Here is a 71,637-nt window from a genome sequence, read left to right as displayed (position 1 = left end):
TTAGATAGTACTTGGTGTGGAATCAATAGAGCATGCATACGAATTCCTGTGACATTTTGACATTTCCATCATAGATCCTTTCTGTTTCTGTAATTTTATGGAGGCACGGTAGGATCAAATAATACCTACTAATAATTTTGTATTGAATAAATTTACCCCAGGCTTTCCTGCCACACCCCTATTATTTGCAAGAATTGAGCCCCACGTGTCATCCTCAAATATAAGATCCCTCTATAAGATGCTTTCAAAAGTGACCTGCCTCACAAAACTGTTCCTTGACGGACATTTTAAGATGCCCCATTCAAATAAATCACCAATCCTCCTATTACCTTTCCGTAACCATTGAGCCCAATATAATGATCGCTTATCTATTTGATTCCAGAGAGAAGCATATTTTTGCACATATTTTTTATGAACCTGCTTTGGCTTCTGTGTGAAAGGAGAGTCAGGTCTTGTTCTATTGAAACCCAATCTAAATCTAAATCCACATTTAAACATCGAAATATTTCCAATTAAATACTAATGTTCTATGCTGGAATGGTTGGCAGAGCTGTTTAGTATTGATTTGAGCTTTATCTGTTGCAAAGAAAATGTTAAGTTTGGTTGTATGTTTCCTCAAAATGATCTACCTTTAAAAAGAGATATTTACCATTTTGTTGTTAAGCTTTGTTTTAGTAGAAGTGTAAATGTGATGAACTGTAAGGCCTATTGCTCATCTTCCCTCATCAAATAGTTAGCTTCAGTTTGGAGCAGTGTTTTCTTATTTTTCTTTTTTACATTTGATATGAAAACAGTAATGGTTTTATAAACATGTGCGTGTTGGTCTCTTGTTATCGTGGCTGGTTACAGAGCATTGGGCAGTGATGCCAAACAGGTGTGTTGTGGAATAAGATGCAGTAATAATTGGTGTTGCTCACGCAGGTTCTCTATGGAAACAGGCCACAGGAGATGTGGGCCCTGCCATGTCTCCCATCCCGGGTCCTCTGGGGCCAATTACCTGCTCCTGGTGGCAGCGGCAAGTCAGAGCACGGCTGCACCTACGCCGCAGTGACACCTGTGCACACCCTGTTTCATCCAGCGCTCTGATCAAAGACAGATGTAGTAATGACACAAACTTGCATAAAATGATTTATTCACTTTCACAAACCATGAAATTATATTACAAAGAAAGCCAACAATGCTGTCTCATGCCTTTTCCAATTATTCAATGCATGCAGGTACTGTTAAAAACATTAAATGTAGTCAAGATCATACCTGTCAAACATCATTAAAAAAATACCAGACAAGAAACTTTCGAGGTTCAAACCAAGACATAGATAGTTTAAGAGACAGAATCACACAAGATCAAAGGGACCAAGATGTGGCCCAGACCCAAGACCAGGGCTGCACAAGGTTTTTGGAGGAAAAACAAAAAGCAATTTGTGATTTTCAAACACATTATTAACATTTGACAGAAGACTGAAATATGAACTAAACTATTAAAAGAAGCCCATGTTTATAAATGTTCACTCTACAGGGTTACCAGTTTTTGTGTTGTTTTTTGCTAAATAAGACGGTATTTAGTTGTTTGCATCAGAAATTATGTAACTGCAGCATTGAAATTTTGAATTTGATTTGATTGCAATTAAACCAAAGACTTGATAAAGCCCAGCACAATCTTTGAAAACAAGATGCTGCTCAATGGGGCTTTCCAAACATAAAATTCAACTGATATATACATATTGCATTGTCTTCTTTCACATTATCTTAAAAGTGCACAATACAACTTTTCTGACAAAGGGTACGCCCCCAGGAAGTCACATAGCTCACCTTTAATAAATCTAGGCCTGTTCAACACCATTCTTCTCTCAGACATTTCTGAGTACTTTCCCAAAACTCTAAAGTGAGTAGATTGTTTTCTTAGTTTCTGTTAACCACATTTAATTTTGAGAGTATGAAAAATTCATTTAGCTTTAAAGGGGACATATCATGCAACATTTGAATGAGTGTTTAACCTTGTTACTGCAGTGTTTCGTCATCTTTCATCATTTGTGTACTAGAACTTGTACTCGAGTTGCGATCATTTGAAAATTCAAGACTCCGAATCATATAGAACATGTAAATTAAAATTTGCTGCTTGTTACAGTGAAATTTCAGAGGCGGGGCTTATGCACAGGAAGTCAATGCAAAAATGTAAAATGATGATCTACTTATGTTATAGTACCTGTAAAAAGCACATTTATGCATTCTTTAATACTTCAGTAAATGATTTATTGTCCGGCTTATATTTGCGCATTAAACTGCAGGTGGATGTTATGTTATATCTAAAGTGATGCACAGCTCATTGGTCTGGTGTGCAGCGTGCTGTCCCGGCGGAGCAGCAGCCACTCAGAGGTGCGAGACAGAAGAAATCAGGTTGACTGCTGATGGGTTTAATGAGGGCCCTTTTTACCCATTACAGCTGGGCTTAGTCCTCCAATTTCCTCTAAGACAATGAAAATGTCTGTAATTATCCAGGGCCGATGGAGCAGAAGGGCAGCACCGGGCGACAGGTGGATAAAACAACCCCACTCCACATAAACACATACTCCCCAAGTCGAGCCGCTCATTTGGGGAAACATGGGCACATCTCACATTACGAGCTATACATTCAATGATGCCGCCATGATCAAAACTGAGCTTTAAGTTACGCCAAGTGGTCCAATTACATTTTTGCTTTTTATAAAACCGTGCACACCCCAATGTAAAACGCAAGCTAATATTTAGTGAAAAAAACAAAACAAACATTGTCGTTGGTAATAAGTTATTATCAACTGCAGGTTGTACCACAAAAATGAGGATGAATGAAGTGGATTTAGTTTTTATTGGACCAGATGGAGGCAGATGGAGATGGACATGTAAATATTGTTTAACTGCAGATGAAGGCAGAACAAACATGGTCTTATGTGCGCCGGTTGTCAGCTGTAGAGCTCTGCTAAAAGTAATGTGTCTGTAGCGGCTCTGACGACTCCAGTAAAAGCCAATTGATGTAATAATATCCTAAAATCAGGATAGAAAAAAAGTTATATATTAATAGATATGTCTGTTAATAAAACAAATACTAAAACAGTAGAAAGCACTGTGTGCACATTCCACAGTTTGAAAAACACAAATCTAGGTAATGTACAACCTCTTATACCTCACAAACAATTTATTTATTTGCAATTTATGCACATTCTATACTTTTCCCTTCTTGTAGCTCTGCCACTGCTAAACCCTGAGTGGATCTGTGGCCTCAGACTTCATCATGTGCTGCTGCTGCTGGTGAATGTCTGTCCGTCCTGCCTTGCGTGACCGGCTGCCCAGATAGGCATCAGTAGCCAAATAAGTTCAGGTCAAGCCTGTGCTCCTCATTCTCTCAAACTCATTTGAGATGCAAATGAAAGGCCTAAACAAGCAAAGCTTTGAGAGTCATTTACTAACTGCCTTCACTTTGAAGAGTCTGGCGCACCAAATTAAAACACTGTATAGGTCACTTATAAGGCTTTTAAAAGCGTTGTTCATCAGTGGGTTAGGTTAGTTTAAACTTTATTTGTCTTTAAATTTGGGTTAGATAATTCACAACATGATGGAGCTAATAAAATGAAACGTTTTCAGTTTGTTTCCTTATCAAGTCAAACTTATTTTTTTGAGCATTGTGTAGATATTTGAATCTAATTGTATTGTATTGCAATTGTAAAATTCATCACAGATCACAATAATTTTGCACTCATATGGCAATAAAGAGAGGAATAAGACACTTTGTATAAATTACATTGAAGGGAAAGCATTCACTCAAGCATGTTGATCCATGAATTAATTCATTCAATTATTGATTTTAATATTTATTCAAATCTAGAATTGTTCATTTTTAAAACGAAAAAATAAAAATGAATTGAAAATCACAATTTAACAGATTTTTGCCACATCACCCAGCCCTTGATTGGAAGTAATCGAGAATGATTGACGACGTTAAAGGCACTGTACCTGATTTGTATTAAAATGTAAAAAAAAACAGAACTAGTTCATTAGGAATGGTTTGCAGTCCAAACATATTCTTCACTTTACTAATGCATTCATAACCTTTATTTTATTATCCACAACTTTTAGAGAGACAATTTTTGCCATCAAAGTTATGCTTGCAATTAACATGCTAGCAACTAACATGCTAGCAACGCACCATTTCCTGGTTTGAGGATGATAAAAATGTTCTACAAATAGATGCAGACAGCAGTCTCATTTTGACCCAAAGAGCTGCTTTTATGTAAAAATGTGTCTGTCAGACAGATTTGACTTTATTATGACATGAAAAAAATTGGTTGAAGTCCCTTAAGTGAAAGACAGAAAACATGACAAAAACACAGAAAATCACAGATGACAAAAACTCAAACGTCAACTAACAATATATTTGAACATTTTATTATAGCACAAACGGCCGCTTGGAGCCAAAAGGGACCAACAACGGCTTGCTCCATCTCAGCGGTGTGGTTGAGTTCGCTCTGTGCCACGCCCCTGCTGAAACAGGATCCGGCTCTGGCTTTGTGCTCATTGTGGAGAGTCTAATCTGGACGATTACACCTCGAGAGCGAGAGAGTCTGCAGCTCCAGCACCAGGCCCAGGATTAGGGTCTGTGCCTGAGGGCCGGCCCAATGCCCCACCTCAGAGCCTCCGTACTGACCTGAAACTTCTGCGGGCTCTGCTGTCTTTTATTCAGCTTTGTTCACCTGTCGCTCTGCTCGTCACTCTGTCCATTCATTCTTCAACACAACAATAAATATATATGAATATAAAGTACAAAGAGGTGGATAAATCATTTCTAATCTGCACTCAAACATCACTACTTCAAAATATTGTTCAAATGGCAAACATGCTAAAAACTTTGTGACTCCAGTAAAAATAACTTATTTAGCTACAAGATGCACTTATAATAGTCAACTCCACTCAACACATAAAACTACTTCCACATGTTTTTACTCTTACTATTGTTTATGACTGCTTTATATTTTCAATCATAATTCATAATTCGTTATAGCTTCTGCTTTTCATGTGGGGCTACAGAAGGAGCGTGGACAAAGACTTTCAGAGACAAAGCAGGCAAGGAGCAAAGGGCAGGTATTTCAAGTTATGGCGGACGTTTGCGGCTGAGAAGTAGGTAAAGGTTTACACCGGTCATAAAATGTATGCCATATAAAATGCTGTTTTTTTTTACTATTATGTGGCCTTCAGAGTGTCCCGATACTCGGCCCGGACTCGGAGGGCGTGCGCGGCAGTTGGAGATGATGGTGGCCCTGCTTTTGGGCGCGCTACAATAGGAACCAAGGACGTCGTTCCCACAGAAGCCGAAGCTGACATCATAAAAAAACACACAACAAGGTACCTGGGGGCTGAGGGGCGGGTGGAGGTGCGCAGGCCCGGGCGGGGGGAGGTTTCGGCCTAGCTGCGATTGGCTAAAGGCGGCGCGGGGGACACACCTGTAAGCGCCGAAGGCTAAGAAGATTGGCTGTGAGGTGAAAATTACACCTGTGGGGGGAGACGGGAGGCGGGGGGGTGAGACTACATGTAAACCAAGCCCTTTACAAACTCAGCCTCTGTCTTCTGGAGGAGCTTAAGCGACGAACAGCAGCAGGAGGAGCAGCACGAGAGGAAAAAAACAAGTCGTGTCGGTTAGCGTGGAGGCAGTGACGCGCCTCGAACTGGTCGGGTCTGTTCCGGGGCTTGGCTTCGCGGCGGCATCTACCTGAAGAGGGACGACCTTTTTTCCTCTTTTTCTATGCGCCACTTCAGAGGTCGGCCGTCCTTCAGCGCGAGCAGGAAGGAGGAAGACTAGCCAGCGCTTCGACGACAGCCCCCGTACAATGATGCCTCTTGTCTTGGCGTTCTGGCTTGATGAACGCACCTGCAAAAGGACCGGGTAAATTCATGGTGATCTCTTCTTTATCTCCATCTTAAAGAGACAAATTCACGCCACAACCTGTCGCGTGTTTAGGGATAAGGACTTTTTCCATTTCCGAGGTACAGGAAATGTTCGTTAAACAAATTAGGTCATGGCGAGAAGCCGCTGGCGATTGTTTTCTGATATAGGAAGGGCCCAGCGAGTTTCGATGGGAAGCGAAAATAATGTGTATCAGATTCCAGCTCCATTTAAGCAGGGAGAAAGAAGGGGAGACAATAGAAGTCAACGCTTGTTTCTAAACTGGATAGACCAGTTGGGGCAGGTACAGGCAAACTGCCAGACTTGTCAGAGGATATGAAGACACAGAGTTCAAATGTGTTGGACCAGGACTCTTTTACACAAAGATGGTTTGAGCTTTACTACACGGATAGCATTAGCCTCCTCGTGCTAAGTCATATGAGTTCAGAGCAGAATATACAAGCCGCTTTCCTTTTACAACCTGTTGCACACCATAACCCAAGTCAATGCTTGCTAGCCTTTTATTTGCTGCTCTTCCTTTAAGGGATGGTTAACTTTTAACTAGACTTTTACTCCATCTCTATTACTTTTCAATTCAACAAGTAACGATGTTTTGAGTGAAGAGAGCTTTCCCTGCCTTTGAAGTCTGGCTGCAAGTTGAGACAGAGTCCGAAATATCTGTTTTCTCGGAAAAGTGATAAGGATATGTTTTAAGCCTGCCCCGACGCTGTACATCTGAGCTTAAGAAGAGGGCAAAGTGGAGGGAAAATGTCGCCTTAACGTCTACTGTATAGTGCTGAGTGCAGACTGAGGTGGACGGCTGTGATTGGTGGACAGGGAACATTTGTTCATTTCTTTCACACACTTGAAATGCAGTGTGTCACATGAGTGCAGACGCTGTTCTGTTGTAGCGCTGTTGCACCAAAGATTTATCTTGACTAAAAAGTCAGGGATATTAATTTATTTTAAATTCATCAGGTCTCAAGTGGTTTGAGGTGAGGCTAAGGCTAGGCATTAGCAGCATGACAAGCAAGTTTTTTAATAAGGCAGCAAACATTTAAGATGGAATGATGACAAGCTATAATTAAATCAACTATATGGCATTTTAACAGAATTACTGTGTCACACATGGAGATTGTGGATCAGAACTCAAGGAACTTTATATTTGGTGACTAAATTTTCCCCAAATTTTACTACTTTCAAATTATTCAAAACAGAAAAGCTGATGAAACAAATACCCAGCCCACCTATGGCGGCCATTCAAATCTAACTCTCTTTGTCCTATGTAGAGGCTGAAACTATACATAGGTTAGGCACAGAAGCATCATGACGTGTAATCAGGCTGGTCCTGCCTTCTCTTCCACTAGGTGGCGCTGACATCAGCTCAGGACTTAACTACAGTTTTGGGTTTCCCTGACATTGTTTTCTCACAAAGGCAGCAAGTATTGATTAAGGGGCAGGCCAGACTACCTTTGGGGTTGTTCACCTCGCATGCAGTGGAGTCACATTCCAGCACAGGGGGCTGAGTTACCTGAGCACACCTCACACCAGTGACTGATGGTGCAGCACACTCTGGCATCTACTACAAGAAACAACAGCAGCTCTTGGAAGCTCAGTTAGATGAAAGGTCTTTGGTCATAGATGGCTTTGATCAGGTACTCATTTTACAACCTGCTTTAATCTTCTGTTCTAATGTGTTTCATTCTTTCTCCTCCTGTGCTTTTTCTTCTTCAGAGGGCTGCTGCACAGGTTTATATTTTTATTTATTTTATGCTGATGATTAACTAAGTAGTTGGGAGAGCACTCTGCTTGGCTTTCTCATTTCACGAGGCCTGCCTGACCGCGAGGAAGACGCCACGTTCTCAGGCAGTGGTCTGGAAATTCAAGATCTTCCTTCCCTCTGCTCTCCTTTTGTCAACCCCCCACCCCACACTTTCTTTGGTAGTGTTACATTCTTTCCTTGGGGTACTTTTCATGACGGTAAGGTTACAGGTGCATTCTCCGTTTTCCCTCTCCACCTTCTTCCTGATCTATTCTCCCCTCTATTCTCTCCCTCCCTCCCTCCAGTGCTCTACTTTTGCTACGCTTACGGGACCAGGCTTTTCAAAGCTAACTTTATCTCTTTGTGTGCAGCTATACAAGCAAAGCTATTTCTATTGGGTTTGTCAAAAATACCTTCGTTGAATTAACAGGAACTCTTCATTGTATGCTAAGCGCGGCGTGTTTTAGGTCAAAACATTGCGTTGCGTGGACAGAGTATTTCACACTGCCTACCTGTGAAAGAGTTGTGTTATTCAGTAAGCTAGTGCCGTTTCAGTGACCTTCTGCACACACGGCTCCAGCTCAGGTCGGGCTGAACAGCATTCCATCAGCCTTTCATCACTTGGCAAACACAAAGAGGTCCACCAACGGAAAACCACCAAAATGGCTTTTAAGTGTTCATCCTATAAAACATTCCAGTGGCACAAGAATAAAACCAGATTAGACCCAAAATGCGGTCTAGATTTTATCAGGGAGAAATATTAGACAATAGGAAAAGACACAGACAGAATTACCGGCCTCGAGGCCTTTCGGGCTTGTTGTCATTTCGAGGTGGAAGTTTGAAATTAGTAAGCGCCGTGTGTTGTGTGAAAAGCAGCCCTCCAAGCTTTGTGGTGCCATATATTTCGACCAGTCGGAACAGGTTTGGGCAATTATTAACAACTACTGTGGCCCAGTCTTCTGTGACAGCGAGTTTAAACTGAAAAACCCCAACAAGGGCTCAGCAGAATATCCTGCACCACAGCTACACAGAGGGTCCTTCCTCTTTTACTGTTTGCCTCTATAGGCTTTCACAAGATTAAGTTACACATGATTTGATGGTTTGAAGAGTTCCTTTTTTTCAACAAAGGTATGTAAGAATAGCCAATAAATTATCTTTTTTTTCCCTAAATGCAAGCAATGTTTGTATCTGTTGATGACATCCTGGGTGATTATCTCCATCTTACAAGGCAGCATTGGATTTCATATCTCTTCTCTAATACTGCCTGGTAATGATGATGATAGCCATCTTCTACTGCGTCCAGGACAACCAAGAAGCATCACTAGCGTCACCCGAGCTTAGCCTGGGGTTAGCTTCAGTGGAGCAGCAGTCTGACAAAAGGCTCTCCGGACCCATCTTACCTGACAGTGCTGGATTGTACAACTGTTGTTCTAACACTGTCTGGTAACGATGTTTCCTGGGTGACCGTAAACTCTTCAGTGACCACAACATTTAAAATATCAGGCGTTCAAGCGGTTTAAGGATGCGTAGTGCTGCGAAAACCTATTGACTAATATCACTCGACACAGATTTGAAAGTAATAAATGTATTGTATTTTTTTTTAATGGATCCATTTAATTGTTTTTTAACACGCTTACCCTGAAAGTTGAGCTATTACGTTTCGATTTTGTTTGCGCACTTCCCATGTTCCCTTTTATAACGTGATATGGCTAACCCCACCCCGCCCAAGTTAAAGAATAGCAGTCAGTTGATGGTTCCACCGGTCTTGCAGGCCGCTGTTTCCTTGTTCCCTCCCACCCCCTGTGTTCTCTTTGTGTTGTTAGGCAGTGATTGGTCGGACGAGCTTACCTGCGTGGCACATCCTGAAACTGACACACAGACTCACCTGGGGAGGGCTGTACTATGACTTCTAGACTATGCAACCTGTTTCTCAGCATTACAAAACTGATATTTAGGCGTTTTTTGAGTATATGTCTGGACAGAGGTGTAAGTTGAATGGCTCAAGCCTTTAAACAGGCATTATTGACAAAGGCAAATAACAGATGTGGAGCTTGCACAGCTCCAGTGTTTGTTTAAGGAGGAGAATTACCCGCAAATATTGAGCCGCACCTTTATTTGCCCACCCAGCACTATTATCCAAGCAACACTAATCTACTTTATTCTTCATTTGTTTTTTAAGAGCAAATGTTGTATTTGTGCCTTATACAAGAACTGTATATCATATAGAACATACATTTGTGCAGTAATAAAATATAGAGGTCTAAATGATTGCATCAGGAAGGGTATAAAGTTGTCTTAAACTAGATTAAGAAAAGGTAGGGACTCACATACGTTCAGTTGCTGTGTGTGACAAAGAGGAACAAGTCTAGTTCCTTCTGTACAGAACTAAACACAATGTACCAAAATGTCCTAATTAAACAACATGCATTATATCACCACTGAACAATATGCTGTTAATATTTAGTTTTTTTAAAGACTTTTACTCTATCTTGAGAAGTTGTTCTTCCGAGCTGATGCTGTCTGCTTTGCTACACTCTCTTGTTTCCACTCTGCCTCTTCTTCTTGCACAGGTCAGATCTCAGAGGTCATCTTCTGCCTGTTGATAGGCGTCTTACCAGACAAGGTTAGATGTAATTACTGCTGTCTAATACTGTCTGGTAATGCCGTCCATTAAATGGCATTACCTTCTCTATTCCTTCCACCTCTCTGGCTCTTGTACTGAGGATTTTGTGTTGACAGAGGGTAGTAGAGGGAAGCACGCCTTCATATTTATAGTAGTGACAGATGGTCTGATGTTGACTATGGAACTATGATCCTTGCACTGGAAGATTGTTGATTGAAGGGTGTTCTTCCATGTGACACGAGTCAGAGTTTCTCATATTGAGCAGCAATCCAGGGGAATACATATGCATAGTTTTCTATGTATGGTGCTAATCTGTGCTGTAAAGCCACTGTAAAATGGGGAAGAGGGCCTGGGAACTTTTGTATTGATTATGATTTCTGATTCTTAAATGTGAGAATGGATTGTGAATATTTAATAAAAGTTTTTGAAAAAAAGTATTATCTATCTCTTTTTCCCCCCGCAGAATTGTTCAAATGTGATAACTATAATCAAACTATTTCTAGGCATATCATCATATAATAGTAAAAGCCTTGATACAAATCCTTTAAGAATCTTGGCTGTGTTGGTCTCTCTGTGGTAAGTTTGAAGTCTTTGCCGTGCCAGACCGGAATGCCAAACCCAAGTCAAGTATAGATCATGTTACCAGTGAACAGAGCTTCTTTTTAAATGCCCTGATTTACCCGTGAGGTCCCCCCGACAGCTAAGCCTTCATTGTGCCGCACTCTAGCACGGTACCTGCAGGTACAAGGCATGTTCACTGCTAGGCCTGGGGTGACTATGCTGTGGACACGTACAGACTGTGTGGAAATTTACTCATAAAGACCAGCGTCCCTCTATCCTGCCACAGGCAATGCACATCCGCACTGTTTAATTAGGCCTATGAGTTCAAGTGCAAACAAAAAACATTTAGCCGTTGTTCCCCCAGGCTTCACTGACTTAATCATTAAGATTCATATTAACAACAGTCAGCCATGCTCTCCTTCCAGCAGCTCAGGTGGTTTCAAGAAAACATGAACCAGTTTAACAGCAAAATGAAGCAGTGGCTGAAATTGAAATCAAGCCTATGAACACTAACGCCGATGTAAATATGTCCAACTGTGCTGCATATTTTATGTATATGCTATCGTTTTGTTTTGATGTCGGGGACCCGGTATGCAAATTAGCCTTTGGCTAGATGGCCTGTGGACATTGGTTACTATTTTATATGTGGAAATGCTCTCTGTTCTGTCCCTTTTAAATAAACTACTAATAAATACTCAATATGGAAGTCGAGTGAAAGAATAATAAAAGAGTAATGGAGTGTGTCAAGAAAAGTGTTCAATAATATGCCAAAAGGTCGGAATAATTAATAAATAAATAATTTATTGAGAATCTTCAAGGCATGGTGGGTTCTCAAACGTTTCTGTTTTGTAAAATGTGTGCATAGTTTAACTACGTATATTAACTTCCAGAAGATGTTGTGTCTGGGCAACATAAATGAATGCATTACCTGTGTGATGTCACAGTGCTCTCACATTCCTGGTTGTCAGCGAGTGTGGAGAGGATTCCTGCGCTGGTCTGTGCATGCTTGGTGCAGTCAGACTAGATTCCTGTATCAACAGAGGAGGCCTGGACTCAACTCACTCGGGCTCAACTCTGGGAATGCTCATGCTGGAGGTTCTCTGGAGAAGGTGCGAAAATACAATCTCAGTTAATGGAGTAATACTTGATTTTATTCAAGAAAAACAAAAATGACAAAAAAAACTAAATATAAAATGAGAGTAGAGGAGAGGGAATCGGCACTGCACTGCTCCTGCTGGTATAAACATTTACTGTATAAAATCCAGCAGGATGGGTCAAATGCAATCAACATGTGTACCTTAGTTTAGTCGGTTTAATCCCTCATTTGTCCAGGAGTTTTTCATTGTAGAAAAGATTCAGTAGTCACATTGAGAAAGAGTCTTGGATGTTGGACTGTTCTAAAAACAGTGTCCAGATGACTACAACTGAATAATTTTCTACGACTACCTTAGTTTAGCATTGCAGAGAATAGTAAAAGCATTTGCTCAATCGTTTATTTAATGTTCTGTTTTTATTTTTTAGCATAGACTAGCATACCATTTCTCTGTTTCTCGTGCCCAGTGCATCATGGGTGTTTATGACCTGTTTACACCACTGCTAGTGTTAAAGTCTGCTCATCATTAGGATTAAATTAGATTAATTAGTACTGTTGGTGGTAGTCAGCACAATGTTAATAGTCTGACACGTGCTAATAAGCTGCCCGACAGCTCTTCAAGTGCAGGTGTAACTTTACTTCTAACTTTAATGTAATGTATATTTTCACAATGTGAATATTTGCCGTTTTGTTCCAGGCATGACAGTGATGTTGAAGAGATTTGTCTCCTTTTATTCTTCCGCCAGGTAAAGTCGTCATGCCACGTGAAGGAAAAACGCTTTAAATTTACATCTACGCTAACTCTCTACTCACATAAGTTTATGTCCTTGTACATACAGTATGCTTTTACAAGAACAAGTCAGCAAATTTCTACCCCTTTAGCACTGGTTACCTGTGACTGCTAACCTGTAAGCCATTGTGAGCTTCAATGTTGAGTTTCAGTGAAATTTGATGACTTTGTGCTGTACGTTTGTCACCAGTGTGAGTGAGAAGAACACAGAGACCCTGGGAACAAGGTGTACCCCCTTCCTTCAGCCAGCCTCTCTGCTCCGGCAGTGTAATTCTGTACGGAAATCATGAATAGTGGGACACAGAGAGACCCTATTTAGCCCACCCTTTCTTTACATTGTAACTTAACTCCAGGCCTTCCACTATAACACCTTGACAAGGAGAATCCCTGTAAATAATGGGTGGTGCAGGGACACCATTGCTCCAGGCTGCATCCCTGTAATAGCTGAGCGTTTCCTGGCGCAACAGACAGTTGAGATGACATGGGAATGGGCGAGTCTCCAAAGACACACACCTTGTCATGACTGTGAGCAGACAAGCCACATTTAAACATGTTGAGTCAATAAATCATGGCATAACTTTGCACCATACATTAACTTTAGCTTAACTTCTCTAATTTAATACAAAACTTACACTGAGCTGCTGTGATTAACATTGTTACTAATAATACACAGTTCACCAGTTTTCCAGACAAACTAATCATGTATGTGCCGTATACTAAACATGGTTTATCAAGCACACCCAACCTGGCAAGATTATCTGTTTTTTTATTTTCATACTTCTGTGCCTAATATGTTTCTTTACCTAATATGTGTTGCAACACTGAAATTTACCCATTGTGGAACAAATAAAGGTTATCTTATCTTAACCCCAATAATCCTTAGCTAAATAAATACACACATTAAAACATTCCAACTTGAAATAATGCCTTATCTAATATGAACAATGCACACAGCAATAGTTAGGACTACTATACAAGAAAAACGTGGACTACAGTAATATTGGCATTAAATTTACCAATACAAACTTATGACTACTATTTATTCAGATCTATTTGTGAATGTGAACTGCCTCTTAACTACAGTGAAACCGCCAGATTTAGTAGATTAGATTGGCGATCAAAAAGGCGACCAAAATTACATTGTCATATCAAAGGCCATATTCCCATGCCTATATTGTCATGTCCAATAGACAGGCGCTGGCAGGCTTTTGGCAGATGGTGAAGCGCCAGGTCGGTGCTGTAAAACAAACCCCATGTCTTTGTCCACCTACGCAGCACTTTGTACACTGTGTCTATCAGATGGCGCTTTTTATCAAGGTGTGGCTGACATCGGGATACACAAGCACGTAAAGAGGAAATGAAGGCAGACCGCTAACTGCTCGGCTCTCACTAAACCCTCTGCGTTTCCCGACTGGCTCCGCTTATTGTTGGAGACGTTTAGTGTTGTGTGAAAGGAAATCTCTCACTGTTTCTTGGTACAAATGATCTTAATCTTGTTTCTGGATGCACTGAGCAGGCTTTTCCAGATTTTCAAGCCAGTTAGACCCGCCACTTCTTCTGGTTTTGTTTTGTCAAATTATGGATTTTAAACGTATGCACCCATGTCTTTTCAAGAAAGTCGGAAATGCCCTTTAGATAGAAGTGCACATTAATGTCTTTATAGAGAGTTCCGTATTGTTGCTGGCTATACGTTGTGAGAAACGTTATCCAGCAACACATTTAAGGCGACGCAATTAAATGTACAATCACGTGACAGTTAGTGTTGTCACAATAATTACATTTCAAAGTTGATACTAAGAAAAAGGCTTGATACTTGATACTCTAATTGCAGTTTCTTTAATAATGGCCTTACAACAGTTCTGATATAAAGACCAGGAAAAGGACCAGGAAAAGTAAGTAATAATAGGAAGTAAAAATGTGTCCTGTTGTGTGTGTGTGTGTGTGTGTGCGTGTGCGTGTGCATGTGCATGTTTTTAGGTATACTTAGTTATTTTTGTATACTATTTTTAGTATTGATAGTATTTTATTTTTGTTTTTTTGTTTTTTTAACATCCCTAAAGACAAAAACACACAATAATTCTCTATAATCCATCCCACTCTCACATATCCAGCTTCTTTTCTAAACTTCACTAACGTTTTTCAAATAAAACATAAAACCTCTTCTTCTTACATTGAGGACACTGAGGATTATCACTGTAGTACCTGTGAAGCAACACTAACTAAAGAGCTGTTGGGATCATGTTGTTTCCATAACTATTTCCCAGCAGCAAAAGCACTGTCTACAATGGAAAACTCTGATCACTTTTCATCCACAGAGGAGAAGCTGATGTACAAACCTGCTGCTGCTGACAGTTCTGTCCACTGAATTTGTAATTGCACGTTTACACCTCGGCTGTGCCTCAGTGGCGCCCTCCCTGTCAATTACCAGCCAGTCGGAGGAAGGCAGGAGATTATGAATAATTGCCAATTGTGGCTGGACCTGGGTGTCTCCTCAAAACTCGCAGACATGGGGTGATTAGTGGATTTACCAACGCAAGTCAACAACTGCTATGTTGCTCAACCACATACCTTCCATGTATTTGGCAGCAGGTGATATGATTCACTATACTGTGGGTTCATCCCTGCAAAGAGGAAAAGAAAAGAGAGGGAATGTTTTTTTTTTTACAACCGGTGAAGTTCTGATTGAAACTACATTGTGTTGTAAAATAATACGTTGGGGAGATTTGGATTGACAAAGCACTCTCATGTTTCCATAGGCAGTTAATATTGAATGAGGCTAAACTCATAGCCGAGGCGGGATACATAATCTTGAGTTGTTGTTTGTCTTGCTGCTGTTGTAAGATTGAATCTACAAGAGGCCTCTGTTGCTAGGGGTCCCATTACCCTAGTTACCAGTGAGTGTTTACAGCAGCTTTGCCTTCTGCGTCCTGTTCTGGCTGTGGTGAATGAAACGACCTCGTCTGATCAGTGTGCTAGTGGTCAACTGTGTTCTGGACACTTGGTTTCAGTTATCTAGATGGGCAAAGGGAGGTGAGTGGTTTATTTTGGCGTAAGATTCTGTAAGTGTGTAACTGCTTTTAACTGTCAGACCAAAATGTAAAATTGTTTGGGCTGTAAAGCTGTGCATTTTAAGGATGAGGCCGAAAAAGATATGTTCACCTGTGTATTTACATGCATCCAAATACATAAAAACATCAAGAGCAAGGCAAATATGTTATGTCAAAATAAAGTCTAAAAGCAAAGGTGGTTACCATCCAAATTACTGATTAAAAAAACTATAAATAATTAGCTTTACTACAGAACTCACCAAGTTTACAATCTTCATCACTCATCATCATTATTTGTGGCCAACTTTTTCAAAGACTTTTCAGTAATTCTTTTCTATTTCACGTAAAAATAAAAACATGACATGGATTTTACTACTATTAGTTTAAATAAAAATGCAATCAAATGAAAACATGGCATTAGTCCTTACAAAACCAGGAGAATCTACAAAATATATCATGTATTTTCGCTATTTCACCTGCCTCCTGTTACGTTTGTATTTGACTTTTGTGAATCAAATCCATTTCACTTTGAAATTAAATTAGAGAGTGTGTTACAATGCGGGGAAACATTAGACCTGGTAGAATGTTGGTTAATCCACAGTGAATATGTCTCACGGACGTGTTCTTTGTGGTGTGATTCCTCAGCACAGATCACTGACTGAAACCGGTAATGAGCCGTGACACAGCCATGTCAGCAGGCCGCAGCGGGGCGGGGCCGTGTGAGGGGCCCACAAACCACGAATCACACGAGGAGGAGGGGCCTGCACCACCCGATCCGCCAATGGGACAGGAAGTGACGTCACCAGGTGCTGCGGAGGAAGGGGGGCGAAAGTGTCTACACCGGGAGGCCTCAGCGACGGGACAGCCCTCTCTGTCTGAGCCACGAACGGGACAGGAAGTGACGTCACCTCATGTGCAGCGGCACCGCTATGAACACACGGCTGTGAGTCCAGTGAAGAGAGAGAGGAAGTCAGGTGTGTCCTGGAGATAGTTATGTGTACACTCATTTACAGTGTAAAAGCAGTCAAACATCTGCCAGGAAAATATTTTTTAATACTAGTTTAAATCTCCAAAAATATAGGAATGAAGATCAATTATTTGGTACAATCTCTAAAATGTTTAATCACTTAATTAATAAATTAAAATTCATCACACAGAGACATTTACTGATTGACAGAATGGTTTGTATATACCTTTAAAAAATGAGACAGATTATCCTGATAAACTTTAATCTTCTTTAATATTTGGCACATTCTATGTCCATAGTTAATGGCTTCCTTGTGTGTATCAGAGCAGTACGTGTACGGTCTCTTGCCAGAAGCAGCTTTCACTCAGCGAGGAGAGGGCAGCCGGAAGACCCTCGGTGCCCTGGGCCTTTCTACTTCTTTGGAGGAGCAAATGGAGCAGACATGTAATAAGACTAATCACAAGCTTTTAAAGGCACATGATTACACTGTGCTCCTTCAATTGTGATGTTTCCTCCAGTGTGAGCAGTTTCTGTGAAAGCAAAGGTTGGACCAGGATCTATAACAAGCAGCGAGAAGATTTCAAACTCAAATGGTGTGAGAGCAGATCCCCAGCCAACTACAGCAATTTCAGAGCAGGTGAAGACTAAGACAACCACCAAAATATAGCTCCTGTAATAGATATATTTATTTTCAATTCAACGTCTAAGTAAAAGCTACATTAAGTCATTTATTTTTGTTCTCTAATGACATCAAATATCGTCAGTGTCAGATTCATTTCTTTTCAGGTGAACAGTTAATGTTCCAGATTCCCAATAATAATGTTCTGACCACAAAGATTGGCCTTCTGAGCAGCCTCAGGGAGTACGAGAGAGTCAGCAGCAAAGTTAAACACGGTCAAGACATCAGGTAAAACACCTGTACAAAAGATCTTTCAAGTAAAAAAGAGCTTTGTGATCTATACAGTAGCTCAAAGCAAATACAAAGTATATAGTGTAGTGTATAATACACACACTGTCAGCCACCTTTGAAGTAACACCAAGTTACCCTGGTGAGATCAAAGAAGTATATCTTAGGTGCTCAGCCCCAGTTAAAAAAACATGGGCAGATTAGATTAGATTTTTTTTGTGGCAAAAAATACAAGCCTGTCACCACGCATACTCTCTGGATCCCCTTGTGTACATACAGTACTGTATCAGTGTTGTGGTGCCTGAGTTTGAGTATCCACATTTTTACTCTCAGATATGTCTGTCAGCATGTTTCTTTTGAATCTTTTGACAGGTTTTCCTGTGACGGAGCATTTGAGTTCACGTTTCAGGAGAAATGCCCTAAAATAGCTTCAAATAATGTGCCTCCACTTCATCAATTTATGATTATTATGATTATGATTATATTTATCATCATGATAAGGATCTCAGAACTGAATGAATACCTCAATGATCAGTAATACTAAACACATGATTTAGTACAAAGGTTAAATTGCACATTTCTACAGTAAAGATCACAGTTCTAAATAATCCAGTGTAGTTTTCTAATTAAAATATAAAACCCAAACAATATATTGATTTTTTTGTTTGCAGAAAACTCAAAATGGACGCGTTTGTTCCGACCACATTTCGAATGGACATGAGAGGAGAGAGAGAGGCCTTTTTCTCCCAGCAGGAAGGTCAGTCCTCTTCACCTCCACTGCTCTGTCGCTCTATAAACCAATAATATGAAACCAAACAATGGACAGACACAGAGCTACAGTTTGTCCACTCCATTGTTGAAGCTGTTGTTGCTGGGGAGATTGTTTAATCTTGGAAAAATAATGCACTCCATCTCCCCTCGAGCAATGATAAAGTCACCACGGGAACAGCAGGTTGCTCCGGAGACGAGTCAGTAGAGGGCAGGACTGAGCACAAACAAGCGGACACTCAAGAGGACGCTAAGATATAATTAGTTTGTAACAATGGAAATGTTGCATGTATAGTTTAGGAATGAGATTATTGCCAAGGCGAACATGTGATTAACATGGTGGCTCAAAGTCAGTCAGTAATTCACATTTCTGAGGTTTAAATGACCAAGTTAAATATTGTCTGGTTGTATGGATTGAAGTTGTTTAATCCTAGACCTTTTTGTGACATTGAAATGAAAAAAGAAACAAAAAGAAACACTTACAGTTACTTTGGACAGGTTGCCTACACAGTACATACACAATAACATGTATTTTGCACAATAATGGTGTAGGTCTTACCCATTTGCAGATCTGAGTAACAAACAGAGGCACATGTGGATCTGTAAACCCACCGGCCTAAACCAAGGCAGAGGGATCTTCCTGCTCAAAAGCCTTGAGGACATGAACGCCTTCAGACACAAGCTGCAGGAGGGACAGGCCGACCACAAACCGCTGCACTACCACCACCAGCCACAAGCGCGCATTGTCCAGAAGTACAGACACTTGGACATCCAGTGATTTATTTTGTGTGCCACTGTCTCACCTCGTCAGGCTGAAATGTTCTGTCTGCACACAGATACATCCAGAACCCTCTCCTGTTGAAGGGGAGGAAGTTTGACGTGCGCTCCTACCTGATGATCGCCTGTACCACTCCATATATGGTCTTCTTCCGTCACGGTTATGTGCGACTGACCTGTGACCTCTATGACCTCAATACCAACGACATGTCGACCCACCTCACAAACCAAGTAAAGCCAATGCACCACTATAGATGTGGATATGTGTTCTTATTTCGCACAAAAACTGAATTTTTAATTTAATTTGAATTTAATGAGAAAACATCCTGGTTTTGTCTAAATTGTAATTATATAATGTTTGACTAAATGCACACACGTTGTAGAATTGTGAAAATGAGATCATTGTAGTTCAGACCGAGCTCTAATCTGTGTGTCTGTGCGCCCCCTGCTGTCCCTCTTCTGTCAGTGCATGCAGAAGAAAAACCCTCTGTACAGCCAGCTGAAGGAGGACACAGTGTGGTCTATGGAGAGCTTTAACACCTACGTGAACGACAGGTTTGCTGTTGCTAAGGACCTGCCTAGAGACTGGGTGCTGGGCCTCTTCACTGTGAGTCTCACTGGGACTAATTACACTGTAATAATAGATGTGTTTAAATCAGATGGGTTCACAATGGATGAGCTCTTTATGGACGAATAAAATATATTAAAGATGACAACAAAACCCCAAAATATCAAATAAAATCCACGTAAAACGACTTTATAAACACATTTTACTATATTTATCCTGTATCATACCTTTATTCATCTTAACTTTGGACCTTAAAGGTACAGTATATACAGCCTGTAGTTTTCAAAATAAACTACAATCTTGGATATAATGTTGCCAGTTCTTTACCTCAGCTCCATATAAACAACACACACAAGTTTTTCTTCTCAGTTTGTCTCAACCTCCAGAATTTTAGGCTCACTGAGCTGCAGAGGCTGCACTAGCACTTATTCATGATCGTGCTTTGGATAGTGACCATCAGATCAGAGAGAGGACGCAGAGGCTTAAACCAACTCAATTTAAGCTTTAAAACTGGAAACACAAATTAAACTCACCTGAAGCCCATTCTGCTTTCTGATTGGACCAAATAATAGCAACTTATCATCGTCCTCCTCATGTCCAATGTTTTTATAATTAAGAATAAACCAGCATTGAAATAATTATCAGTAAAAGCAATATATGTTACATCATGTTTATGAAATGTAAATTTTACATATATTTTACATATCCTCCTATTAAAGTACGTAGGTTTGTATGATTTTCTAATTTTGACTATATTTGGTGTATTTGATGTAACTGTTGTAAATATAAATTCTAGTTTTCTACCAATCAAGTGACTATTTGTGGAGAAAAGTTTAAAAATCTGTAGTAAACTATAAAACACCGGGGCCTAGTGATTGCTGGGTAATTTTCCATCAGGAAAACAGGAAGTCAAATTTTGTACCTAAAACAATTGCTGTTCTGGGATAATAATTAAAAAGAAAAGTGTGAAAAATGTTAAATATATTTATCTTGACTGCATTTTAGTTCAATGAGTAGCCCCTGTCAGAGTGCCTGAGTTGTCATGATCAATAAAATAGATTTTCATGTGTTAGTATTTTCTTTTTCTAACAATTTATCATCTTGAATTAGAAACGCATGCAGCAGATCATGACCCAGTGCTTCCTGTCGGTCAAAGCCAAGCTGGACTGCAGACTGGGGCTCTTCGACCTGATTGGCTGCGACTTCATGATCGATGAAGACTTTAACGTGGGTGTTTATGATGAATATTCTCTCCCCCCTTGATTTCTCCTGTACATATGTTATTTATGTTTCCAGGTGTGGTTGTTGGAGATGAACTGTAACCCTGCTCTCCACACAAACTGCTCCGTGCTGCAGGAGGTCATCCCCAGCACCGTCCACGAGACTCTGGGTGAATCCTGGCTCGCACTCAGACAAAGTCAATTCTGAATACATTGGGAAACTATAATATGTAAAATTGATTAGGAAAATTACAAACATCTGCAATATCCCTCAGTGAAATGTTCTTTATTCAGTTTGTAATCGACAGCTCCATTGGTTTCTCCTCATCTTTACAGTATCATGACCAACATTCACTGCTCATTCCCCCACGTTCCAGGATCCTTTTGTGTCTAAATCTTGCAAAACGTTTAGATTATGTGTCTTATTTTTTGTTGTATTTCTAGACTTGACATTGGAAATCTTTCACAAGTGCCGGCGTGGACAGAGCATCCTCCCCCTGTCCAGCCAGAGAGACTTTGTGCTGCTCTTCAAAGGAGTGTTTCCACCCACTGCTGTCGTGTCACGCAACAAGAGCAGAACACTGACACAATCGGAACTGTGCCAGAAGAAGAAGAAGAGGAAGAAGAAGAACAACAACCCTCAGGCGGAGCCCACAGGATGGCAGCCAGGCCTCGGGAGCGGGTCGGAGAAGGTGTCAGCGGGGTGTAGCTCCAAACCTGCGCCGTCTATCTCGCCTCCTCAGCCAACTCCTGGTGACCCTAGGCCCAGGATGAAGAAGGTCACGCTGAAGTTTAGCACAATACTGACCTCGACAGCGGGACCACCTGACCATGTGCACGTTGGACCACTCGGATGCACTAAAGCTGAAGTAACTTTGGCAGAGAGGAAGGAGGAACAGTGTGTGAAAAGCAGCTGAGGCAGAAGTTGGCAGTTTTACGCTTCACATAATTGTTAGTTTTCTCTTTCATTTTGGGCAGAAACAAGCTATGACTGTATTCTAAGCACCTCTCACATGAGCCTGTGTAAGTCTGTGTAACGCTGATGTGGCAAGAGTTTACAATGCAACATTTGTGTTATATCATTTGTAATCTGTATTTTCAGTTGAACACATTATTTTATGATGAATGAGAATTGAACATTAAGATGAGTTATGTGACAAAAGTAATGTTTGATTTATTAAACATGGAATAGTAATGTAAATAATGGCTATGGATCACTAAACTTCAAACATTTTGCATTACGCCAAGCAGTTTAAACGCTAAGAATGCAAAAAAAGATTGTGTATTATTCACTTTTTTATTGTGTTGTATTTGATGGAAGCTGCATGAGCCTGAAATGTCTCGTGTCCACTTTTCACATTCCATAAAAGAAGAAGAAGCACCTCAAAGACGTCTCAAAGCTCTTCTACAGCCATTGCAGAGAAGGTACATGATGTATCTTAGCTTTCTTGTTACAGTGATAGTATCTACATATTTATTAGAGCAGCATAGACTTGATCTGACACAATCTGTCTCTTTCCCAAGGAGCGGGGCAATGGTTGGAGTGTGGAGGGGATTTTCAAAACTGTGAAGGAACTTATCATTTACTTTATGTTCCCAGATTCATAGAAACTGAGGAACAACACAACACACAACCTGTTTTTGTGATAATTGTGACCAGAGCAAAAACGAACTGAAACCAGGTCTGACTCCACAGCTCATGGCTCCAGGTGAGATCTGGAATTATCTGCAGCGTTTGTTTTATTCTGATTGTGAAAATACAGCTAATAGTAACATATGATCACCTATGCTAAAACATGTTTATATATATATTTATAAACTTTGCTATTGAGTGCAATTTTCCAATTTCCACTCATCTTTAGACTCTGAATCACTGCTTGAGTTGTGGGTGATGGAAATACCTAATGCCAGTGATGCCACCCTCCTCCCTGTAATGTAATCCAGACCACAGATCATTACACTGTTGTTGTGTCGCGTTGTTGATGCGTCTCCATTTCCTAACTCCTTATTCAGCCTTTCATATTCCATACAAACAAACACTGGTTTCCCAACAGGATGTTTACCCATCCTCAACCTGGATACGGCCTCACAACTAACATTGGGCACTCTTTCACCATCTATTCTCGAAGCACTGTATAACTGTAAGTACAACACGAACCAACTGACAGGAAGGAAGGAACCGCAGCGCCGCTTTTAACACCTAAAAAAACGCTTGTACTTGAGACTTTCTGGTCAGACAGACTGCAGTTTTGTAAAGGGGGAACTGGAGATTAACAGCACCCCTCCTTCATCCTCTCGCTGGGCTCAGTGTTGGTGTGCTCCCTGTGCTGGAGTGTCCTCAGAGTGGGGTGAGCTCCGGGGCAGATGGTGGTCAGTTCGCAGACGGGAGGAGCACGGGGACGGTCATGGGGTGCTGCAGTGTGACCCAAAGTCACAGCGGTGTGGACGAGGTGGGCCCAGACGAGATCGAGCTGCTGGAGCTGCCTGCGGACAACCTCGGGTGAGCCAAGGGACTGTAGAAGAATGTCTTACTGATTATTTCATTAGATCTGGCTGCACATTAACATTATTATTAATGTGGGTTTTGTTAATAATAATAATAATAATAATAATAATAATAATAATAATAATAATAATAATAATAATGATAATAATAATAAATATAGCCGCAAGCGGCAATGATCGGCCCTCGCCACGCCGCCGCCACACCGCCGCCACGCCGCAAGAGGAGGGGGCGCTAACGCGCCCCAATTGTCCTTTTATTACGCCTACTGCTGAATCTGTGACGCTGTCACATCTTCTCCCCTTTGTTTTACCATCAAAAAGCAATTTTATTTTGAATTCTTGGCAAAATGTGCGGCTTTGCCGCACAGACACCGTGACTCTTTGAATGAAAATGTGGATAACTTTTGATGGTCCTGAAGATGAGTCTCACCAAATTTCAGGTTAATAGGGCTGACGCCCTGGGAGGAGTTTGTGAAAGTCTAAAGTGTAAACATGTTCTGGCGATTTCCCCATTGGAATAACATGAAAGGTTTCGGTCATCGTTACGGCAACGCCATAACAATTATGACATGAGTCATTGACTTTTTTGATGGGGATGCTAAAATTGAGTTGTGTGTCAAATTTCATATAATTTCGCAAAACTAAACATTTAACCTCCATATAAAATCTGTAGGGGGCGCTGTGGCGCCAAATGAATTTATTTCACTTCAAGTAGGTTTAGGGCAAAGAGTTTAACAACTGATTCTAATTTGACGCAATTCGGACTTTATCTGCGCAAACGGCAGAAATTTTAAATATGGGAGATTTCTGAAATTCTAGCTACAGTTTGCGGCTTCGCCGCACAGAGACCGGGAGAGGTATCAATGTAATTTGGATAACTTTTGATGTCCCACTCCTCAGTAGCATTTTCACCAAATTTCAGCTTTTTAGGGCCAACGCCCTGGGAGGAGTTCGTAAAAGTACGACGTTTGGAAAAACTCCGAAGTCATGTTTAGCCATTTTTGAAGCAATATGGCCGACATTTGGTTGGGCGGACGGCGTTGCCGTAATAATATTTTTTACTTCTCTTGTCACCATCTACCTCTGCGCCAAATTTCATGATTCTACGATCAGATTTTTTTTGGGTCATTTCCCATCTCTCAATGCATTTTTGGTACATTTGGGGGCGCTGACGCGCCAATTTTTTTAATTTTAGAAAAGGGAAATAGCCAGAATGTAGAGAGGCACGATTTTTAGAGGCGTGCAAATTTTTGTGACTTTTCGTCAATGTTCACTGGGTGAAAAATAGGGGGGTTGCTCCCGAGAAGAAGAAGAAGAAAGAAAGAAAGAATAATATTCCGATGCGAAAACAATGTTTCCCATTTTTCAAATATCATAAACTATACATTTCCTACCTCATGGTGTGGGTCCCTGGTCACTGACGGGTACTTTCGATAATTTTGAGTGGGCTCCGCCCACTTTGTGTTTTTGGCCCTCTATACAGTAATAATGTTCAATTTTTGCCTTACATGCTTATATGCACGGAACATGCAAGAGATGGGGAACGTATTCGTGAGCTACTTAGCGCAAATGAGTGCTTTATATGGGGATGACGACCGCGAAGCGGTCGTCATCCCAATGTAAAGTGCTCGTTTAGTGCGAACTTTTGCACGGGCTTCGCCCGTTTACAACGGTAATGTTCCATTTTCCTACAACTAATTAGTATGCACGGGGCGTGCATGAGTGGAGGAGTGCGTTAGTGAGTGTTTGGAAGTGGGCGAGCGCTTCGCGCTCGATTTTGTGCGCACTACGTGCGCACTTTCGCAGCCGTGCTTCGCACGGCCTTACGAGATTAATAGGCCTCTCGCCAGCTTGTGGCGCTCGGGCCTAATAATATTTTGATTATTCCTTTTTTGTTTAGTCAAAGTGAAAAATGTGGCTTCTGTGGAACTAGTAATCTACAAATGTTATACTATGAAATACAGATTGACCAAATCATTTTAAAATGGAGATTATGTAATGTAAAGGATTGGCTTGAATTCAGATTTATTGCGATCACTCAGTTCTAAACATCTCCAAGCTTAGAAGATATGAGCAAGTCAAAAGAAGATTGAACAATACTTAAAATATGGAATTATCTGTTTATAGAAATATGACCAAAATATGCTTTTAAATACAAGTAACATGTAACAGTAACACGTTAAAGAAAGTTGATACAAAAAGTAAGAAAATAACTTAAAATAAAATTAGCATGACTAAATTAGAAATAGAAAAGTCATAGATAGCCGTGAAGGTAACTAGGACAGATGTTAACTTATAATGACATCATAGAAATCATATAACATTTTATATCACATATAGCATAGAAGCTACACAGTTATGACACAATAACATTTTGTCAATGGTAAATGAAGAATTATATATACGGTATATATATATTTTTCTTTGTTTGAAGAGGAAGCACTGGCCGATCAGACACTTTGTGGTTTGATTGAGCTGGTATTGTCTCTCTTATGTTGACATGAAACACAAACTGGACTGTCTTCTCCTCTTTAAAACACACATGTTTTTGTCAGAAGTATGGATTTTGGAGGATCAGGCTGATTCTAGTTTGAAACTAGTTTTTATGCACATGATTTGTGGTTATTATCTGCAGTTGGACTAATTGTCTGCTATTTACTGAAAATGTAGTGCAGAGCAGTGATGCTGCACTGATGTGATTAGGAGATTAGAATGAGACAGTGGCGGGAGTCTGTTTGGTCTGAGGCTAATCACTTCTGTGTCCGCCAAATATTACTGTTCTAATCATCAACTAAATATAGAATCGTTGTTTTTTTATGAAGAACAAAGTTGTGAGTGGGGATTTCATGATTCAGTCAATCAATAATCATCATTATTCTGTATATTTGGAAGTAGCCAAACAAATGAAAGAAAATTCAATATTTCACTGAGTTGGTTACTGAGACCTGTTTGGTCTCATGATCGTGAGTAATCGTTAAATTGTGATGTTGATAATAATATGATTCATGACATAAACAGCTTGTTACACACACTATTCTCATCAAGATTTGCTTCACCAAAACTAAATTTAACATGCATAATGTGTACAAACCAGTTGTGGTGTGGATGGTTATTTCTTTTTAACCTTTCTGTTATTATTTATACACATTCAGTGTCTTAAGCGTGCCACAGGCTCCTGTGTGTGTCCAATAGAAACAGGAGTGAGGCTCCGGTAATCTGATTAAGTCCGGCTCCCCCTTCAGACTGGCCGGTCCACCCAAACAGCGACAGCTCCCGCTGATACTCATTTATTCACTCCAGGCACTTGGCTTGGTTCTTGTTTGCCTTGTTTGTTGTATTGATTGTGTGTGACAGGTACTTGGTGCTGAATTTGTGTACTATATGTTTGTGTAATGTTCTGAGTGACAGTGATTACCTTACAATCACGAGAGACATAAGTCAGTTCCTCATTAGTCTTTTTTATCGACAAAGGAAGCACACAAAAGCACTATATGAGGGGTGCCTAAACTTTTTTCCCCGGCAGGCCAAAACTAATTTTGTTCCAAATGTTAAATGTTGCATTTAAAAAGTGTATTTGCACAGAGATGATGATCAAATGGTCTTTTACTAACAGGTTTTTAGGAGAATATTTATGTTGTCTCTACTACTGACAGTCTTTTAAGCACAAAATGTAATCAAATAGATATTCCTATTAAATCTCAGCACCTCTTCACGGGCCAAATTAGACCCCCTACAGGGCCAGGCTTGGCCCACGAGCACCGATTTGGGTACCCCTGAACTATATATTATAGCTCCCAAGCTTTCATGTACCTAAACTCCTGCTCTAGGTGCACTCTCGGCCATTTCCAGAGGTAAAACTGCTGTTGTAATGTGAATTTATGCATGTTGTTTCAGAGTTTGGAGTTTGGGGGACAGCCGCCTTCAGCTGAGATCCAGCAGGGACGAGCCCCCTGTGTCTCCTCCAGCCCGGCCCCCGCCCCGATATCCTTCTGTCCCACAGCTGCCACTTGAGGTACAGCCCCACGTGACCCTGTTTCTCTTATTGTTGTAGCTATAAGCCTGAGTCATGGTGCACACGGGAGAACTTCCTTAAATTAGGGAATTTATTCTGGTTTTTATGATTCATTATTTACAGGAACTAAATATGACACAGTATTTCAGTTTGTAGTTAAGTGTAGTTTTTATGGTCAGGTTTTCCTAGACACTGTTTTTCTCCTGTTTATTGTCTGGACTGGAGTTGATCCCAATATAATAGATCCATGAGTCGATCTCATTAAGACACACGTACCAATTTTCATTACCACCTCTAGGAGGCGCTGTGGGGCCTCAGCAGAGAGGGACTGCACCACAGGATTCTCTCTGGTCAACCCATCAAAGGCTGGGAGGGCCAGCCGGCCCTCCAGTATGGAGACATCCTCCACTCCTCACTGTTGTCTCTGTACAACAAATACACTCAGGTAAAGTTAAGTCACATGTGGAAAAATGAGATGTTGTGATTTTGGGCGTTACAAAAATAAATTGAATTGAATTGAATGTGGTTAAATCATTGTGGACAAATGTAAAGCTTGTACCTGCTTTTGAATACAAAAGAAACAGTGATCATAATCATAAAGGGATGTTGCTGTTATGTATTTCTGTAGGAAACCTCAGAGTGCTGTGTAGTTCTGTTTCCCCATCACCTGCTGCTGCTTTCTGTGGATCACTCAACACAGGACTTTGTCTATCAGGTACTGAGAGTGGCACATGCAAAATGGAAGCAGTGTATTGTTTTACCAGCTCACATGTTTACAGTACGGTTTACTGTACTTGCACACGCATCGACTAGAGTATGTATTGTTGTTATAGTATATAAGTATATAAATTATCTCTCCTCCACCTGGACAGGGCATCCTTCCCGTGTCAGCTGTGTCTTTTGCCCCTGTGTCCAAGGACTCCTCTCTGCCTCCACACACGTTTGAACTCAGCAGTAAGTATCTTTGCATGTATCTTGTGTGAAGTTAGTAAGTGAAACTGAAAGTCTTGTGTTTTTTTTTCTCTCTCTCTCTCTCTCTCTCTCTCTCTCTCTCTCTCTCTCTCTCTCTCTCTCTCTCTCTCTCTCTCTCTCTCTCTCTCTCTCTCTCTCTCTCTCTCTCTCTCTCTCTCTCTGTGTGTGTGTGCAGGCCCTGTTGTGGAGCCCAAAGTGTTTGTCTGTGCCACTGCTGCAGAACTGCACACATGGAAACAGCTGATTGAGGAGAGAAGGCACAAGTCTCTGGCACTGCCCCCCAGCCCCGCAAACTGTGTCCTTTCATACCTGGTAACTACACTCAAATCCACGGTGAAATTGACCTTTTCTCCCCAGTAACCACAAACGGGAATGTATTTCTTTGCTTCAGATAGCTTGTGATGAGCAGTGGAAGAGGGAGGAACTGAAGAAATACCTGCTCCACGCGCCGATCTGGCAGTGGGAGGGGACCCCAATCCAGCACATGGGACAGCCCACTTATCTCTCTGTGGTCCACATCATTAACTCACACAGACAGGTGACAGCGCTGCTCAACATCTCACTGCAAAGATTCAACCACAGTTTAGGTGGTGATATCTAACCTGAGCATATAAAGTAACAAGTAACAAGTGGCAAAGTAACAAGTGCAAAAAGTACTCATAACTGTATGTGCCTGTCAAATGATGACTAAATGAAGTATGTTCTTATTGTTAGGGTCTTCAGGAGAGACTCTTGGTTCTGTTCCCTCAAGATGTTCTGCTGCTCTCACTGGACAAGCAGAGGACGTCTCTCCGATACGAGGCAAGTCAAGACATTCTCCTGAGGGCATCTACAGATTAGAATATAAATTAAGTTAATACATCAAATAGCCACAATGGTTGAGAGCAGCAGTGTTTAATTGGCTGGCCATAAGACTGCTGAACTCCACAGTTTAAGTTGATGACCTCCCCACCTCACAAAAGAGGAGAACTCTAACTAATAACACTACAGTATATTCTGTAACAGTTTTACTTCTATTCTAGTATCAGTAGAGGCAAAAGCGCTCTTTCAGCTCGGCGTGTAACTTGAAGGAAGAAAAAAAAATGTAAAATCAACTTTTATGACCTTTTGAGCTTGTTATGATGTTTGTTGAATGCCAAGGGTGGATTTTATCATCTACCTCCCACTGCTCTGTATTTACTTACAATTCTCCTTCAAAAGTCAGACTCGGAGCCATTCACCAAAGAGAAGGAGAAGAGAATCAAGTTTTGAACAGGAACTAAATGAATGTTTTTATTATGAATATGTTTTAGATCAATATGGCGGTTTACAGTGAACAAAATATAAATAAAGCATAATAACATGTCTTATTTAAACCAGATCTGCTTTGTAGATGTTTGACTTGCCTCTGTGTGTGTGTGTGTGTGTGCGTGCGTGCGTGCGCGCGCGCGTGTGTGTGTGTGTGTGTGTGTGACAGGGGAGACTGGCCCGACACAGCATCAGAGCAGTGGAGCGCTCTGCTCTGCCCGGACGGCTCCAGTTTGAACTCTCAGGTATTCAACATCTCATTCACAAAGACGCTTGTTTTAGTCCAAAATCACGCAGGTGCTGCTGGTGTGATGAATCTTTAAATTTAAACTTAACAAAAAAAAAGATGTTATATGATGAGATATTTCACTTCTGCACTATTGATTTTGGATTATAGCTGCCATTGCTAAAGAGAGTCAGGATTTAACAAACTTGAAATGAGAGGGAAACGTGTTTTTATTGAATTGAAATGAGGGAGTTTTGGTACAACTTCCCCTAGTTGTTGGTCCCATTGTAAACTGTATTTTCTGTTGTGTTTCAGGAGAGTTTGTGGAGCCTCTGCAGGTGTCCTGTACTTGTCTGCAAGACTACCAGACCTGGATGTTCCACCTCCAGCAGGTAAACAAACACCCATTTGCAAAGAACAAAGCACACGTTAGACTGCGGCACTAGGTGAAGATAACCTCCCCTTACTCCCATATCAATATTGGTTGGCATTCCTCTTTTAGTCAAGCATTTAATTAGCATTGTATATATTTCAATGCACTTGGCAGGACAGTGTTGTGGAACTGCCAGAAGTAGAATACTTGATGCTGGAAGAGACATCAAAGACATCATAATTAAAAAGTGAAATCATCTATGTGTGACCTGAACAAAACTCTGTGCGATTGATTGACAGCCCGACAGAAGCAGCTACATCAGCATAAAGCCCGCCCCTCCACCAATCAAACCCAAGCAACACCGGAGCCGCACCGAGTCCCAGGAACCAATCATCTCGGAACACTGCCACCAGAATGGATACAGCTGAGCCAATCAGGGCTCACTCACTTTATATGCATGTGTAGATAGTGTGTTTATAAGTTTCCTGTTTTTGAAAAATAAAATACTTTGAAAAGGTCATGCTGACAGAGTGTGATAAAAAAAAATGGTGATACACAAACATTACATTTCTAGAATAAAACAAAAACTGAATGTCTGAAATGTTCACATATAAAAGTTTTTATTTCAGTGGTTAGATTTTTACAGTGTTGTGTTTGACTGAGCAAACCTCCAGAGCGTGCAACTATTGATAATAATAATATTAAAACTGTTTATCCTATAAGAAAGGATACCATTTGAGTTCATATAAATTATATCATAAAAGTAAATTAATCTACTCTTTATACATGGTCTCGTCTACAGTGAAGGATATTTACATGAGATTCTCCAGAGAGACATCAGCTACAGTGAAAGTACAAGCACTTCTATCAGGGAACAGAGTTTAGAGTGTTCAAGTCCACTGTGATGTGTGGTGTACACGGTATGACACTAGTGCTGCTGACGCCAACAGAAGAAGTGACAACCCTCTGATGTATGCCATGTTTTAAACAGTGACATGTATTTGATCAAATATGACACTCGACACTATTTACACACATGTTTTTTACGTTGTTAGTTACAATTCATTGGTTTGGACCAGGTTTGATCTTTTTTAATTCCCTGGTAGTGTGCATTGAGACATTAGCTACTATAGCCATTCAATGTGTATTGATTTATACTTGAACTTAATGCTGATAATAAATACCTTTATAAAAGGTCATTAGTTTTGAACAACTCCAGTGTGGCAGCCTAAAATGTCCAGTGAATAAGACAGTTGTCCAGTAGTTTCTCACACAAAACCTAATTATACCATTCTATAATCCGCTGAAAGGCCTGTAATACACATTAATTTAATCCAGCACAGGTTAGTCTCCCTCCAGCTTCTGTGTCACACACTTGATCCGAATGTTTTCTCTGAGGTTACGAAGTCGAGCACTGCGACTGGTGATTTCTTCTATATAGGTTTTGGGGAACCAGCCCCGCTCCCCGTCTGACAGCCGAATGCCCTCCACCCAGCCTTAAAAAACACAAGACAGACCGAGAATTGGATCATTTGCATAAGCATCAAACATCCAGTCACACTCACACACAACACAATAATTTGGTTCTCTTCTCCATCATGCAGGCACGCAGTATTTGTAAAGACCCTTACATGTGTGTAGAAAATATTTATAGAACCATACCATCACTTGTAATGGTCTTAGCGTGAAGAATATCGGCCTTCTCCAGTGTTAGCTCGTCGTGCTCCTGGGCCTGATAGCTCTTGATGCACTGGACCTGGGAGATATCTGAAACTAAACACACTCATAATTATAATAAACGTAAAAACAATCTTTTACATTTGAGTGACTGTCTCCACTGACCGTCGTCCGTGGCCTGCTCAATGTCCTCCAGAGGGTCTGAGGGGAACATGGCGGTGATCCAGCGCTGCTTCCCGCTCCTGTGGACACACTGCTGTTAGCCTGAACACGCTCTGAACATGTGTGTGGAGACGGAGAGAGCCTCACTCGGTGTGGGCCTTGAGCAGGATCTGGTGCTTGAGCTGCTGGCCCTCGCACAGCTGCAGGTGGAAGATGAACCCGGAGACGCCCTGCAGCTTCAGGTTCAGGTCCTTCACCTTCAGCGCTCCGATCTTGGCGTGCACAAACACCATGAACTTCCACGTGCTGTAACAAAACACCAGTGTCACACACAAAAGTCCAAGACATACCGTTTTCACTGCGCAAATAAAGACACAGCTCATTTTACTGTTAGTATATATTGGGTTGTTGTGATAGATAAATCTTCCATTGGGCCGCTTGAGGTGGTTCAGTTGTAAACTTCACATTTATGTCTTACAATTAAATGGTGCAGCCTGGTATGTGAACAGCCCATGTCAGAACATGTCAGAATCATTCTGTAGTCCAGGGTAAAAAAAAGCTTCTGCTCATAACAGTGTTTGTCCCGAAAGCTACATTTTTTGACTCCTGAATTACAATGTTTTGAGGCAATGGCTGGTGTTGAATTTATTAGCATTAATTTGGCAAGAGCAAGAATATCAGCACTTGTCCACTTGGAGCAAACAAACAATATAATACTGGATGTTCGTAAACTAAAACAATAGGTTCCCGGTTTTATTTCCATTGTTGAATCACCATTTACTCGGACGTAATTGTGTCTGGCAGTTACAGAGTGTGTGCTGATACACTCACTCCTTGCGGCGCGACAGCAGCAGGCAGTCGTTGAACAGGTGCAGATACACTGGTTTTGTGGGCAGCTTGAGTTTGGACCCGGACATAGTCATCATCTGAGTGTCCACCTCCAGCAGCTCCCCGTGTTTGACCAGCCATCGAGACTGGGAGATCAGAGGAAAGATCTGAAACATGAAAACGTTTTAAACACTTTATTCGTGTGCTTAAAGTGATTTTTGGGATCAACGTGTGAAATATTTGACAGGTTATTATTCTAATGTTGATTTGACACGTTTAACTAAAGAGAGACTATTACAAGCAATTTGGTCTGAATCAGATGGTAAAAGAAATGTAATAACTCGTCTAATTCAGTCTAATTCAGGGCGTGGCGCATTTTTGGCACATCACATATAGAAAGTCTGCCCCCATTAGTGAAGTCATCACTGTCAGCACTTGTCGGAGCAGGCACCTTGCCCTCAAAGTGGATCTTCTTGTTGAGATGGATGAGCTCCTCCATCCTCTTCATGGACTGAACACTGGAGTTACATTCTTTGATGATCTGGGGAGAGACACGTACAATTATTTTTGGCCCGCATAGTCTTCTGTAGCGGATGTTTGCGATAATGACTACCTTTTTGAGCTCATTGAACGCTTTCGTGGCCGTGTCCTCGTCGCGTGAGCCTGGAGCTGTCCTCTTTAAGATGTTCTGAAATGGACGCGTCGTGGTACAGTGTAAAGATTTCTTGTCTCGTTACAGGTTGATGGCTGGGAGTTTAATTGCATACCTCTACTAGCATTTTGAGGCGTGTGATCCTCTGGAAGGGCAGGATGAGGAAGGAGGTGAGGGGCAGTCTTTGGCAGACAGGGTCCTCCTCCAGTCGGGACAGGATGCTGGGGAAGCGGGGGTTCTCCTGTCTGTGGGATAAATGGGGAGATTGACTGTGATGGTTTGGCGCCCGAGTCAGAATTCCAGTGTTGTTTCGGATCGCACATGTGAGCTGAGAAATGCTGGGGATTACAGAGGGAAAGGCACAGTAGGCTCAGTCATGTCCACAGTAACACCTGAGCTGGCTCTGGGTCATAGTGACGCGGCACAGAGCCAGGAGCGCTACACATGGAACAGCACTGGAATGAACACACCGACATGTCCTGTATATGCATTTATAGCACAGCTAAACCTGTCCATATAAAAGTGTTTAGTGCGTCTATGGTAAGGAAAACCCCCCAGTTCAAGAGCATATTTACATGTGTTTAGAAGTTCATTTGTATGGATTGTTCACCTTTTCTTAAATACAAATAACAATAAATGTCTCTGGTCGACACTATGAATTAATTTAAGAAAATAAATTAATAAAAGTGTCTCCAGGGGACGGAACAATTTAGAAAAATAGTGTATTTAACTGCAATTACATATATAAGATTTGTGTTTTAAAACAATGCAAAAATACAATTTCAATTCAATTACTTTATTTATACTCAACGGGAGGTTAAAGGACACAATTGTATCTTATATTGCAGCCAAACGCCAATAAACAATGACAATAACATAGAATAGAATAGAATAATTCTGTTGACAATTTAGAAGACAGCGATCTACTATTCTACCCAAGGCCACTCACAGTAGCCGCTGGTAGGTCTGCTCCTGATAGGCCTGGTTCGTCACATAAGGCAGGTACACCCTCCTCAGCGCCGCACAGTGGTTCAGAACGATATCGCACACGTCGAAGCGCAGGATGTCCTCTTCCAGCCGCTGCTCCAGGTCCTGCAGAAACCTACAGCCACAAACAGGAAGGAGTTAAGAGACCAGAGACAGATGATCGAAGAGGGGTCAGAGCGGTCCTCACCTCTCACTGACATCTTTGACCTCGGGCAGTTTGGAGAAGAGCCACTGCTTGTCTTGAGCCCCCAGACACTCTGCCAGGTCCTGGGACAGCATGAAGTGGTCCACGGCAATGGTCAGGCTGCGGATATAGGAGGCCTCGGAGGAAACCAGCTCAAACTTGGCCTGAGAACAAAACACTGCATTAGATTTGCACAAACTGTCCAGGGGGTATTCTCTTCAGTCATTTCTGGACAGCAACAGTGACTTGCTCACTAGGGTAATCATAAATGAACAACCACAAAGCTAGTAGGAAATCATTAATCCCACAACTACAGGCATACACAGATAGAGAACTGTTTCCTCCCTTATCCAGTGTGTGGGCGTGTTTATATCCACAAACACGGGACAAAGTGTTTCAAACCCACAATGTTCTTCTGTTAAACGTCTGCCTTTCTATAGGCCTTTCTCTATCTGCAGTGCCCGTCCCCAAAAAAAAAAGACCGCCTGCAGCTTGGATTACAGCACACATCCGCTGTGGCAGTTTCAATAAGTTTCTGCAATAATAAAGGATTTATATTTCCATCCAGTGTTTTTCATGAATTGATCTTGTATTGATGATGTGAGAGAGTGACCACTGCACAAAGCCTTCTCCAGCTCGTCCCAAACACTCTCTCTGGGGTTCAGATCTGCAGTACATTAGTTTGTGCTTCTCCTTGGATGTTTTCTCTGCTTGATGAAAATGATTTGACCCTTCTCTAACACACTGCCATCTTTTCCATGACCGCGGGATTTGTCTTTCCACATGAAAAGCCACTCGGCTGCATCGGTTGAGTTTAAATACCGTGTTGCAGCTGAAATCATCCTCAGCAGTTATCCAGTAGCAGGCTGTATTTGCTTAGTTGAATCCAAGAGGCCACTTTTTTACAGGCAGAGTGGTATGTATAGATACACCAATCACCTCTTGCAGTTTCCTCTGTTCGTTGCTGAAGTTGTCCAGCTGACCGCTAGTGCGCACATCAGGGATGTCCTGCCACAGAGCGAAGGCCGATCCTCGTGAGGAGCGGAAGGAGTTGGAGGGGGACAGGTTGGACGGGGAGGGCGTCCCGTCTGAGCTCTCCTCCTCTGTGCCAGGCTCCTTCCCCTGCTGCCTCTGGATTTCTCTGTTAATGGCCACATCACTGTACTCCTGGTACAGGATGGCTTTGGCAGAAGAGAAAACACATTCAGTGACAGCATATTTGAAATGTGTCAGACTTGTGACGTTGTAAGTGGCACTTACAGCTGGGCAGAAAGCGTGACAGGCGATTAGAGCTGCTGAGAGCAGGAAGTGCACTCATGTCTTCTTCTATTGATTTTTTTCTCATTCTGAAAATACATGGATAATTACAGTTTGGGAGGGTTAACAACTTGAGCTGAAAACAATCTCATTGTAAAACGTAGTTCAAAAAGTTTACCCGAGTTTGGTGCTCCATCGCTGCAGTCCATTCTCACTGATGGACAGAGGCAGAGCCATTCCCACAGGACTGTGGGGGGCGCTGTCACTGGAGCAGCCGGAGCTGCGCTGACGAGAGCTCAACTTTACTGAAAAAGGATTAAATAACACGAATCTTAATCATTCATTTCTCAATAATCCACATTTTTTATTATTGTCATAGGATTTATTATAATAATTATTATGAGGGCTTTCAGTGAATGTATGTTCATGTATGTTCAGCATTTTTAAAAAATGGGATTCACATTTTACTGCCTAAAAAAACTGCTCATAGAGCAGTATGTGGTTCTCGGGTGAATGTTCACTCACAGTCCATGTTGGGACTGAGGCTGGAGCTCTGTCTGTCTCTGGAGGAGACTCTGGCTGACAGAGACTTGCCAAGTTTTAGGGTGAAGGAGTTCTTCCTCTGAGACAGCTGCAGCCGAGATATGAGCTCCGAGGCAGAGAAACGCCGCCGCTCCTCCCCTCTGCGAAACACAGAGCTCCCCCCAGAGGCTATGGACAGTTCTACACCATTCTCTTCCGGGAGGTCTGAGATGGGGTCCTCTATGATGTGCAGTGGCTCCTCAGGCAGGTGGAAGATGTCATCATTACTGAGGCTGGGCAGGTCTGTGCCACTGTCGTAGGACGAGGGGCTGAGGGTCTCCAAAGAGGACAAGCTCAGGTCCTCCTCCAGGAACGAGGCCAACGGGCCGGGGAACAGGAAGTCAGGGTCCAGAAGGGGGCATTCATCTGTGGGGCTCTCCGGAGAGTACACCTGCATCTTCCTCCCTTCAAACACATGGACATTCTACCTGTATTATATTATCACAAATTATTCTATTTTCATTTTTCAGACCTCAATGCAAAATAAAACATTATTCATTATCAAATGTTATTTAGTATGGTCATTTACACATACCATATTGTATTAAAACAAAAATTGTGAAGAAGAGAAAACAACAACATATCAGTTCTGGACAGGGCACTAGTCCCAGTGAAAGGTGTCCACAGAAAATTATGACAGAGAGACTTACGCATGGACTTCTCTTTGAGTGAGCCCTGTGATGTCCTCCTCACTAGAGTAAAGGCCTCTGGAGTCTCAGGGGAGGACGGGCCCGGAGAGTCCCAGAAGTGTGAGCTGGAATAGAGTGAGGACAGGGGCAAAGACAGAGGCAGACTGAGGGCGGTATGGAGGGGCCGACACACAGTGGTGACCTCCCGGGGTTTGTCAGAGAACTCTGGGACGGGAGACAGGTGTGGGACAGGGGGCTGCTCTTCTTCCTCACACAGAGGCTCAGAGTGTGTGTCCGTGTGGTTCAGGAGCTCAGAAGGGGAGACACAGAGGAGCTCCTCGGTGTCAGTGTGAGAGGGAACAGTTTGTTCGGAGTAAGTCCTGTGGTGTCCGTTTCGTCGCTCCTTCAGGCTGTTCACAGAGTGTTTGAACCCATTCCGAGTCCTGGGGGGGCTCAGTCCGCTCCCTTTGGGCAAAAGTGACGGCTGCAGCTCGATGAATGCCAGCGTTTCCTGCTGACACACGGCCACATGTTTGTGATGGCACGAGCGGAGCAGTTGTCTGTCCTCCTGCCCCTCACTCGGGGTCTGAGTGTCTCCCGAGCCAGGGATCCACATGTTGGGACTGTCTCTGTAGCCAAAGGGCTGAAGGTGAGGCTGGAAGTCAGGGAGGGGAGAGAGTCCATACCCCGGGAGCATGACGCCAAGGGATGATGGGAACTGGGGGACAAGAGCAAAGAAAAGAAAAGAACATTTAGTAAATAGTAGATTCAGTTTTTCAGTCAAAACAATAGGAGAATGACACACAAAGCACAGGTGTGAGACGGCAGTTACTCATCATAAAAGCACAGGTATGTTTGTGCAACCTGAAGATTTATTACAGCACATTCCACAAAACAAAAAATACGAGCCATGTGAGCCATTCCAAATACTTCAATTACCACCGTTATTCCACAATATACACGGTTTCATTGAATCACCTTCTATAAATGAAATAGAGTCAGTATTTTAGTGTCAACAAACATGTCCTCGTAATAACGTGTTTGTAGCTTCAGCTCTTTGTACAGAAAGTATAATAGTTCAAGCACCAAATGGGTCAACGATAACCCTCATGGAAGCATCCTTTTACAGACAACATGCAAATATTACACAAAACCCCTTTTCAAAAAACACTGAGGCATTTTTATTGTATAGAGGAACCAAATCTTGAAGAAAGCTGTGAAAGAAAACTAGCATGTTCTTCTAAATGTTTCTAATGCAGCACTTATCCTGCAATCAAATATGGCTGACTGAGCACAACTCCCCACCAGGCTCTGTGTCACCAAGAGATTCCACAAGCGCGACCGACTGTTACGCACCAGCTCCAAGAATATATGACACGTGAAGCGCTTTACAGCATGATGCACGATTCATCCATTCAGAGAGACTAAGGACAGAGGACCCTGGGACATCGTCCCTCGCCACCACAGACATTGTCTGACTTCATCGCCACCACAGACATTGTTGATTCATTTCTCCCTGTGGCCCTCAGAGGCAACTGTTGTTGTGATTTTGGGCCTTACAAAAATAAATTGATTTGATTTGATTTGATCCATTCACTGCACACATCACTGAAATAACAGGATTTCTTGTGGGGGTAAAGCTATGAGGTCACTAGGTCATGCAACCAATTTGGGAAGATCAGATGAAGGGCGTGTTATTAGAGGTGGGGAAAGTACCAGGAATACACATAATGCAAACCCCACACAGCAAGTTTGAGAGTTGAACCTAGGACCTTTTTCCTGAGAGATGAGAGTCTAATAAGTGTTGTCAAAATACTAAAACTTTGATAATGCAAAGGCTTGATACTCTATACCGTTTTGATACTAAACACATCATGCTGATACAAACATTCTCTTTTTAGACAACAGACTTTCTTTATGTAACTGTGGGGTCTGACACTAGTTCTGATAAAACTCAAGATCATTCTAATATTGCTGAGGAAAGGTCAAATGTTTCCCTGTTTATGCGATTTTTTGACTATTACAAATGAGCGGCGAGTTTTGATACTAGTTTTAATATCGATTAGTATCAGATTTGTGATACTTTTGGCCACTGCACCGCCTTGACTGTATCGTGAAAGAGGACTGCAGTGATATACAGGATGTGGCGGTGGTCCGGCCAACACAAAGATAACTCCAGTCTGGTGTAGTGTGTCTTCCTGCTCTAATGAAAGAGTGCAGCACACGGACCCCTCTATTTAACAGCTCCCATAGGGCAGACAGGATACCACAACACACACACACACACGGACCAATCGAAGGAATCAAAGTCCGGACAAACGGGGAAAGGGAAGCCAGGCTGAGCACTCTCACCTCTAACCCGACACTGCCTCGTCCATCAGCCGCTGTCGGGGTTAGTCGGCCTGTGCGGTTGAATATTGACAGTGAATCGGGCTCATAAAGTAGTGCCGCAGACATTTGTTTGAACAGCACTCCTGCTTCCTGAACAGGTAATCCTTAACTGGCCTTTAAACACCAGCTCACAGCAAACAGTAACACGCGGCGCACTCAAAGAGCTTCCACACACTTCACAGGGTTTTACAGTACAGACAAAGCCAGGGTGTTGTTTCGGGAAAGTCTGCAGCAAATCAAACATGTTTTTAAAAAGTAGCTAAAATCATAACTACCCATTACACTGACTACACAGTATTTATTTGGACACATTTTGTTATAAAATGTTGGTAACTGAAAAACGTTCTTTAGTAAACTATTTATAAGGTGTTGATAAGCACTAGTTATATGTTTAAAAGCACTTAGACAATCACTAGCATTTGCACATGGCTTATAATAACAACTAATACAATATGTGCATTAATAAACCAGCATTAATACGGCATTAATAAGCTGCTTATCAAACTGTTTTAAATAAAGAAGTCATAAATGTTAGAAAATGCTTAATAAATACAAATAACTAGTGCCTATCAATGCATTATAAACAGTTTACTATGGTTAAAGCTTTAACAAAATGTTGAACTTGAACTTCTATGTAATGAAATTTTGAAATAATGTTGAGATAGATTGTGACTTTGCAAATTCCAGGTCAAAAAGACAAAATATCTAACATTTTACTCTGCATCATGAGCAAATGTCTTAATCATAATCAGAATTGATGATATAATTATGTAAGTTTATGTAGCACAGTACTTTGTTTGCCCACAAAATCTCACGTGCTGGAGGCGGTAAATGTTAACATTTTATCTCGCTATCTGTTTGCTCAAAAGTACACGTGCAGTGGTTGTCCTGGATACGCAGTAATGACACCCTTTTATGGTGATTCATTTCAGAGCTATATGACTGTGGCACAGTAAACCTTTATGGCGTACATACATTAGACAGACTGCAGTACACCTGAGTCGTTTAATCACGCTACAATAAAAGTCAACTGAGCGCTGCACTCTGGGCCCCGTTTGCATTCAGTTTGTTTGTCCAGGAAATCAGAGTTTAGTCTTTATATAGGGCACATGTGTACAGTGCTCTGGATATGAGGCTATTCAAAAGCCACACCTGCTCCCGGGGCGGAGGAGGCAGGCGCACGCTGCTATCGCTGAGCCCCAGACACAAACGGCTACCTGTTTGTGCGCAGGACAAAGGCAGCTTTATGAGGGCGAGGACACCTGAGAGGCTGTGGGAACGGCAGCACAAAGCTACTGAGCCGGACAGACGCACCATAGTTTGGATCCAGGGCCGCTCCGCCAAATCCCACTTTAGATGTACAGCCTTACCTTCTCTTTGGGCCCTTTCACTCCAGATTAAACCAGCATTATTTCCAACTTTACTTTGGATTCACGCTTAAAACATGCATATAATGAACAATGCACCTTATAATCTCCATCATCGTAAATCATTGTCTTTGGGGAGAATGTGTGCGGATCAGATAAATCACAGATTACTCAAAGTGAGAATAAGCCACTTTTATCTGAACTTGAAAGCCTGCCGGGTCACGTGCGGCACATTCCTCGCACCGATACAATTATATCACAGCGTTTAAAATTCGATTGCCAGAGGTGTAATTTCCCCGGTTGCGGCAGGCTGTTATTTGTGATGGTTATGGACTTTGCTGCCGCTGTTGCCCTGTAATTTCACTAGGCTTCAGTAAGACGCCGTGTCTGCGTACGGCCGCTAATGAAAAGAGCACTGGCATACCTTTAATGCCAGCAGCCACACGGAGAACGTTTAGAAAGAGAGAAACGCTCATCCATAATCAAGAGAGTGATACCAGAACCGATGCGCAGAACAGAAATGAGATCCGCAGACATTATGGAAGTCAAACTGAGGCTTTTTCACTGCAGCTGGAAACAAATAGGATCAGCCCAATAAAGACGCTTCTATGGAGTTTGAGAAAATACAGGTCAAAAGTGTAGATTACGTCAAATGTTTTAAAGTCGTTCTTGAGTTGGTGGCAAAATAGTGGTTTGAGTTTTGTTTTCGATAGAACAATTTATGATTGAATTAATAGAATTAGTTAGTATATTTGTTGTATGGGGATTTGTAATGCACACAAGTTTACTGAATACTATAAGCAGAAGTGGAAAGTGGAGCCATAGTAAAAGTTTGAGAATTCTAACCGTAACCCTAACTCACATAAGAGTAGAAAGTATGTGTCTGCTTTAGCTTTTAGTATAGATAGGAATGGACAAGTAAAACATATAACAATGTGCAAATACTGCTACCAGATAATGGGGGGAAAAAAGTATTCTTAGGGTAAGTTCAAAACTAAGGCTGTAACTAATAATTTTTGGTTAATTTATTAATCTAGCTATTATTCTTTCAATTCATTGATTAGTGTTTTAGATTGTGACCCGTGAATATGAGGATAAAGCTAAAGTGAAGGTGTGTGAAGACATCCTGATGGAGGATATTTAATGTCAAAAGAGTGTTTCAATCAAAAACTCCAAATGTACACATTTCCTGTGTTATTTTCATGTAATTACTAATCTGTCTGAGGCAATAAACCTCTTCTCTCAGCACATGGCATGTTTTGGACCCTATGATTGACCAGATAACAACCGTAATAAAAAAAACTATTAAAGACTAGTCGATTCACTTCCACTGTTCACAGGACTAAGCAGTGAACGTGTGGTAGAGGGAATTATGATAAGCATCTTTATGTTTCTTTCACAAGCACCGCAGAGCTAGCTGTGATTCCACATCCAGGTGTATCAACATTGTCATTTTATTTTGTTTATTCTGTCTAACCACTAAATAGTTTGAAGGGTGAGCCAAAGTTCCTACATAAATCAACCAGCAAACAGCCTTGGGGCTCTGGAGTATTTATGCAATGCTCTATGATAGTATTTTACACGGCACATGGGTTAAAAGTGACAGGCCTTAGAACTATGGAACTATAATAATAAAATAGATCTGACTGTAGCTTTCACACACATAACAACATGTTTTGAGTCAATGTAGAAAAGCTAATACAGCAATAGTCTCACATTAATAAATTGCCTTCAAACTTCAACTGACAACACTCACATCTTGGCATTTAAATATTACCACTATATTTTAATAGTATATTGAAACCAACAGAATACATTGAACTTCATTGTTTTGTCTCATGTAGGCCAGGTAATTACAGAGATATTAACCATGAACATTGTCAAAATGTTTGTATTTTTTTTTTTTGTATTACGGTAGTAAATTCTCAATTTTATGTACACCTTATTTTATGTATTTTGCTATTATCATTCTTCATTGTTGTATGTTGCACCAATACCGACAAAAGTACCGGTAAGTTCTTTGCTTGTGAATTTGGCAATAACAATGGCAATAGCACAAATTGTACTATACTATATTGTTCTTTGCTGCTCTCCACTTCAACATTAGTGAATGTGGTGATGTCACATGAAAGAAACCTTTTAGAGACGTTTTAGTCCTGCTAAAGCTGGAGCTTATCCTTGTGACTATGGGCCTTAAGTTGGGCACAACCTAATATCACATTATATTTGCGATTATTTTGTACATAAAATGGTCATATATCAGAGGTGTTTGCTCAGACAGGCTGGAGTGTCCTCACAGTGTGGTGAGAGCAGCTCATGTGTGCCTGTGACTCTCATTCGTCCTGGGTCACATTGGACCACTAATTACCTTCACTGGTCCAAAGACTGCAGCTTTGTCCTGCCAGACAAGACATGACGTCACTCTGCGTCACTTCAGGGGAATCCGGGTTCAGGGGACAACCCACAGGACCCTGAGGACTTTCTCTACACAGATTTAGAACTGTTCATCTCAAAGACAGATGGAGATGGACAGAGGAGTTTTCAGTTTAACCCTATTGTGTAAATATCTCTACATACGTACATACTGAATATACCGTAATAAGTTTATTTTTTTACCTTATTTTATTAGTAAATTCTTAATTTATGCATGCTATATCTGATTCTATAGAAGTTGCTATTTTTATTATTTTATTATTCATTGTTTTATGTTGCACCTTGATACAAGTTTTTTTTTTTTTTTAATTGTGGTTTGGTCAAAAACAAAACAAAAGGTGCTCAACATTCGAGCACAAAACTAAATTCGAGATACATTAATGTTTTTTGACCTGGTGTAGGCAGAAGCCAAGGCTTATTGTGCCTACCCTTCTCTCAAACGCTCAACATTGGTGGATATTTTATAGTTCACAAGCCACAGTTTATCAACAAAAACAACACTACATAATACTGGACAGTCTGCTCACAAGTATCCTCCCCAAGCATTCAAGGTATTATAACAAAGCTGCATTTTCATTCTGCTAAATATTTTTCTATGATTGTTTCCTTAAAGATCCTTTTAAACAGAAATAAAGAAATGGCATTTTTTAATTCATCGCAACAATTGTTCCATAATTTAACTCCTTTACTTGACAAACAATGTTCCCTCAGCGTTGTTCTCACATAAGGTCTGTCAAATATACACGTTCCCCTTAAATTATATTTACTTTCCCTCTGGGTAAACTTTATCCTCAATGATGTAGGGACTTGATTACATTTAACTAAATACATAAATATAGCAGTATACAGGTCTACCAAATCATAAAATTTTAAAAGCTTAGAATGAATGAACAAAGGGTGACTCGGCGAATTATAAGATGCATGATTGATCAGTCTAATGGCCTTTTTTTGTAGAATGAAAATTGGTTTGGTTCTAGTTTAGTGTTTCCCCAGATCTCAATACCATATGTTAAATATGGAGTAATGAGAGAACAGTAAAGTAAATATAAGGCATTTTTGTTCAAAATATACTGCAATTTGTATAAAATTGCAATAGTTTTTGACACTTTTTTCAATACATTTTGTATATGTGTTTTCCATGAAATTTTGCAATCTATGATCACTCCAAGAAACTTAATATAATTGACTCTTCAATTTTCTAACTATTTATTTTGATTTTGACATCATTATCTACATGTTTGTTACTGAATACCATAAATTTTGTTTTATTTAAGTTCAATGATAATTTATTTAATGCAAACCAGTTGTTTAGTTTATGCAGTTCTCTCTCCATCACCTTCACCAACTCCTTAAGATTATGACCTGAGCAGTAAACTGTGGTATTGTCTGCAAACAAGATCAAATTAAGAACATCAGATACTTTTTGGATATCATTAATATATAATAAAAATAATTTTGGGCCCAAAACAGAGCCTTGTGGCACCCCACAACTAATTTGCTGACAACTAGACTCTGCTCCCTTCAGATGAACATATTGGAATCGATCCGATAAGTAATTATTTAACCAAGAATTTGCTTTTCCCCTAAAGCCATATTTTTCCAATTTTTGTAGTACAATTGTGTGGTCAATTGTATCAAATACTTTCTGTAAATCCAAAAATAAACCTATTGTATGGAGTTTTTGATCTAATGATTGGGAAATATTTTCAACCAGATTAACAACTGCCATCCTTGTGGACCTGTGTGCTCTAAAACCAAACTGATACTCATTCAATATATTGTTAACTTCAACATAGTTATCTAATCTTTTAACAAACAATTTCTCTAATATTTTTGAAAATTGTGAAAGTAAAGAAATGGGTCGATAATTACAAGTCAAATGTTTGTCACCGCCTTTGTACAAGGGAATAACCTTTGCTATTTTCATTTGATTAGGAACAATTCCTGTTTTAAAAGATTGGTTACAGATGTGAGTAAATGGATTGACAATATGTTCCATGATATTTTTGACTAAAAACATTTCGAACCCATTATTATCTGTTGATTTTTTGTTTTTACAGCTCTTCACAATTTTCAATATTTCATTTTCATTTGTTGGGTTTAGAAAAAATGAATTTACACCTTCATACGTGACCCCAATCTCCATGTCATTGTTTTGAGGGGGCACAATTTTTGTTGCCAATTTATGGCCAATGTTTACAAAGTAATCATTAAACTCATGAACAATTCCCTTAATATGACTTATTTTGTCATTGTCTTTGTTCAAATAATTAGGATAATTATTATTAGGCCCGAGCGCCACAAGCTGGCGAGAGGCCTATTAATCTCGTAAGGCCGTGCGCACGTAGTGCGCACGAAATCGAGCGCGAAGCGCTCGCCCACTTCCAAACACTCACTAACGCACTCCTCCACTAATTAGTAGTAGGAAAATGGAACATTACCGTTGTAAACGGGCGAAGCCCGTGCAAAAGTGCGCACTAAACGAGCACTTCCCAATGTAAAGCACTCATTTGCCCTAAATACCTCACAAATACGTTCCCCATCTCTTGCATGTTCCGTACATATAAGCATGTAATGCAAAAATTGAACATTATTACTGTATAGAGGGCCAAAAACACAAAGTGGGCGGAGCCCACTCAAAATTAACGAAAGTACCCGTCAGTGACCAGGGACCCACACCATGAGGTAGGAAAGCGCGAGCGCTTTCTGAAAATGTATAGTTTATGATATTTGAAAAATGGGAAACATTGTTTTCGCATCGGAATATTATTAGGCCCGAGCCCCAGCAGGGCGGAGGGCCTATTGCTCCCGCAACTGTCTGACAAAACATGCGGGCGCAGCCCGCATGTTTGGTACCCCTTCGCCCCTGGCAAGTACAGTGAACTAGCCCATGCCGAAGGCATGTATCATGCATACTTACTCCTGCTATGACAGAAATATTCAACAATGAGTGAATGGGCGTAGCCCATTCACTCATTGTTGACAACAGCAGCGCGAAGCGCTGCATTCCTCCAAAAACCCTCCTGGCATCGTCCCGTACGCGAGAATCCATGCCGCAGGCATGGGCCATGCTTGTATCTGCTCAAATCAATGGAAGTCTATGGGGAGTGGGCGGGGCATCCCGACGGAATAGGGAGTGACGAGCGCGTAAGCGCTCGTAATGATGATTCCACCCCATGGCGGCATGGGGAAGGCTTAGAGCTTTCAAACGATGTATAATTTGTAGTTATAGTGGAAACGGCTATATTGTTTTTGCTAAAAATATTATTATTTTTTTTTTTTTTGTTCTTCATCTGCGCTTTGAGCTCTAATTTGACCCCCTGAACATGCTCAAAAACTCACCAAACTTTGCCCAAAATACAGAATCGGCGAAAGATTTTGTTTTTTCTGGACCATTTTTTTTTTCGTCAAAAAATGGCGCGACAGCGCCACCGACAAAAGTCAAAATACAAGATAAGATAAGATAAGATTTTCCTTTATTGTCCCACATGGGGAAATTTCATTGGTGCAACGCAGGTAGATACAGAGGTAGATACAGAAGAACAGATCACTTATAGGAAGTCTGAAAAACACTTTCAGTAGAAGATCTCCTATAAATAAATAAAAACTCCCATAGACAAATAAATAAATAAATACCATTGCATGTGATCCCGACAGTAATTGCACATGAATATGTGTCACGACAGCACATAGATTGCACATGAATTTCACAGTAATTGCACATGAATTGCACATGAATTCCAACAGCAATTGCACATATGACAGAATTGCACATCAGTATTAGGTTAGGTCAGTATTGCGACGGGATAACGTGACGATCTCCGGGTAAGACGACTGTTCTCCGCAGTTTCATGAGTTCCTCCTTTGTGTAAACGCGGTACGGCGCCGGCCGGGGGGCGGGACCGGAGCCGGGGGGCGGGGCCGGAGCCGGGGGGCGGGGCCGGAGCCGGGGGACTCAGAGCCAAGACACATCGCAACGACACGACGAAAACACTCAATCCAGCCGAACAAAGTCAAAACAAGTTAATTTAAAGCGATTCCAATGCGTGTCCCGATCGTTCGTGAAGTTCCTCTTTCATATAAACGTGTATATAAACGTGTACCGACGACACGCCGTACTTTAGCGCGGCCGGAGGGCGCGGGGGGGGGGCTGGTGGGCTCGCTCGGAGCTAGCTCACGTCACAACAACACAACGAACGCAACGAAAAACGCTCAAATCCAGCCGAAAAAAGTCAAAAACAGTTGAATTAAAAAACTATTCCAGCGCGTGTCCCTATCGTACAGTAAAATAGAAAAAATATACTAACTATATTTACAAAATATAGGAGATAAAGCACAATAAGTGTGAGAAAGAAGAGAGAGCGTTTACACCGGGCTGCCAGCTGTACCAGCGCCTTATGACGTAATCGATACATTGCCCCTATGGGAGACGCCCCGAGGTCAACTTTGTCGTAGAGCTACGAAAGTTGGACAACATATTTTGAGATATTGCAATTCTAAAAATTGCTCCCATTTGATCAAAACGAGTCCGATTAGGACCAAATTTAAATCAGTTGTTAAACTTTTAAGTTTGGACCAGTTTAGGATGACAAAATTGAAATGGGGGCGATAGCGCCCCCTACAGAGTTGCCTTTGAGTGAACATTGATGGACAAAAACTGGTTTTACACAAATGTTCCAAACTTTGCCCAAAATTCTATTTTGGGGTCCCGAGCAAAAGGCCAATCAAACTTATGCCTTAATTTTTACGGCGTAGCCGTAGCCATGACGGAAACCTCCCATGTTATCCCTATGGGAAAATCGCTAAATCTCTCGAATATCCACATTTTTCTGTTTCACACTTTAACGAACTCCTCCTAGGGCGTTTTGCCCACCGACCTCAAAATCGGTGTACGTTCCCTTGACAAGTGGGGCATCTAAAGTTATCCAAATTTTAAGGATAACTTTTACGGTCTCTGTGCGACGGAGCCGCAAACGTTTCCCTGAATTCTGACTATTTGGCCTTCAGAGTGGCCTATAAACAATAGAGTTTTTCCAAATTACATGATATTTTGCACAAAATTCTAATTTGCCATCCTGATCATAAAAGTATGAGAGCCAAAGTCATATTTTGTACGGCGTAACTGTAACGATGACAGAAACATCCCATGTTATCCTTATGGGAAAATCGAGAAATTGCTCAAATCACCACATTTTTACGCTTCACACTTTAACAAACTCCTCCTAGGGTGATTGCCCGATCAAGCTCATATTTGGGGAAAATCATCTACACAAGCGGGGCATCAAAAATTATCCATATTTTGATTTTAAGTACTAGGGTCTCTGTGCCGTGGAGCTGCAAATATACTATCACAAATGGGAAAACGCCAAATCCTTGAAATGTTCACATTTATGCTTCACACTTTAATGAACTCCTCTGTGGGCAATAGCTCGATCAAACTTTACTTTGGGAAATATCATCTACACAAGCGCGGCATCAAAAGTTAACCATATTTATATTCTAAGTGCTACGGTCTCTGTGCGGCGGAGCAGCAAATTTGACTGACACTTGTGTTCATTTGCACTGGATATGCCATGTCCAATGTGTCGCCGTCTGTCAAGTTCTTTTTTTAATTCAACACACAATAAGGGCGCCATCTTTATCAAGTCGAAAGTACAGAGTCGGAAGGCCGGCGGCCCGCGAGGGCCGTTGGATGCCGCTTGCGGCTTTAATTAGGCCCGAGCCCCAGCAGGGCGGAGGGCCTATTGCTCCCGCAACGCTGCCGAAGGCAGCGTTGCAACTGTCTGACCAAACATGCGGGCGCAGCCCGCATGTTTGGTGCCCCGTCGCCCCTGGCAAGTACAGTGAACTAGCCCATGCCGAAGGCATGGATCATGCATACTTACTCCTGCTATGACAGAAATAGTCAACAATTTGTGAATGGGCGTAGCCCATTCACAAATTGTTGACAACAGCAGCGCGAAGCGCTGCATTCCTCCAAAAACCCTCCTGGCATCGTCCCGTACGCGAGAATCCATGCCGCAGGCATGGGCCATGCTTGTTTCTGCTCAAATCAATGGAAGTCTATGGGGAGTGGGCGGGGCATCCCGACGAAATAGGGAGTGACGAGCGCGTAAGCGCTCGTAATGATGATTCCACCCCATGGCGGCATGGGGAAGGCTTAGAGCTTTCAAACGATGTATAATTTGTTGTTATAGAAAAAACGGCTATATTGTTTTTGCTAAAAATATTATTATTATTATTATTATTATTATTTTTCTTGTTCTTCTTCAGCGCTTTGATCTCTAATTTGACCCCCTGAACATGCTCAAAAACTCACCAAACTTTGCCCAAAATTCAGAATCGGCGAAAAATTTTATTTTTTCTGGGCCATTTTTTTTTTCGTTAAAAAATGGCGCGACAGCGCCACCGACAAAAGTCAAAATACATTGCGCCTATGGGAGACGCCCCGAGGTCAACTTTGGCGTAAAGCTACGAAATTCGGGACACGCATTCCTCTCGTGAGGATAAACAAAAAAAATCATTGTGGCCACGCCCCCAAACTTACCCTATGGCCGCCATCTTCCTTTGAAAATGAAAACAAGCTGAGTTAGCCATTTTGTTTACGTCAAACTTTGACGAACTCCTCCTAGGGCGTTTTGCCCACCGACTTCAAAATCGGCGTACGTCCTCTGGACAAGTGGGGCATCTAAAGTTATTCAATTTTTTGAGATACCTTTTACGGTCTGTGTGCGGCGCAGCCGCAAAGTTGGACAACTTATTTTGGAATATTGCAGGTCTAAAAATTGCTCCCATTTGATCAAAACCAGTCCGATTAGGACCAAATTTGAATCAGTTGTTAAACTTTCTAGTTTGGACCAGTTTAGGCTGACAAAATTGAAATGGCAGTGATAGCGCCCCCTACAGAGTGACCTTTAAATTAACATTGAAGGTCAAAAATTAGTTTTACCAAAATTGTCTAAACTTTACCCAAAATTCTATTTTGTCGTCCCGATCACAAAAGCCAATCACAAAAATGCCTAATTTTTTACGGCGTTGTCGTAGCGATGACAGAAACCTCCCATGTTATCCCTATGGGAAAACCACCAAATCTCTCAAATTACCACATTTTTATGTTTTACACTTTAACGAAGTCCTCCTAGTGCGTTTTGCCCACCAACCTCAAAATCGGTGTACGTCCTCTAGACAAGTGGTGCATCTAAAGTTATCCAAATTTTAAGGATAACTTTTACGGTCTCTGTGCGACGGAGCCGCAAACGTTTCCCAGAATTCTGACTATTTGGCCTTCAGAGTGGCCTATAAACAATAGAGTTTTTCCAAATGACATGATATTTTGCACAAAATTCTAATTTGCCATCCTGATCATACAAGTATGAGAGCCAAAGTCATATTTTGTACGGCGTAACCGTAGCGTTGACAGAAACATCTCATGTTATCCTTATGGGAAAATCGTAGAATCGCTCAAATCACCACATTTTTACACTTCACACTTTAACAAACTCCTCCTAGGGCGATTGTCCGATCAAGCTCATATTTGGGGAAAATCATCTACACAAGCGGGCCATCAAAACTTATCCATATTTTGATTCTAAGTGCTACGGTCTCTGTGTGGCGGACCCGCAAATATATGTCAGAAATGGGAAAACAGCGAAATCTCCAAAATGACCACATTTTCACGCTTCACACTTTCACCAACTCCTCCTAGGCCGATTGCCCGATCAAGCTCATATTTGGGGAAATCATCTACACAAATGGGGCATCAAAAGTTATCCATATTTTGATTTTAAGTGCTACGGTCTCTGTGCCGTGGAGCTGCAAATATACTGTCACAAATGGGAAAAACGCCAAATCCTTGAAATGTTCACATTTATGCTTCACACTTTAATGAACTCCTCTGTGGGCAATAGCTCGATCAAGCTCATATTTGGGAAAAATAATCTACACAAGCGGAGCATCAAAAGTTATCCATATTTTTATTCCAAGTGTCACGGTCTCTGTGCGCTGGAGCTGCACATTTGACCGACATTTGTGTTAATTTGCACTGGTTAAGCACAGCATTGTACATGTCCAATGTGTCGCTGTCTTAGTTCTTAGACAATTGCGTTAGCGCCATCTCTGTAAAATGCAGAGAGCAGAGTCGGAAGGCCGGCGGCCCGCGAGGGCCGTTGGATGCCGCTTGCGGCTTTAATTCTTCTTCTTCTTTCTTCTCGGGACCAACCCCCCTATTTTTCACCCAGTGAACATTGACGAAAAGTCACAAAAATTTGCACACCTCTAAAAATCGTGCCTCTCTACATTCTGGCTATTTCCCTTTTCTAAAATAAAAAAAATTGGCGCGTCAGCGCCCCCAAATGTACCAAAAATGCATTGAGAGATGGGAAATGACCCAAAAAAAATCTGATCGTAGAATCATGAAATTTGGCGCAGAGGTAGATGGTGACAAGAGAAGTAAAAAATATTATTATGGCAACGCCGTCCGCCCAACCAAATGTCGGCCATATTGCTTCAAAAATGGCTAAACATGACTTGGGAGTTTTTCCAAACGTCTTACTTTTACAAACTCCTCCCAGGGCGTTGGCCCTAAAAAGCTGAAATTTGGTGAAAATGCTACTGAGGAGTGGGACATCAAAAGTTATTCAAATTACATTGATACCTGTCACGGTCTCTGAGCGGCGAAGCCGCAAACTGTAGCTAGAATTTCAGAAATCTCCCATATTTAAAATTTCTGCCGTTTGCGCAGATAAAGTCCGAATTGCGTCAAATTAGAATCAGTTGTTAAACTCTTTGCCCTAAACCTACTTGAAGTGAAATAAATTCATTTGGCGCCACAGCGCCCCCTACAGATTTTATATGGAGGTTAAATGTTTAGTTTTGCGAAATTATATGAAATTTGACACACAACTCAATTTTAGCATCCCCATCAAAAAAGTCAATGAGACCCATGTCATAATTGTTATGGCGTTGCCGTAACGATGACCGAAACCTTCCATGTTATTCCAATGGGGAAATCGCCAGAACATGTTTACACTTTATACTTTCACAAACTCCTCCCAGGGCGTCAGCCCTATTAACCTGAAATTTGGTGAGACTCATCTTCAGGACCATCAAAAGTTATCCACATTTTTATTCAAAGAGTCACGGTGTCTGTGCGGCAAAGCCGCACATTTTGCCAAGAATTCAAAATAAAATAGCTTTTTGATGGTAAAACAAAGGGGAGAAGATGTGACAGCGTCACAGATTCAGCAGTAGGCGTAATAAAAGGACAATTGGGGCGCGTTAGCGCCCCCTCCTCTTGCGGCGTGGCGGCGGTGTGGCGAGGGCCGATCATTGCCGCTTGCGGCTATATTTATTATTATTATTATGTAGTGATTTAACAGTAAGATGCAACAAAATATTAGACTACATTTTAAGATATTTAAACTACTTGCGAAATAAAACCGCAAGAAGCATTAAAAACTCAGGAATGGCTTATTGATTGTAATAATAAATGCTTAAGTTTTCATTCAGTCATGCCTAAGCTACATGTTGTATTTCTGGGTAAAAAAGTGCAGGTTAAGCAGATGCTGACTGACACATGTGGAATGCCCGGGCCCTGTCTCTGTGGTATGTTAATGGACTTCATCTAAAACACTCAATCAAAACAAAACAAAGCTGGAGAGGAATTCAAGCATTAAAGTGACACACTAATCAGTATTCTGTGTAATGAGACGCCTGAACGCGGCAAACGGCTGAGTGGATCCAAGTCAAGGGCCGTATGTGTTTGATCCTGCTCAGACTCCGCCCACACACACAGGTGACGAGCCCAGGGGCTACTGCGGACCTACCCTCATGTTACACACAAATCTGGTTCTCCTGACCCTCTCCATCGATCCACCACACCACCAGACAATGTCAAACTACAAACTATCACACTTCTGATCATAAGCAGCTATTTGATGATTAAAAGATGGGGAAAAAAACGGAAGTAGGATTCTTTATGTATGACCCGTCCTTAGCTCTCACAACCCCTTTGGCACATTGTTAATATTCACAAGCATTCATTTTCAGGCTTGTGCATGGATTTAAAACAGCTTTTTCAGATGGCAAAGTGAAACTGGAAAACACCATTCAGAGTGCTGCTTTCAGCTCTTATTTTTGGGTTGTCCTAAATACATATTAATAGATGCAGACAGTTCACAGCTGACTCCTTTTGTTACTAAGTGCTGCTTCTACAATATACAATATACACACACAAAAAACAAACGTCGGGGACTCCAGCTTTAAAGGCACCCCACCGACCACAGCCGTAACACAACCAGACACAACTGCACAAGGACTAATGTATGGAGAGACAAAAGAGATGTGTGAACAACCAACATTCAACTAGTTTACCAAATGTGAAATACTTTCCATTTTGGATCATTTTGGCTTTAAGAAGCACTATGTACACGTTTTCTGGTGAAGGATCCATTACCAGCTAGTCTCCATGGAGATGTTACCGCTTTGCCTCTAATGTTCTACTGTATTAAATTAATCCATCTTGCATTTATTATACTACAGATGTTTTTACTCTTTAAAAAAATCTTGAAACACTGTATTCTTACAAAAGGTTTGCCTTGGGGTCTCATTTATGAAAATGTTACGTATGTGACTTTCCACATTTGTGAGCTATAAAATACAACTTGATGTAGCATTGTCACATTACATGAAGGCCTGATCTGCTGCCGATGGGGGCAGTGGACAGCAATCTGTGCTTAAAGATCAGTGCTTATCTCTTAACGAGATGATAGCAAATTTAGAGAAGTTTGGGATTTGTCCATGCAGTCACTTTTAGTCTGAACAGGGGCGACTGCAGACAGGCTAGGCTAATGTCTTCCATGGAGGTACTCACATTCATTTTTTTAAATATAATTTATTCATACAGGGGAAACCAAATGAGAGAAACTCTCCTTTTTGTTGATACTCTTTCAAATACAAAATACAAGTAAAACAAAGAAACACATAATATCCCGATAATATCAAAATAAAATATCCAACTAACTAATCTAATCAACAAAAACACACTTTCAAATATAAAATGGGATAAAATCATGCAAAGCTAGAGCACTGGTACTATGGGTAGTCTCTAACCAGTGCTTTGAATTCATTAAAAGGTAATTTAATTTAAAAGGTAAACATTTAAAAGGTAAAAATAATAATCGCCAGAGAACTTAATCCACGAATATATCTGATCTGATGTTCAGCACATTTAGAAATAATAATAACATAATACACAATATATATATAAATTTAAATACAATTTCAATAATCATGCAAAATCTCAATGAGAGCTTCATAAAGAAACAAAATGCAGTGTTGTTTTCTTCTCGCATCCAATGAACGCCATTCTACTTTAGAGTGTAATTGTCAGAGGTGAGTTCTGTTTCCTTTTCCAGTTATGAGCCTTAAAGCTGAACCTTAGAGCTGAACTGTAGAGCTGAACCTTAGAGCTGAACTGTAGAGCTGAACCTCAGAGCTGAACATTAGAGCTGAACCTTAGAGCTGAACTGTAGAGCTGAACCTCAGAGCTGAACATTAGAGCTGAACCTTAGAGCTGAACTGTAGAGCTGAACCTCAGAGCTGAACATTAGAGCTGAACATTAGAGCTGAACCTTAGAGCTGAACTGTAGAGCTGAACCTCAGAGCTGAACATTAGAGCTGAACCTTAGAGCTGAACTGTAGAGCTGAACCTCAGAGCTGAACCTTAAAGCTGAACCTTAGAGCTGAACTGTAGATCTGAACCTCAGAGCTGAACCTTAAAGCTGAACCTTAGAGCTGAACTGTAGAGCTGAACCTCAGAGCTGAACCTTAAAGCTGAACCTTAGAGCTGAACTGTAGATCTGAACTGTAGATCTGAACCTCAGAGCTGAACCTTAAAGCTGAACCTTAGAGCTGAACTGTAGAGCTGAACCTCAGAGCTGAACCTTAAAGCTGAACCTTAGAGCTGAACATTAGAGCTGAACCTCAGAGCTGAACCTTAGAGCTGAACCTTAGAGCTGAACCTTAGTCACCATAATCTAGAATTTAGTCACCATAATCTAGAACTGAAGGAAATGTCGCCTGGATTAACTGTTTTCTACAATTAAGAGGAAAACACTTTTTATTGCTAAAGAAGAATGACAATCTTGCTTTAAGATGATTTGCCAGCTCTTGTATGTTTGTTGGAGGAGAGTTTATCATCAGTCCAGATGCAAAAGTATTTGTACTAGGGTACTCGTTCAATTATATTACCATTGAGTTTGGTTGGATGGAATGAAAATCCACTTGTGCAGCAGGAGGTGCCCTCGCATATAGAATTGCATCAGCTGCACACAAGAGCAAGCTATTATGTTTAAAATGTTGTACAATAGAGTTTATGTAAATTGTAAATAGAAGTGGTCCAGGGACGGACCCTTGAGGAACACCTTTATTAAGATAAGACAATTCAGATTGAAAGCCATCAGCAGAAACATGAGCTCTATTTGTGAGGTAATCTGAAAACCCCTTTTTTGTATTTCAATCAAATCCAATAGCATCCGGATGATCCAAGAGAACACAGTGATCCACTGAATCAAAGGCCTTCGACAAATCAACCAAAACAGCAGCACATTCTTCATGATTGTTCGATGCAATCGCAATATCATGTATAACTTTGGTAGCAGCTGTGATAGTGCTATTCCCTGGTCTGCATACTGGTGAATGACTGGATTAATATTGAATATTTGGTTAAAAAATCACGCACCTTGTTATTTATTAGCTTTTCCAAGACTTTTGCTAGACAGGATAGTTTTGAGATTGGACAGAAACTATTTAAATAATTGTTCCTTTAAGCAAAGGCCTTTTAACAGGAGAGCGCACAGCGGACCCTCTTCCATATTTTAATATGCAACTTGTTGTCAGTTAATAAATCTGTGGTAGTAGTCCATGTTTTATTTATGATTTTGAGCACTTTATAGTTGCTGTTTGAATATTTTGGATGAAATTAAAAGAGGCAAATCTTCAAACCTCCCTGGGGTCAGAATTCCATGTAAAGCTTTACAAATTAGACCCCTGACCTTTAACCTTTAACTTGCCATGGTGCAGTCACCTGTATGTCTCCTTAGCTAGGAAGGTAATGTCATATTGTGGAACATTCTAGGCAAAAAAATACAGCTCTGTGATGACAAGCAGGTGGTATTCCACCTAGAAAGTTAGATATTATTTACATTTAAAAAAACTATATTTTAGATTTTCCTTACAATAACAAGTATGACATAGTGTAGGAGCATCCTACGCATACTGCCTACAGTATGTGCTGTAGAATTCACAGTATTTTTCCACAACAGGTATTTTCCAAAACTATGCTTTACTGTTTGAGTGCACTTGACCCAAAGGAATGTGACCTCTAGTATATGGGAAGAAACTCTTTAAAAACTAAGCGGGAATAGTTCTACCACCTGTAAAATCTGCAGTATATCATACAGTACATAAATTAAAAAAAACAGTTTTATTCACTATTGTATTATTGGCCAAGCCCCATCACAGGACAGAAGGAGTGTGTGTGCTGACGTGGCTCTGATTGAAAGCGACAGGACGTAGTGAGGCCTTCAAAGAGCTCATCCTCCTCTGTGGGATTCCCGCACACTCAAATGAACAAACAACAATTCCTCATTTAAAAGCCTGAAAAAATGGCGACCATCTCACGCGTAAACGCTAAGACTTTGTGGCCCTTTAACCTCCCCTCCTCCCTGCGCCCTGCACCAAAACAACTGCAATGGGACAGCAACATTACAGGCCTCCACCAACACCAGGCACAAAGGCGCTATTGACGAACGTATGGAAATAACTTGATCTAATGTGTGCTTTATCATAAGCTATTCGAGCCATAGATCCATCATGCTCCAAATCCCTAAATCTCATAATCAGCACCTTCTCTGAGGGTTATCTGTGCACTCAGAAACCCAGAGATGATCCTGGAGGTTGTGAGGTTATTGACACAATCCAACAGCTCAGCCTAATTCTCCTGCAATTACACACAAACTCATTCTTTGTCACTGATGGGTTAAGGAGCAGCGGTGCGTTAAGTAAAATATGGCTTTTTGTTGTCAAAGGGTGGAGTGAATGTATCTAAGGATTATTGTAAACTGAGAGTAATTCCCATTTAAACATTTAAGTCAAATTGATAAATGAATAAATCCCTGTATATATAATATTTCTGTGTGTAGCTTTTGTGGTTAGGTCTCATTAAAGACCAAGTGCAAAACCTGACCAAGTAAAAAGTTTATTAAAAAGTCTTGATTCAGTCTGAAACAATGTGATTTCTTGCCATATGTATTAATTTACCTGGAGGAATTTCACTTTTCTTTAAATTTTCAATGTAGTTACGGGCTTTCTCTAGCTTGTTTATCTGAAGGGTGTGATGTTTTCCCTTTGTTTCCAATCCTCATTAAGCATTTGTGTGGATTTTTATCAAACAAAATGTCACTCATCACTCTCTGATACTTGACTTCTGTAAAGTCTGACCTGCATTTGTCTCTTGTCTGAGTTTGCCGCATTGACCCGCCCTCCCTGTCATCTCTACCTTGTTCGTTTTCAGCATTTACCTTTATAATCTGGACAGGTATGGACAAGCCATCTATCCACACAGCGCTTGTTGTTGTGTAACGTGATAGGCCAGGACCTTACGAGCTGACCACACGACAGGTCAACAAAACAATTCAGCTTTGGCTATAAAGTCTTCACAAGCTCCCAGTGAAAGCAGCGCTGTTGCCAGGGGAGAAGCATCCGAGGAGCTGTGGTAAAGGAGGTGCTGGGGCGGCTGCTGCTGCTGCTGCTGCTGAACACCTGGTTTGTCGGAGCACTGAGACTCAGAATCATATTATCCCGCATGAGTGCAAACGTGAAAGTCACACCAGTTAGACGAGGCATAAGAGAGGAGTCAGTGTTAGACAGGTGTGCAGTAAGGCTCCCGTGGCCCCTGGCTAAGAGTCCTTACGCTTTAACCTTCAAATTCTCCATGACATGCAAACCAATAAAGCCTGTAACTACCAAAATCTACTTCTCTTGTTTATTTAATGATGCACAACATTCTGTCTTTTAGAGGCAAAGTAGAACTAGTTCTGTTTTAGAAATACAGTTTAAATTGGTGACTCATTTAGTTAACTTCAAGTGCAAATGGCTCAGGCTTTGTTATGGTGCACTGAAAGTAGAAATGCAACACACGTTAACATAAAAAAAACAAAAATCATCAAGTTATAATAAGTTATAATAAGGTTTTATAGCACATTACATTTGCAGAAGGCTAGTGCCCTGGCTGATGTTTTTGGAATCCACAGCTGAACTATATTTTCTGTAACAGGTTTCAGCGCCTATGGTCAGGCATTATTGTGAGACCTCCTTCTCTCTTGTTTATAGACAATGCACATTTGTGTGTTCCTATTACCTACCGGCTCAGGTATGTGCTTCACTAGGTGGTCCATTTTATTACATTTTTAAAGTTTGAAGTTCAAGTCCACTTGAGAGTGACCCATCCCCCAGATGGGACCCTGTGACACACAGAGACACTTTTCCACATTCCCTGAATGACTGTGGAGCTCATTCCTCACAAATTGACCACTAAGCCGAGGCAGGAGGCAAACAAAGAAACCGGGCCTACACGTGCGAAAGCGAAGGCTTCCATTATGGGAAATTACAGCCACTGCTATTTAGGCCAGGAGCCAAAAAGCCAAGAAAGTGCACCTCAAACATATCAGAAACACTCTTTTTACACAACCTGCTATTAGTAACGGCACCTAATGTTTTTGGCCTGGGATGAAAGAACTGGGTCAGGCTGCGAGGCAAGTCTGAGGGTCCGAAGAAGTCTCACTATCGTATATAGCTGGTCATTAGCGGTGTGTATAAAGTCTATGCATGTTAAGACACAATAAAAGAGTAAACAGCAAAGTAGGATCCATGCAATTCTCCCTGGACATAGTGAGTGTGCTGGACCCTCATATCATCATATGGGACAGTCAGTGAGTGTCATAATAAGAGAGCCTCAAATGTATTACACACATGAAAATGTAAATATATAGTATTGTCGTTAGGCCACAGGACACCACTGCCCCTTTGCATAACGCTGCCAGACGGATTTCTGTGTGGAGGGGCATCACATACATAGAAGATGGGGGTGGGTGGGGCAGATGGGGGCAGGTGGAAGCAAGGGAGGGGCATGTGGAGGCAGGTGGAAGAAAGGGAGGGGCAGGTGGGACCCGGTGGGACCCGGTTGGGGCTGGTGGGAATTGGTGGGGGCCGTTGGGGGGACAGTGCTCTCCAGTCAAGTGTGCAGCTCTGCAGGGGTGTCGAAGAAGGGCCAAATTGTGTCAATCCCCCTGTGTGCAATCATTTCAGTCCTGAACTGTGATATGGTTATCGCGCTATCGTATTAGGGGATCTCCAGTGGCATAAATCAGTCCAAAGTCCTGATTTGTGCCGACTACACAAATAGCAGGTGTTAGAGTCAGATGCACAGCAGTAAATACAAACTCCAGAAAGCCCCTTACTACACTATAACCGCTCTCTGATTGTGATCCAGACAAAATATGGCGCTTCAGTCATGCTCTTCAGACAGGCCCACATAACATTCTGAGTCATCACCAGACCAACAGCCGTCACGTCAGACGTTCACACCTTCAGAGCAGAACACCTCAGATTAACCTTTTAAAAACTGTAAAAAACTATCTTTTATACATACCTTACCACCCATATGCAACTATTGAAGAAACAGCCAAAAAGAAGCAGCAAAGGAAGGTTACAATTATTATCATAAATTAACTACAGAAAGGAGCAGAACACTTCCATTCTTATTGATTAGAAAATAAATGGGTTGAAATGTATTCAATTGTGCCAAAAGGATCACACAAGCTTACAGTATGTACAGATAAAACCTATTCTCATTTGAATACATTTGATACATCACTCAAGGCCATCCATTGAAATAAGTCAGATTAAGTGTGAAACCCCACTTGTATTTCAAAGCTCAAAGACAAAGTGTCAATCAGCCCTGAACCTTTTTCAAACAAGCACTCATCTTTCATATTCCAGACATGCACTTACCTGCCCCACTGCACTGTAACCATTGCATTAAAAAAATTATTTCAGCGCACAGCCTAGGGAGTCGCTGAAAACATTAGCAATGCACGAGGCGGCTTCTTCCAAGCGCAAACATGAAAAGTTCAGCTATTCCCTGCACCAGCAGAAGCTACAGGCTACGACAAAGTCCAAACTCATTACAATATGAATGCATTATTATTAGGTCAGATCGAGCCAAGATGTGTTACTTCCATCAGAACATGTATAGCCTTCTTGGGTCTAGGAATCCACAAGTCCTTATCAAAGCATCGTTGTGAAGAGGCGACTTAAGATTACCGGTACATGTATTTGTACTATTGTAAAGATTATTGTTAACTTTTCCACTGTTTAACCAACAGGCCCATTCTAAAGCAACAGTTCTGTATAGCTGATGTTTATAATTTTAGTTACAATCTACTTTTCTAACACATTGCTCCACTGGACAAGCTATTTAGTAATGCAATGTTTGTTCTTGTAACAAAGCAAAAACTGTTGTCAAAGGGAAAACAGAACCCACTTTAAAGTAACAGTCACATCATACATAAGTCATTTAATATCCAGTTTTTCTTGTGAACTCCTCTGTCCCGCATGCAGAAAATCGAACTAAGCATTCATGCTGTCATAACAAATCCTGTGCACCTGACTGCGAGCCCCAACACTCTTCCCCCAAAGCCAACACGGAGCGAGCCACGAACAGTTCAACCTTTCAGACGGAAATAAAAGTAGTAAATAGTTTGTGTTGTCCTGAGCTGCGTACCTCATTGGCATTGGCAGCCTAGTGTGTGTGCTGGCGGCCGGCCAACAGCACTGTGTGAATCCAGGCCATCCCAGGGTCAGGCTGAGCCACTCCGCTATCCATTGCTGCCTTGTGTTCCTCCAGGCTTCTTCAGTCTTCAGTCCACAGCTTGTCTCGGTGCGTTGGCTCTTCTTCACACCCTGGAGAAAGTGGTGCGTGGGGCTCCTCCGTGCTGCCCTCCCGCAAAAGGCTCGGGCCGCTGTTGTTCTCGTCCGCCTCGGGAAAACAAAAACACTTTGAAAAACAGCTTCCACTTGCTGCTGGAGAGCCACTTACAATGCAGATCCGCTGTGTGCGCCGCTCTCCCTCCCTCTCGCAGTCTCTCTCACTGCTACTGTTGGAAGTGCTCGCTCCTTCTCTGTCTCCTCCCCCTCCAGTGCCCTTCCTTCAACTCTAATAGTTATTTAGTGTCTCATTCCAGCACCTGCTCAGACACAAGGGAGACACACAGGTTGGATAAAAGTTGGTACATGCACGGTGTCTTACAATAATATAGGTGTTTCTGACTTTTGCTTCGACCCCAAGAAACGTCCGTAGCTTTTCAGCAGTTATTCAAATAGGTTTTGGGGCAAATAAACCACCCTCCTGTGTGGTAGAACAAGAATGACAAACTAATTCAGAAGAAATCTAGTTTATAAAAGGTTTATCCTGATGTTGGACGTTAGGGCTCAATGCTTTTTTGTCTGTTCTTAACAATTAAACAACAACAAAAAAAACACGTATGAGCCCAACTTTGGACATGTTAATCTCATAAAAATGCATCTATTCTAAAAATTACATTACAGAATACAATGATTCTGTTTGACACAAGCTTCTTTTCTCTTCCCAAAGCTGCTGCCACAATGTGCTGGCAGGACGCTGGCATTCTCACACTATGTCATGCTGTTCAGTGCATGTATCAAACTAGTTCACTAATCAGAAGTGAAACGTGGGAGAATCGGGTCAGGTTACGTTGGGACAGAACTGGCACAGGCATAATTATCCCGTTTTCTGAAAGAGAGAAAACAGAGCACTAAAGATTCAGACATATTTGTTATTAAAATTCCACACTGATAAATAATTTAATCATTTTGCCAACAAACCTCCTGCACTGATGTTATGCAGGGTCTTCACGTTACTATGGGTAAAGTGCCCATTACTCACAGGGAAATGCAGACTGTTGGACTGAGATCAACAACTTAAATAAAAAAATTAAAAAATGACAATGTTCTTGATCTTGAAACTGGATGTAATTCTGGTATAAAGACTAATAATAATATATATTTTTTTTATTTTAGTCCACATTTTAGTGGACAGCTATTGTTGTATACTCTACTTCTGCTCCAAGAAGGTATGGTTGGAAAAATATATATTTTAATTGCTTTTTTATATATCATAAAATACATATAAAGGTGGGCAATATTTAAATATTGTTCAAATCTAAATAATTGTTTTGAAGATTACGAAAACAAACTGATTAAATGGGGGGGGGAAATGTGTTATAATCTTATAATAACTGATATTTCTGCACTTTGCAGGTTCATTTTACAGTCCATTCACATGTAATACTTGAACCTCAAACATGAGATTTAGGGTGCGTTCACACTTATAAACATGAGCAGACCAAGTCTATGTCAGGACAAAAGTGTGAACACGCCCAAAGCATATTTGAGCACATTGCGGTTGGATTGTAAAAAATAATGAGATATCAATATTTGTCCATATTGCCCACCTTTACTATCATGTTTGTGGGTGTGCCAATGTTACCTTGCCCACGCTTGGCACCTCCCAGTGGATGGTGGACCAGCACATAGTTTCTCTCTTCTTGACATGTACAAACGCACTCTTTCTGCAGGCTACAGCAGAGGACCATGTTGCAATCAGAAGCATGAAGTGATGTTGGTCCGGCGACGTCATTTCCGGTGAGTGTGTCGCGTTTTCAGAGCTGTTCGTTCTTAGAGCCTTTTACCGATTAATCCACGAATTATACACACTATTTACGCATCATATACACGAAAGTGAACGTTTGATTTCTCCGCAAACAATCCGGAGCCTCAAGCCGCTCGCTTTTCAGTATTTTGTGGATTAAAAGCCCTCCTCACTCTCTAGCTCCAGCCTGAACTAGCCTAGCGTAGCCTAGCCGCTAGCGTCATGGCTGGATCTACCTTTACCTGTTTGAGCTGTCATATGTCGAGTCAGAACCCTGGCTCCTTCTCTGATGATAGGTGCGTGAAGTGCAGTGTAGTGGTAGTTTTGGAGGCCAGGGTTACGGAGTTAGAAGCGCGGATCCGCTGTTTAGAGGAGCTTAAGTCCAGTTATAGTTCGGTTTTAGCGCGAGGGCTACCGGACCGCGCTGCAGGGCGTAGCATTAGCATTAGCAGTAGCAGTAAGGCCGAGCTCAGCCCCTCAGCGTCTCCCGTGCAGCCGGGACTAGACCAGGAACAGAATAGGGACCATTTTGTGACAGTTCGGAGGGGACAAGGCGCTAAACGCCGAACCTCAGAGCGCCGTGAGCTTCACGTCTATAATAGGTTTTCTCCCCTCAGCGATCACACGCCCGCTGAACACACGAGAGAAACTCTTGTAATCGGGAGTTCTATTGTTAGAGACGTGAAGCTGCCAGCTGCTAGCGTTAGGTGTTACCCGGGGGCCAGAATGGGTGACATCGAAGGAAACCTTAGGATCTTAAAGCGGAGCAGGACCCGTTTCCGGCGAGTCGTGGTTCACGCAGGCGGTAACGACGCCCGGCGGAGACAATCAGAGGTGCTCAAAGTTCAAGTAGCCGCGGTGTGTGACCTAGCGAAGTCGATGTCGGACACTGTCATATTTTCTGGTCCCCTGCCCAATCGGATCAATGCTGAATTGTACAGCCGTCTCTCAGCATTCAACAACTGGTTATCCAGATGGTGCCCTCAAAACAACGTTGTCTTTATTGACAACTGGAGTGCGTTTTGGGGAAAGCCCGGGCTCATACGCAGGGATGGCATCCATCCGACTTCGGAGGGTACATCCCTATTAGTTCGGAATTTGACCGATAGTCTTAGTCGTGTTAAGTGACCATCTAGGGATGAGCCCCAGGTGCAGAGCAGCAGTTCAAGACGCTCCTCTGTCGCTGAACTCTCGCCCGTTCTGTTACATGTGAAGTGTTCAGATTCAAGACAGATAGAGACTGTGTGTGTCCCTCGTGTCCCTCGTGTCCCTCGTGTCCCTCGTGTCCCTCGTACAAATAATGCCAAAAAGTCACATCTCAGAAAAAATATTTCAGGCGTCAGACCAAATAACTTAAGGAAAATAACAATCACAAATGACACAAATACACAAATGAATAAACACGTAAAATGTGGACTGCTAAACATTAGAGCAATTTCCTCCAAATCGCTCTTAGTTAATGAATTAATTAGTGACTATAACATAGATCTTCTAGCTCTAACTGAAACGTGGCTTCAACAAGACGACTACGTCAGACTAAATGAGTCCACCCCACCCAGCCATGTTAACTTTCAGACTGCCAGGAGCACAGGCCGAGGTGGTGGTGTGGCAGTGATCTCCCACTCAAGCCTACTCATGAGCCCTAAAACTAACAATGCATTTCACTCATTTGAAAGCCTTATGCTGTCAATCACATGTCCAAATATGAAAAACCAAAAAGGAGTTTTGTTCATAGTTATCTACCGACCTCCTGGTCCCTACTCAGAGTTTTTAACAGAGTTTTCTGACTTTATATCAAACTTAGTGTTAGCCTGGGATAAAATAGTTATAGTTGGAGACTTTAATATCCACGTGAACATGAGTGATGACGCCCTCAGTAATGCCTTCAGCGCCTTGTTAGACAGCATTGGTTTCACTCAGAATGTAAATAAACCGACTCACACTCACAAGAACACTCTGGATCTTGTCCTAACGTATGGAACAGAGATTAGTGACCTCAGTGTCCTCCCTCAAAACCCTATATTGTCAGATCATTTCCTAATTACCTTTCAGTTTATTCTTAAAGATCATCCAGTCCCACAAAATAAAGTTATAATGAAAAGGACAATATCTGAAAAATCTATCTCAAAATTCAAAGAAATAATAGAGCCAATATTCAGTGACATGTCATGTGATCCTGCTGAGAACAGTTTTAGTCCCAGTTTAAGTGATCAATGTGTCGACTTGACCATGAATTCTCTGAAGTCTGCTCTTGACGTTGTCGCGCCGTTAAAACAGAAGGTCATTAGGCCAAAGCGCGCCTCCCCATGGTACAACCAAGAACTGCGTTCACATAAACAAAGAGTTAGAAAGTTAGAGGGATTATTTCGTCGCTCTCACACCGAAGAATTCCTAAAAGCATGGAAAAGTTGCCTGCTGTCCTATAAGCAGGCTCTGCGTAAGGCCCAAACCAGATATTATTCAAATCTAATAGAAGTCAACAAAAGTAACACTAAATTCCTTTTCAGCACTGTAGCTAGGCTAACAAACTGTCACAGTGCAGTAGAGCCCTCAATCCCAGCTACACTTAGCTCTGATGATTTCCTCCTATTTTTTAATAATAAAATAAAAACAATCAGAGATAAATTAGATGAAATTACCCCCGCTATTAGCCCTGAACTAGCCCAAGCTGTAAATCTAACGTCCCATATAAATCCACCTGTAAACCTAGAAAGGTTCACAGCTGTTGATCAAGCAGAGATAACTTCAGCCATTATGTCCTCTAAAAGCTCAACTTGTGTCCTAGACCCCATTCCAAGCAGACTCCTCAAAGACATTCTTCCCCTAATTATAGACCCTATTCTTAATATAATAAATACTTCACTCCAAAGTGGCTATGTTCCACAGTCCTTCAAACATGCAGTCATTAAACCTCTTCTGAAAAAGCCTAATCTAGATCCCGACCTATTGGTAAACTACAGACCTATTTCAAATCTTCCCTTCGTCTCTAAAATCCTTGAAAAAGTTGTAGTAAAACAGCTTTGTCGCCACCTGCAGGACAATAACTTATTTGAAGTTTTCCAGTCAGGGTTCAGAGCCCACCACAGCACTGAAACTGCACTAGTTAAAGTCACAAATGATTTGTTATTAGCCGCTGACGATGGACTGGTCTCAATCCTGGTTCTGTTGGACCTCAGCGCAGCGTTTGACACCATTGACCACAACATTCTACTGCAGAGGTTAGAATGTGATGTAGGTGTTGGAGGAACAGCCCTCAGCTGGTTTAAATCCTATCTATCTGATAGGTTCCAATTTGTTAATGTAAACCAGAGCTCCTCACCAAGCTCTAAAGTAATTTACGGTGTGCCACAGGGTTCGGTACTCGGTCCAATTCTGTTTACTCTTTATATGCTACCATTAGGCAACATTATCAGAAAGCATGACATTAACTTCCACTGCTATGCAGACGACACTCAGCTGTATTTATCAATGAAACCTGATCAGAGCGATCAAGTAGACAGACTTAGTACTTGTGTGAAGGAGATAAAAACCTGGATGACACTAAACTACCTGCTTCTTAACCCTGAAAAAACCGAGGTCATTGTGCTTGGCCCTAAGCATCTACGAGACGCTCTATCTGAGCAGATAGTCACACTGGACAATGTCAGTGTAGCCTCCAGTTCTACTGTAAGAAACCTTGGAGTCTTATTTGACCAGGAGCTCTCATTTAAAGCTCATATAAATCAAGCTTGTAAAACAGCCTATTTCCATTTGCGCAACATCGCCAAAATCAGAAGAATCCTGCCTAAAAGTGATGCCGAAAAACTTATCCATGCATTTGTAACGACTAGATTAGACTACTGTAACTCCCTGCTTGCAGCGTGTCCTAAAAGCTCCATAAAAAGCTTTCAACTGGTTCAAAATGCAGCAGCAAGATTACTAACAGGAACAAAAAGAAGAGAGCACATTACGCCAGTGCTGAAGTCTCTTCACTGGCTCCCCGTCGAGTCCAGAATCAAATTCAAAATTCTACTCTTGACCTACAAAGCCATAAATGACATGGCCCCATCCTACCTCAAAGATGCTATAGAACCATATCATCCAAACAGAGCTCTTCGCTCTCAGAATGCCGGCCTTCTGGTGGTGCCAAGAGTCTCTAAAAGTACTGTAGGAGGTAGAGCGTTTAGCTACCAAGCTCCTGTGTTATGGAATCAGCTCCCGACCCATGTTAAATATGCTGACACGGTCTCTTCATTTAAGTCCAGGCTTAAAACGTTCCTCTTCGAAATCGCTTATGGTCAGAGTAGTTAGGAACAGAAAGATAAACCCACAGCTTCAGCTACGCTGCCCTAGGAGTAACTGTGCTGGGGGAAGTATGACAGCTTGAGCACTATCCTCTTCTTCTGACTACTTATGCTATCAAACAATATTTATTTTTTAATTCCACTTGCAAACTGTTCACCGCCTTCTTTTTCTTTCTCTCACTCCTGAGGACCTGTGGACCCAGATGTCCCTCTCCTGGTGAAGTGGTCCCTGCCCCATGTGGACGGTCCCTCATCTGCCTGAAGAGTGGCTCCAGTTCGCCTCAGTCGGTCCCTCATCTGCCTGAAGAGTGGGTCCAGCTCGCCTCCGACGGTGCCTCATCCACCTGAAGAGTGGGTCCAGTTCGCCTCCGACGGTCCCTCATCTGCCTGAAGAGTGGGTCCAGTTCGCCTCAGTCGGTCCCTCATCTGCCTGAAGAGTGGGTCCAGCTCCAGTCTCCTCGTGTCCGTCTGTCCGTCTGTGAGAGTCGGATCTCTCCTTCACTGGAACTCCTCCAGGTTTCTACGCTTTTTTCCCAAAGAGGTTTTTTTTTTGTAGTTTTTCCTGGCCGAGAAGGAGAGTCTAAGGACAGAGGACCCTGGGACATCGTCCCTCGCCACCACAGACATTGTCTGACTTCATCGCCACCACAGACATTGTCTGACTCCATCGCCACCACAGACATTGTCTGACTTCATCGCCACCACAGACATTGTTGATTCATTTCTCCCTGTGGCCCTCAGAGGCAACTGTTGTTGTGATTTTGGGCCTTACAAAAATAAATTGATTTGATTTGATTTGATTTGATGCGGCCAATGCACTGGAGACTGACAAGGACAGTAGCATTGAATCTGAAATGCTGAAATAAGAGATTGGAGTGGATCAGGAAGCAGGGGGAAAGTAAAAAGTCAAGAGTTGCCCAAGGCCAAGGTTTGTTTGGAGGGGAGGGGCAGAGGAACACCTGCCTGTAGCTCAGTCCCGCTGTAATAAATCAGTGTCCGTCTGCAGAGGTGAGTCTAAGAGCACCACAAAATGAAAGGCACATCAAATCAAGCTTTTGACACTTCACCGTCTGCATTCCTCAAATTAGATTTATTAAAAGCTTTATGATGCAAAAAGCCAAGTTGTCGTTGCAACCAACACAAAATATGTCTCTTATTCAGGTTTTTACAGTAACCACGGAGGTTTCTATATAAACATTGTGCAAAGAGGACAGACATGCCATCATCTATTGACTGTAAACAGGCTCAGCTAATGCCCAAAGAGCAGACATCCTTACATTAAGAGGCCTGCTACACATTTATAACTATGGAAACATGTTTAAGGAGTTTCTGACACTCTGCATAATACACATACTTAAAGTGCTATAAATCAATTGAATTAATTCACCTGCAGTTCTAGAGACAATGTTACTATTCGTCCAACAGGCATCACACAACAACTATTTGGGACTTATAGTGGCGTACTGCATGACATAATGTAGTGTGAGAACGACTGTGGGAGAAAAGTAATTCTAGAAGAAATTGAGAACAAATAGAGAGGAGCTGAATTTAACATGGTAATAATAGGATGTGTAAACCATACCATTGGGGAGCCCGGGAGATGACAATATGGACAGTAAAAGTCGCTCTAAAGTTCGTAATGTGAAAATGTCAAGTTGTAGTCTCAATATTAACCTGCAGTGACGCACACACGGTGCATTTGATAGCAGGTGGATTAAAAGATGTCCCAGATGCATAGCAGTGTCTCATTTCTCTTTTTCAGTCCAGTCCTAACTCAGGTTTCCCAGGGACGAGTCGCTTGCTTCAGGGGAAGAAGCCCAGTGGATTGGACAGAGAAGGAATGAGAAAGAGAGAGAGAAAATACATTCATGAGTATGTTATATAAAGTAAAAGAGCTGAGGGTATTTGTCAGGGCTTGTACAGTAGCTGACTCAGTAGCTGACTATCCGTTTACTTCAACTTAATACACTCTTTAATATACGCTTTAAAAAGATGTGATGTTTTGAGATTTTTACATTTCATACTACCCAAACTTTAGACTGAAAATTAAATTCATATATTTTTTAAGCAATAACTGAATAATAATATGTACATAATTATATGAATAGTCCCTGTGGTGTATTTTTTCTTACTGAAACTGTTTGTGTTTTTTTTGTTGAGGTCTTAGTTTTGAATTAAGGCCGGGTACTCAACTTTTTTTTAAAAACTAGTACATTTTGTGTTTTCTACCAGAGTATCTTGTAAAAGCAGCACTAGAAAAATTAGACCACTGCGCACTAAAAAAAGCACTAATAAAATTATAGATTTCTCATCAACCCGGAAGTAAGAGCTGAAAGCAGCTCTCTGATTGGCTGTGCTTTGGATGACCGCCAGTGTTTCATTTTGTCGTTTGAAAAAAGCTGTTCTAAAGCACGCATTTGTCTAAAAAGGTATGCATGGGGAATATTAACGAGGGGGAAAGGGTTTGTGAGAGCCAGGGACGAGTTTGACAGTTGTCACTAGTTATTAAAACCAGGTACACAGACTTTAAGTTACTTTCATGTTGAGTTTAAGTTACTTACGTGTCAAGTACTCACCTACATTCATTTTGTTTTAAAAAAGACATACAACAGCACGGGTCACAGCACAGGACACACAAACACAGATGAACACACAAGCCAAGCAGCAGGCATTATTACAAAGGCATTATTAAGAACAACTAAAAAACAAAGATGCTTTCATTGACAGGCGTGACAGACTATCATAAAACACTGCTCTACTACTCAGCAGCCCACAAAATCTGTTTATAGTGTAACTGACTGAGAGATATAGTTTATTTGGCTTGGATCCCACAGCCATTAGCTCTAATGGGTTGCGTGCAGAGTAGTGAGGTTATGACTGCAATTGAAGACGTACAGTAGGTGCTTTTGAATGCTTTAGTGTGAAGTCAAACGAGAGGCTTTAAAGAGTGGAATTTACTCCTCACACACACTAAATGAGTTACTACCATGACAGTTAACATGAAAACACCAGATTACGACTATGTATGGCTGTAAAAAAAGTGTTGCTGCGTATAACCCCAACATGTTATGTGCAATTTGTGGTTTAGGAAAAGAATAATGTGAGCAAACGTTGTAATAAATGTAAAGAAAATCTAACATTGTATGCTACATTTAATAAAATAAACAACGAGAAAACGTAAAGCACATAGTAGTAATAGTGTATTGTGTGCCCTGTGTTGGACTGACCTGTGCTGGAGCCACCAGAGCCAGTCCCAGAGCCCCTTCGTCGGGCTCCACTCACCAGCAGAGCCTCTTGGTTCTCAGCCAGTGCCTGTTTGGCCAGGTACCGCTCCCTCTTCACCTTCAGCTCCAAAGACTCGGGCACGTCCGGGACAATCCACTCAATGGCCCGCAGCACAAAGAAGACCGCATGCTGTAGGACAAGAAAAGGACAAGACTGTTTAGAGTAGTATATTTATATTTATACAATGTAACATTTCTATTGGTAAAAGGGCATCAAGTAAAAAGTGTCTTGTGGCTGCTGTGGTTAACCTTTGACCCTTAGCACATATTCATGTGCAATTACTGTCGGGATCACATGCAATGGTATTTATTTATTTTTATCTTTATTATTTTTCCCCTCCATCCCTTGTTGGGTAATGGGAGGTTTTGTCTATGGGAGTTTTTGTTTATAGGAGCTCTTCTACTGAAAGTGTTTTTCAAACTTCCTTTAAGTGATCTGTTCTTTTCTTCTGTATCTACCTCTGTATCTTCCTGTGTTGCACCAATGAAATTTCCCCATGTGGGACAATAAAGGATTATCTTATCTTATCTTAGTATGCTGAGCAGTTGTGGAAGAAGTGAAAGTGAAGTAAAAGTAGCACACAGAAAAAATACATATGTACTTGTTTATAAAAATGTACTTTCACACAGATTTAGAGAAAATAGTTAAATATGAAAAATAATTGTGCTGATCTTTGGTAAACAATAGCAATTTGAATCAATTTCTTAATTTTTCAACTGAATTTTATTAATATAATTTTGTTCAAAGCTCTTGAACTCAAAACAC

The 71,637-nt window shown here is 41.4% G+C and overlaps 4 protein-coding genes and 1 long non-coding RNA gene across 5 annotated transcripts in view; 3 read left to right on the top strand and 2 right to left on the bottom strand.

Annotated features, from left to right (window-relative positions):
- The first annotated feature begins 16,713 nt into the window (after positions 1-16,713).
- Positions 16,714-21,908, top strand: ttll10 (tubulin tyrosine ligase-like family, member 10). The gene is made up of 11 exons (XM_072450226.1): positions 16,714-16,727; positions 17,076-17,195; positions 17,270-17,388; positions 17,538-17,658; positions 18,330-18,415; positions 18,996-19,179; positions 19,263-19,434; positions 19,670-19,810; positions 20,882-20,998; positions 21,068-21,161; positions 21,436-21,908. The coding sequence occupies exons 1-11, from the start codon at positions 16,714-16,716 to the stop codon at positions 21,906-21,908; spliced, it is 1,641 nt and encodes a 546-aa protein (XP_072306327.1).
- A 1,294-nt stretch (positions 21,909-23,202) lies between these two features.
- On the top strand, positions 23,203-29,320 carry LOC140363591 (pleckstrin homology domain-containing family N member 1). Its single transcript, XM_072450225.1, has 8 exons — positions 23,203-23,491; positions 27,391-27,508; positions 27,807-27,953; positions 28,137-28,223; positions 28,381-28,462; positions 28,656-28,792; positions 28,872-29,018; positions 29,195-29,320. Exons 1-8 carry the CDS (start codon positions 23,397-23,399, stop codon positions 29,318-29,320), a joined length of 939 nt encoding a protein of 312 aa, XP_072306326.1. The 5' UTR covers positions 23,203-23,396.
- Positions 29,321-29,916: 596 nt separating this feature from the next.
- LOC140362449 (uncharacterized) lies at positions 29,917-30,882 on the top strand. The gene is made up of 3 exons (XR_011927093.1): positions 29,917-30,012; positions 30,309-30,385; positions 30,666-30,882. It is a non-coding gene; the product is annotated as an uncharacterized lncRNA (long non-coding RNA).
- Positions 30,883-30,969: 87 nt separating this feature from the next.
- Positions 30,970-61,911, bottom strand: arhgef19 (Rho guanine nucleotide exchange factor (GEF) 19). Its single transcript, XM_072449472.1, has 16 exons — positions 61,358-61,911; positions 37,346-38,042; positions 36,639-37,100; positions 36,292-36,418; positions 36,117-36,202; positions 35,796-36,037; positions 34,860-35,020; positions 34,635-34,787; positions 33,801-33,930; positions 33,647-33,721; positions 33,485-33,574; positions 33,037-33,200; positions 32,353-32,511; positions 32,209-32,285; positions 32,029-32,133; positions 30,970-31,862 (listed from the first exon to the last, which is right to left on the bottom strand). Exons 2-16 carry the CDS (start codon positions 38,019-38,021, stop codon positions 31,711-31,713), a joined length of 2,859 nt encoding a protein of 952 aa, XP_072305573.1. The 5' UTR covers positions 38,022-38,042; positions 61,358-61,911; the 3' UTR covers positions 30,970-31,710.
- Positions 61,912-68,393: 6,482 nt separating this feature from the next.
- The window catches only part of ano11 (anoctamin 11), an 11,549-nt gene continuing 8,305 nt past the window's right edge, over positions 68,394-71,637 (bottom strand). The window contains exons 22-23 of the mRNA XM_072449471.1: positions 70,815-71,001; positions 68,394-69,388 (exon numbers count right to left, since the gene is read on the bottom strand). Coding sequence (XP_072305572.1) covers positions 69,357-69,388; positions 70,815-71,001 — 219 coding nt within the window. The 3' untranslated portion in view covers positions 68,394-69,356. The remainder of the gene's footprint in view (positions 69,389-70,814; positions 71,002-71,637) is intronic.

This window comes from Eucyclogobius newberryi, unplaced genomic scaffold, assembly GCF_026437365.1.
Source record: "Eucyclogobius newberryi isolate DKJ021-1_F unplaced genomic scaffold, fEucNew1.0.hap1 SCAF_17, whole genome shotgun sequence".
NCBI lineage: Eukaryota > Metazoa > Chordata > Actinopteri > Gobiiformes > Gobiidae > Eucyclogobius > Eucyclogobius newberryi.
Note: the sequence above shows the minus strand (reverse complement) of the source record. Positions and strands in the feature narration are given on the sequence as shown.

What these genes read in the sequence shown, in the direction of transcription:
- LOC140363591 (XM_072450225.1), top strand. Translation starts at nt 23,397, where the DNA reads ATGGGGTGCTGCAGTGTGACCCAAAGTCACAGCGGTGTGGACGAGGTG. An exon ending in TCCCACAGCTGCCACTTGAG is followed by an intron (nt 27,509 to 27,806) that starts GTACAGCCCCAC and finishes TACCACCTCTAG; the next exon opens with GAGGCGCTGTGGGGCCTCAG. An exon ending in TCATTAACTCACACAGACAG is followed by an intron (nt 29,019 to 29,194) that starts GTGACAGCGCTG and finishes TCTTATTGTTAG; the next exon opens with GGTCTTCAGGAGAGACTCTT.
- ttll10 (XM_072450226.1), top strand. An exon ending in TGATCGATGAAGACTTTAAC is followed by an intron (nt 20,999 to 21,067) that starts GTGGGTGTTTAT and finishes TTATGTTTCCAG; the next exon opens with GTGTGGTTGTTGGAGATGAA. An exon ending in CACCGTCCACGAGACTCTGG is followed by an intron (nt 21,162 to 21,435) that starts GTGAATCCTGGC and finishes TTGTATTTCTAG; the next exon opens with ACTTGACATTGGAAATCTTT.
- arhgef19 (XM_072449472.1), bottom strand. Translation starts at nt 38,021, where the DNA reads ATGCTCCCGGGGTATGGACTCTCTCCCCTCCCTGACTTCCAGCCTCAC. An exon ending in CCTCAGTCCCAACATGGACT is followed by an intron (nt 36,419 to 36,638) that starts GTGAGTGAACAT and finishes ATCCTTTTTCAG; the next exon opens with TAAAGTTGAGCTCTCGTCAG. An exon ending in TAAGACCATTACAAGTGATG is followed by an intron (nt 31,863 to 32,028) that starts GTATGGTTCTAT and finishes GTGTTTTTTAAG; the next exon opens with GCTGGGTGGAGGGCATTCGG.